General features: G+C 50.6%; 2 protein-coding genes across 5 annotated transcripts in view; both read right to left on the bottom strand.

The window, feature by feature from the left end:
* SMIM12 (small integral membrane protein 12) overlaps positions 1–1,123 on the bottom strand; it is a 4,936-nt gene extending 3,813 nt beyond the window's left edge. The window contains exon 1 of one of the 4 annotated variants that reach the window (XM_048221983.2): positions 1,007–1,123. The gene's annotated coding sequence lies outside the window, so the exon portion shown is untranslated. The other 3 variants (XM_044390562.3, XM_044390563.3, XM_044390561.3) reach the window with 3 other exon arrangements.
* A 4,866-nt stretch (positions 1,124–5,989) lies between these two features.
* On the bottom strand, positions 5,990–45,172 carry DLGAP3 (DLG associated protein 3). The gene is made up of 10 exons (XM_026516724.4): positions 44,029–45,172; positions 39,486–39,691; positions 39,102–39,174; positions 27,001–27,214; positions 26,413–26,726; positions 25,960–26,045; positions 8,977–9,461; positions 7,924–8,015; positions 7,544–7,687; positions 5,990–6,843 (listed from the first exon to the last, which is right to left on the bottom strand). The coding sequence occupies exons 1-10, from the start codon at positions 45,133–45,135 to the stop codon at positions 6,625–6,627; spliced, it is 2,940 nt and encodes a 979-aa protein (XP_026372509.1). The 5' UTR covers positions 45,136–45,172; the 3' UTR covers positions 5,990–6,624.
* Positions 45,173–71,350: the final 26,178 nt, after the last annotated feature.

Below are 71,350 nucleotides of genomic sequence, written 5' to 3' on the forward strand. Positions count from 1 at the left end.
ATTTCATCTCCCACATGCAGCAAAGGGCTGTTGTCCTGCCTACATTCTAATCATTCCCAAATAAGTCAATTAATTCACTTATTCAACAGTTAGAACCACTTTCTCCGTGACAGACATTGTGCTGCCGGCCTACCCCACTAGTCTGCATTGCTCAAAACACTTAAGCTCCAAGAGGGCAAAGACCGTGTCTGTGCGGCCCCCACTGTGTCCTATCCATCCCCCACCCTTCCCGCCCTGCCTGCCATAAAGCGCTCCCAAAAAGTTTGTTAAATGAATGAATGACAGTTCAACAACGCACCAGCGTAAAACCACAGCAGTCGCCCACCCCCTCGCCCTCATAAAGCGGCAGGAATACAGCAGGCTAATTTGCTGATTTCAAGAAACTAAATACTCTCTAACAAGTCATCCCCAGAGTACCAAAATGAAGGCGGCAATAGCGTCCCGCAAATACTGGAACGTCTTCTTTCCAGCCCGGCGCAGAGGAAGCCTGAGTGTCCGGTAAAGGTCAAGTGGGTTGCCAGGAAACCTGCCCTTGTGCGGGCGCCCCAGAAGCCCAACGACACCCGAACCTCAGTCCGAGATTTGAGGATTGTTAACAAGGGCAGAGAAGACCTGACAGGGTGGAAGGACTGGCCCTGACCGTCACTCGAGCCAGGCCCAGGAATAGGAACGCAACTGAAGTCCGAGTTCCAGGTATCTGGCCTTCTCCCTCCTCTGGACTCCCGGTCCCCTGCCCGTATCCCACCTCGCTCGCGGCCTCGGCAGCGTCCGTTCTCACCCACGTGCCTGAGGTCGAGAAGCCCTGACCGCAGAGGGTCCGCTGGGCGGCCAGACTCGGCCTCCGAGCCCTGGGAAGAGAGCTGTCAGGCCCGGACAGGGCCGGAGCGGACACTCGCAGTCACCCCTCCCTAACTCAGAGGTCACTGCCAGGAGCCGTCACCCTGACAACGGGCAGCCCCCGCGCCGCTCCGGGGAAGGGAACTGCCCGCTGGCACCGCGTGCTCACCTGCGCCGCAGCCCGCACTCCACGGTGCTGCCCCCGCCCTCTCGCTCGGTCGCTAGCCTGGAGCACCGAAGTCGCCTCTCCCAGCGGCCCTCGGGGCCTGGCCCCGGGACCCCGCCCTCCGGCGCCGGCACTCTCGGAGCGCGCCGATTGGCTGAGCTCCAGTCAGAGGACCGGAGGAAGCTGAGCGTCCGCAGCGGGCCCCGCTGCGCCGAGACGGGTACTGCGCCCCCTCGTGGCCTGGAGGGTTTCCCAGTGACGTCCGCACGAGCTTTTCGCTTGGAGAAAGTGGAAGGTCATCCATTCATTTGTTCAACTGAGGTTTATTAGGCGTCTCTAAGACCTACGTCTGGACACACAAAAAATAAAAGACATGTTCCTTGACTTCAAGAAGATCTCCTTAGCAAGATATAGTCTAGAACTCTAAGAACTCTTCAGATCTGGGCTAGCTTTCTAGCCATGTGACCTTGGGAACATTATTAATCCGCCGGAGCCTCCTTTCCCTCTTATGCATAAAGGTAATAACACCTATTTCATAGGATGTTGTGAGGGTTTGATGAGATAATGCATGTTAAGTGCTGTGCCAGGTACATAGCAACAGGAAAATAAATGGTACCATTGTCAATATACAAAAAACTGAAATAAAATGAAATGTAAGTCTTGCCTGACCCTTCAGATACAAGTATTCACTCCCCTGTGTCCCCACTATGCCCCGTACAGATTTCTATTTTATCACGTACAGTTGACTTCTGAACAACAGGGGTTCGAAACTGTGGGGGTCCACTTACACATGGATTTTTTTTTCAATAAATGCAGAATGGTACTAGAAATATATTTTTCTCCTCATTATGATTTTCTTAATAATATTTTCTTTTCTCCAGCTTATTTTATTGTAGGAATACAGTACATAATACATATAACATACATAATATGTGTTAATCAACTGTTTATGTTATCAGGAAGGCTTACTAGTCAACAGTAGGTTATTAGTAGTTAAGTTTGGGAGAGCGTCAAAGTTATACATGGGTTTTCCACTGTTCAGGCGGTGGGTACCCCTAGTGCCGTCATTGTTCAGGGGTCAACTGCATAGAGAAATAACACCAAAGCTCAAGCTCTGTAATGCCCCCACTAGCCCTGCCTTCTCACCTCTGTTCCACGAGTCTCAGCCAAGCATATTTACTCATCTTCAGTAACACAGGCTAAAGCCCTCATACTCCCAGGCAGACCAAACGGTTTCACGCCTCTGTGCCTTCGTTTATCATGCTTTTTCATCTACCTGGACTGCCCCGAAGTAGCTCTACATCATTTTTCAAGCTTAAGGGACACCTCCAGGGGAAGCCTCCTAGCCCGCAGCATCACATCAGATGCCCTTCCTCTACAATCTCAGAGAGGTCAGGGCTAACTCTGGCAGTGGAGATAAAGAGAAAGGAACAGTATAGAGAACTATGTAAGAAACCATTATTAGCAGACCTTGTTCCCTAAATGAATGTGTAGAGAAGAGAAGGGAACAGAATTGCCCAGAACAATTAGCATTCAGCCAGCCAATCGACATGTGCTAGATACTGGGGGTGCAAACATGACCAGAACCAGCCCCGCCTTCAGGAGCTCTCAGACCAACCACTAGGGAAGCAGAGGGCTCTACAAACTGCCAAGGGGTGTGAGAAATGTGACAACAGAAGCGTGCATAAGTAGCTCAGAGGAGGAACCCGGGAAGAATCAAGGAGGGCTCGCCAGAGGGACTTGCCCTTGAGCTGAGTCTCAAGGGATGGCTAGTAGTTCGGTCAGGCAGCACTGAGTGGGGCTCGAGAGCACAGACTTAGGAATCAAAAGTGCGTTCAAATCCTGGTCTTGCTGCCTGCTCATCTCAGAAGAGCTGTTTACACTGTTTGTTTACACAAATGCAATGAGTGTACCCATCCCCTAGGGTGGTTCTGAGTCCTACTCACTTAACGTGTATAAAATGCTTGGCAAGGTACTTGGCGCCTCCTGAGTGCTCAGTTAATGGTCACTGGTATGTTTAGTATTCCCCAAATTGCTTCCTCCTTCTGTAATGTCCTATGTCCACTTATGGTTTAACTTATTCACTAAGCCGGAAACCTAACTGACATCGTCAACATCTCTTCATCTTTGCACTATTCCCCAAACCCAGCTCAGAGCACCTGTGTCTCCTGAATGTCTCTCAAGTTTTTCATCACCTTCCTCTCTTACCTGGACCACCTGAGCAACTCCCTCAGTGGTAGCCCCACCTTCCACTGCTCCCACCAGTCCATTTCCTTTCTTAAAAAAGTGTCTTTCAAAAACTTTAAAAAACCATGAAATTTCTGGGGCACCTGGACAGCTCAGTCAGTTAAGCGTCTGCCTTTGGCTCAGGTCATAATCCCAGGGTCCTGGGATTGAGCCCTGCATTGGCCTCCCTGGTCAGTGGGGAGTCTGCTTCTCCCTCTCCCATTCTCCCTGCTTGTGCGTTCTTGCTCTCTGTCTCTAAAATAAATAAAATCTTTAAAAAAAAACATGAAATCTTCAGTTTAAACCCCCTCTCTTACCATGGGTCCCTTCTGGCCACATCTCCTCTATGCTCTCTACACCCCTGTTTGAGCCTGTCACCTCCCTCCAGTCTCTGCCCTTCCCATGATCCCACACACATACATACCCTACCATGCATTTGCCCAAGCTGGTCCCTTTGCCTGAAATTAATGTCCTCCCTTTCTTCCTCCGCTGCAAAACTCTAACTCATCCTGCAAGACCCAGTTCAAAAGGCCCCTCTTGCAGAAAGACTCAGTTGAGTGCTAGAGGCCTCCTCCTCTGGTCTCCTCAGCCCCTATGGGAGAAGCCTCCTTCTGTACGTGCCATTCTGTTTATGTGCCTGGCTACGGCCACCTGGGAGCAATGGAAAAACACAGGGACTGGATCTAATCCTTCCCTGGTCCATGGAGCCCAGCACAACTCCCAACCCTCAACATGCAGAGACTCTGCACCACGTCAGCTCCACACGGGGAGACTTAGACGTTGGTCTGTAGCAAGAGGCCCACCACACTCATTCAGGGCTGCCCTGTTCCTCTGTGCCCATCCCATAGACCTCATGGTCCTGGGAAACCTGGCCCAGTTTCTGGGAAAAGACATAGACTCATAAGGAGCTGTAGTGTGTAGAAGGTTAAACTCAGACTCGGCCACTTCTCGGCTTTGAGATTTGGGGTAAGTTGTTTAAACTCTCAAAGCCTCCATTTTCTCACCTGTAAATGATGGTAATGACAATATTGGCTTCAAGGATTGCTCCGAGTATCATCTAGTGCAAACCTTGCCCACGTCCCAGTTTTAGAGATGAGAAAACTCAATCTCCAGGAGGTGAAGTGACCCAGCTAAAGGCTCCCTGGGCAAGTCCGGGGGAAATAGACAAACTGGCATTTCCAGTGGAAACTTTGGGACGGTCATCCAACCTAAATGTTCTCACACCTGGCTGCCCGTCAAAATCACCTGGCACACTTGTCAAAAACTCATTTGGGGGAAGAGAGTCTATTCACAGTCTTGGACAGGGCCCAGGAATCTGCGTGGGATCAGCTCCAAGCTGACTCACTCTTGGGAATTTGGATCACGTGGGGTTCCTCTCCACCTTCCAGAGGTCTCACGTAAGTGTGTGTACGACCTCTTGCTTTTCAGGTGGTCTCCCACACTGACTTGTAAAATAGCTGTTTTTGGCCCTTTCCTGTTCAAAACCCTTCTGTGGCTTCCCACGGTTCCTCAGACCCAGGCCCACCCGCTTCATGTTGACCCAAAAGCCGAGCATTGTCATGCCTCTGCACTCCCGATGCTCTTTCTCCTCCTGGCCTTTGCACAACTGTTGTCTGATCTTGGAACATTCTTCCCAGCGCTGGCCCTCCTCCAGTGGCTCTTGCCAGCACTCACCCTTATTCTGTAACTGCTTGTTCACTTGTCTGTTTTCCCCATAAGACCATTAGTGCCATAAGAGTAGAAACTACACTTGTTCAGGGCTCTCTCCCAGGTGCTGGCCAGTGCCAACACTGGTTCTTGATAAATGCCTCCTGAATAAATAAATGAGAATTGCCTAGTCCAGTGTGGCCCAGAAGGGCAGTCAAAGATTTGGATGGCTCTTCTTCCTGCCTCAGGGTTACACATCAACCCCAAGTACTAAAGGGGGCTGCCAGACCAGGTGGGGACCGCCATCAAACCCTTTCTGGGCTCCGAAAGCTGGAGAGCCAAAAGCTCCTGGTATGGCATGAGCCAGGCCTGGGTCCATCACTCCTAGCCCTGCCTGTGACTTCGGAGGCCACTGCACCTCTCCTGAGCTTCAGCTTTCTCACCTGTCCTAAGGATGAGCTATGTTACTGTAAAACACTCCCCATAAACATTAGCCACCACTACTAGCTTGGCGTTGCTACTTAGCTTCCCAGGAAAGTTCCATTCTCCCCCCTGAGACGCCCACCAAAGTGCCCACTCAGAGGACACATCAGAAAAGGTGACAAGACTAAATCGAACAGCGTTTCTGTGGCTGATCAGGAATGAGGGGAGCAGAGGCAACACCGGACCCTTAGGGGAAGGCAAACCAGTATCCATGTGCATCTAAGAAACACAGCACTCCCTGTTTATCGAGCACAGGCCGGTGGGCCAGGCACTGGGGTCTGGGCTGCCCTGTTGGGGGGCAGCCTGAGAGCATTGGAGGGCAGAAAGAGAAATGGACTGAACTAGGAGTGGTGAGGAGAAAACCCTCTCCTCCTCACCGTCCCTGGGCCCCTCCAGGAGGGCTCAGGTCCTTCTGTGGATACCAGGGGGCCGAATCCCCTTTGCCCCAGCTGGCCCAGGCTACCACGCTCTCCCCAAACCGAGAGAGTGGCTCCCGGCCTCCCCTCCCTCCACTCCCCCACCCCACTCCCATTTCCCTACCGCCCCCCACACACACACACCCGGCTCCCACGCACGGGGCAGAGGTGGCTCCTTCTGGAGAGAGCAGCGGGCTCGAATGCAGTTCTGCCGTTTTATTTTTCCTGGGATACTCAAGGGGATGTGGGAACAGCCACAGGTGTGGTGAGGGGAAGCCCCATCTCCCCTCCCCAGCAGCTGGGAAAGGGGAGAGGCCCAGGCGCCCTGGTCCTGGGTTGGTCCAGCCACTGTGGTCCCTGGGCCCGGTGGGCTGAGGGCTGAGGGTGGAGCCCCTGGGAGGGTGGGGCAGGCTCCTAGGTGGGGTTCGGGATTCTTCATAAAAAGCCACGAAGCTTGATCCCCACGAAGCCCAGCCCCGCGGGGTGGGGGGGGTACGCAGAGCCCAGATGGGGGACCCGGCCCGGCCTGGCCCGTGGGTGGGGGGAAGTAATGGCAGAGATGGTGCCCGTAGGAAGGAGGTGGGGACGAAGCGTCGGACCAGGAGAGAAGGGGGTCCAGGTGGGGGCGCAGGGCGGAGAGGCACGGCCCCCAGCCCAGCCCGGGCGCCTTCGCGTGGGGTCAGGAAGGTAAAAAACCCACGAGAGTGTGACGGGCAGGAAGGGCCGGGGCGTGCGGTGCCGGCCGGGCGGGCGCACGGGGCGGCCCGCGTTCACAGTGACCTCGACGCTGGGTGTACAGTACGGGTAGAAAACCGCGGGCCCGTGCCCGGGCTGGGCGGGCCGGGCCGGTCACAGCCTGGTCTGGGCCTCGGGGATGTAGATCTCGATGCTGTCGGCGCTCTCGGTGGCCGAGCTGTGGCGGAAGGAGGCGGCGCGCTTGGCCGCCAGGAGCCGCTTGCGCGCTTCCTGCCGCTGCCGGTCCACCGAGTCCAGGGAGCGCTCCTTCACCGGCACGCCCCGGCCCCGCGAGGGCTTCTTTGGTATCGGCGGAGGGACCTTCTTCTCCTCCTGCCGGGAGAGGGGGCGGCGGCTCAGTCTGGGGTACCCCCATCCCCGGCTCGCGCTCCCCGCCGCCCCAGGGGACTGACGCCGCACGGCTCCGACGCCGGAGGGCGGCCAGAAGCCCCAAGTGTGCCTGGGACAAGGTCAAAAGCCGCTTTTCATTAAAAATTGCGAATCCGGGCGCCCCCTGGTGGCGCCGTTCGCGACAACTCGCACTCAAGACTCGCTCCTCCAGGGACGTGGGTGGGAAGTGAGCGAGTTCCCTCCGGTCGGGAGGAATGCAGCGGCCCCGACGCACGCAGGGCAATGGGGGTTCGCTACCAGGCATCTGGGCCTCATCACATGCAACGTCTAGTGAGATGAGTGCTGAGGGGCCCCCCAAGATCTCCTCCGTGCCTAGGTCCAAGCTAAGGTCAGTCTCCTCTTCTGGAAACTCTAGTTCCGCTCCCTCAGACTACAGCTGGTGGGAGGTGGCTGCAGCCCCTCGGGGTTCTGGCCGCTCAGGCAGTGATGGGCACAGGGCCAAGCAGATGGCAGTGACCAAGAGTGTGGTCATATTGGAAGAAGATGGACACCATCACCTGTCCAGGACTGCCTTTGCTGCCCGTGAATGCCCTCTGCTCCTCTCCTCTCCCCACACAGGCCTCTCTAGGGAAGGGTATTTTCCAGGGTCTGGCCTCTTGGCTTGAAGGGACTCTCCCCCTACCTTAGGCTCCAGGAGTTTCCAGCTGTTGGCCTTGAGTTGCTGTAACTCCAGGAACTTGAGGGTCACATCCTCGATAGAGAGCTGCAGGAGGTCCCAAAAACCCGCCAGGTCCTGGAAGGTGGGCACGGGGAACGCAGTGGGGTCCTTCAGTGGAGAGAGACAGAGGAGAGGCAGCCAGTCAGGAAGATCCACACCCCAGCCAGGACCAGAGAAAGCCCCATCCACCCTCACCATCAGGAAGCTCAACCTGGGAGAGTGGGGTTGGGGGGTGGGAGGCAGGGAGACAAGAAAGAGCCCAGGCCTCTCCGTCGTGGGCACATACACCTGGTCTCACCTCCAGGCATATATATTTCTGGTGGGCTCCAGCCCATGGCACTCACCATGCTTTGCTGACACAGCCGGAAGAACTGCTGAACTTTCTGGGACAGGAGAAGTTGCGTGCTGCCCACGGCACTGCGGATCTTCTCCAGGACTGGGGAATAAGAGGAGATTCAGAAGAGGGACGGTTGCCTCTCCTTTCCCAGCCTCCAGGAGGTCTGCCCTGAATGACTCAACCCTGCCTTCTCTGGCACTCTCTGTCGGTCTTTCTCCTCCAGCCCCCTCCCCATCCCATCCTCAAGTTCCTAACAGGTGGCTCCTATCCCACTTCACCAAGACGACTGTATCCTCAGACACCAGTGTTTCTTCAGACAACCTCCATTTCTTAAGCACTTATCCTCTTGTGTCCTTCTTTCCTCCCATGTCATGGAACAGAGGGAAACCAGCCCCCACCTGGCCCTTCAGGCTTACCCAGGCACTGGCTCAATGACCACCCATCGGCAGAACTTTGTCACTCATCAGTATATGACTCCTTGGCCCATCAAGGATTACTGAAAATTTCATGTGCCTGACTCTTGTCCTCCTAGTCACTACCCCATCAACTTAGGGATTCTGAGCTATGGCTGCGTCTCCCCTCAGATGGACTTGCAGGGAAGGGCCACGGCCTCCCTCCGTCCAGGGCCAGGTCTTCGGGCAGAATCTCCTACACCTAGGCCTCGGACAGTGATCTGACCTTGTGCACCGGCCGGCCCTCCACCTCGAAGTGTGGCCCCACTCCCTGGATCAGCCCTGGAATCCCACACCAGCCAGATGGGAACAGAGTGCCCTTGACCTCCATGGACTGGGTGACTTGGACTGGCCCCATGTCCTAAGAGGGCCGGCCCTTGCACCTGGTTCCTTGCCCAGTCCCATCCTGGCCTCGGAAGCTGCTCCCCACTTCCTTCCAAGAGCTCCCAGCATGCCCTGCTGCCCCAAGGGGGACCCCCAGAGATCCAGGCCAAAGAAGCAAACCATGAGGAGGCACACTCAAGGCCAAGCGGAGGGCCCGCCCGATCCAGGGCCCACCGCCCAGCCGCGGCTCTGAGCCCTTCGCGCACACAGGGTCCCTCACTCACTCTCCTCGGGCAGCTCGTAGTCCTCCGCCTCGCGCTCCATCTGTTGGCACCAGTGCTCCAGCTTCTCCACCTCCGCCCTCAGCATCTTGATGAACCACTCGCCGTCCCGCGGGCAAGGGGACGTGCGGCCTGAGTCGGGGAGGCTGCGTGAGCCGCGCTCCATCCAGGAGTCCCGGCGGCTGGACCCGGGGCCGGGGGTGGGGGCGGGGGCAGGGCCTGGCGACCCATCGGTGGCCGGCGGCTCATACGGCAGTGGGTAGCCCTCGCGGTAGGCCCACTGGCCCTGCGTGTGGACCGTGCGGAAGACTGAGTAGGTGGGGGCCCGGGGCCCGGGCTGGGGCTCAGAAGCGTGCCTCTGGAAGGAGCGTCCGAACTGCAGGGCCTTGTCTTCTGTGGCCACGGTGGCCAGGCCGGCCAGGCCCTCCAGTTCCAGGTCTGCCTGCACACCCGCTGTCACGCTGTTGGAGCGCTTGAACCTTGCCCGCCTGGTGAGAGAGGTGACTGTCATCGTGGCCCCTGCCCAGTCTTAGTCCCACCCTCACCCCGCCTCTCCAGGCCAAAAGGAAAAGGAATGAGAAAAGAAACGTACAACATGATGGCCATTAACCCACGACCTTTAAATACACCAGTCCCTGCAGGTAGGTACAGAATTCCTGTTGCACTGCCTCTGGACAGGGGTGATATTCAAAATATCTAACAGTCTGTACTCCGGGGGCAGAAAAATTGCTGGCACGCACCCATCGGAACGGACACACCCAGAGGGCTAGAGCACGGCACTGCAGAAGCTGGACCGTGGGGCAGAGCAGAAGGGCGAGAGAGGGGCCAGGGTGGTGGCTCTTTCCCAGTGAGTACCGAAGTATTTCAGCTATTCAACTATTTTAACAAATAGTATGTCTTTGCTAGTTTACACCAACTGCATGGGTTTGTCTCAGCCCTTCAGAAATGAGTAAACTCAAGCCCAGAGAGGCCGTGGCCACCCGGCTAGAAAGTAGCTAGCCAGGATGCAGGCCCAGGGCTGCTGGCTTGACGGCCCAAGCACTTTCCACACCAGCTGCTAGAACATCAGGAGGAACTGCCTGGGAGCGGCTGGAGGGTGGGAGGAGCCTGCAGCTGAAAGGACTTCTCCTCTAGGGACCCCCAAAGCCCAGCCCAGAGCCTGGCCAGACACAGTCAGCCAGCGCCAGTGGAGCTGAATTAAGTTGTTGGCAGGAATGACACAGGGCCTGGAAATTTCTTGTCTTTGAGTTAATATGCAAATCCTCTGCAAAACAGAAAGTCAATTGGCCTTGTTCTTTGTCACCCCCCTCAGTTCAGAGCTCTTTCCTATGCAGAAACCCATGGCCCCTGAAGTGCATGGAGCTGGGGTCAGACAATCCTTAAAGAAGTGGGAGTCAGGAGATGTGGGGGTGGTGGGGAGAGGTGAGCAAAAGTTTGACGTCTGGAAATTTCAGGACCATGAAAGAAAGATCCATGTGTCCTAACCCACCTCCAGCCCATTATGGTCTGAAGAGAGAAGGACTTGGGGGGCTAGCTCTTGGGGGACCCCTCCAGCTTCCCTGAAGTCTCCTCCAGCCCCCACAACTTCAGTCTTCCTCTTGCTGCCCAGGCCTTCTCTCCCTGCCTGCCTTGCCTGCCTGCTTCCCTCCAGCTGGCGGGCTGCCTGCTGGGAGCCTGTTGCCATAGAAACCAGGCCCAGAAGGATGCTGCAGGACCCAGGAAAGAGAGATGCACTCATGTGCAGTCTCCAACAAGCCCTGTGTCCCCACCCCCACCCAGAGAGACAGAGAGAGAGAGAGAGAGAGAGAGAGAGAGAGAGAGAGGGAGGGAGAAAGCAAGAACATATCCGCATTGCCTCCCACATGCTCTTCCCCCTGGCATCCGCCCTGCCCTGCCCTGGTCAGGATTTGTACCACCTCTGCCTTGACATCAGGTCAGCCTCCTTTCAAGACACCTGCATCTCCACTCAGCACAAAAGCAAAGCACTAGAGAAGGAGTCAGATCTGAGTTCTAATGCTGGCTGTGTTGCTCTGTGCCTTTGGGAAGTCACTCACCCTCCATCTTTCGCGCGCGCGTGTGTATGTAAAATATATTATATGATACATGATTATATGTAAATACACACGCACACATTTATACTATACAAAATGATAGAAATGGGCCAGTAATCACCAAGGTACTTTCTCTCTCAAAAATTACACCTTGCATATTTTCGGATCAGGGGCCCAACATTTCCTCACCAATCCACTCAGATCTGAGCAGTCTTCCTAAAGTGGCCCTCTGCCCAACTCGTTCCCCTGCCCAAAATTCTTCCCTGCTGCCAACAAGATAAAGTTCAAGTTTCCTCTGCTGGCGTTCACCCAACACGAGCATCGACTCTGGAAGCAGTCCTCCTCTCCGACCTCATCCCCCCTGCATTCTCCTTGCTCCCCAAGTAGATACTGGCCCTGACTCTAAGCCTTTGCACGTGCCATTCCCCTGTCTAAAATGGACTGCCCCCTCCTCCCTCCCTGTCCATTCCCGACTCGAGTCATCCCTTCCTCTGCGTGCCTCCTGACTGCCCCCAGGACCATCCTCAGCCCTGTACCTCCCTCAGCAGCCTTCTTGCATATGGAAGCAGCCCCATGTCCCGCTAAATTGTTCTCTGTCTCAGCTGAGAGTCTTGTGTGTCTAACTGAACTGTTCGGATGCACGTTGGCTCCACCTCGAATACTTCTGTGCCTCTGAGCTCCAGTCCACCTTTGGCCACTTCGGAGCTCCAGCCATGGCAGACCACACACGGAAAGGTGGGGCTTGCCCCGGTAAAGACATCAGCCTTCCCTGTCTGCTTCCCTGGTCCCCTCACAAAACATGGATCTGTCCTTCAGAACCACTGCGTGTGCTGCCTTAAACCCTGGCCTCTGAGGGGTCCCAAGAAGATCACATCTGGTCTGGATGGAAACAGGCCACGTGGTCTGGAACAGAAGCATGCGTAAGTGCCCCAGGCTTCCTGGTTCTCAAGTCACGACTTCAATGAGGTCTCATCACCATGTCCACCTCAAGGAAGACTAAAAAGTTGAGGAGCTTATGGGATGCCTTGAAGCACAGTCTCCACCAGTACTCCCAGCTGGGGGACAGGGACCACCAGTACTCCCAGCTGGGGGCCAGAGATCGGCGCAGTCCCAGCAGGAGACGGTCAACCTTGTGCAAGTGGTATTGAAAACCTGCAGTGTGAGGCAAACCATGAGACTCTTAACTAGAGAGAACAAACGGAGGATTGCTGGGAGTGGGGGGGTCGGTGGGGGATGGGCTGATGGGGGATGGGCATTATAGGGAGGGCACTTGACCTAATGAGCACTAGTGTTGCATGTAAAAGATGAATCACTAAATTCTACTCCTGAGGGAGCCTGGGTGGCTCAGTCAGTTAAGCGTCTGACTCTTGGTTTCGGCTGAGGTCATGATCTCAGGGCCGTGGGATCGAGCCCCACATCAGGCTCTGCGTTCAGTGCAGAGTCTGCTTCAGATTCTTTCTCCCTCCCCCTCTGCCCCTCCCTGCTCAAGTGCTCTCTCTCTCTCTCAAATAAATAAAAATCTTTAAAAAAAAAATTCTCCTGAAACCAATACCATACTATATGTTAATTAACTTGAATTTAAATACAAATTTGGAAGAAAAAGAAAATAAAAAATAATAATAAAACCAGCAGTGTGGGACATGATCAACCAAGAAATAAGCAATGAAACAAAGAAGCAAAGCACTGGGGAACACAGACATTTCAGGGGTGGGTGGAGACAATAAAGCCCCAGAGGCATCTAAGCCAGAGAGGAAGAGGAAGGAAACCAGGGCAAAGTCACCTAAAGGCATACAGGAGACAGAAGGGTCTCAAGAAGGAATGAGTAATCAACATGGAAAATGCTACCAGTTGAGAATTAAAGGTGTCCCTTGATTTGGCACAACAGAAGCCACTGGGGACCCGGGCAAGAGTCAATCTGGTGGAGTATGGGGGCTGACACAAATGGCAGGAGGTTGATAGGAGGTCTAGAAAACTAGGCAAGACAATTCTTTCAAAGAGCTTGGTTGAGAAAGGAGGAAAAGAAAAGACAATGTATCTTTAAGGGAGGGATATTTTAGTTATTTGTCAGTTATATGTCAATAAAGCTGGGTAAGAGAGGGGAAGAGAGGGATATTTTATTTAGGATGGCTCTCCCATGCCATATCTCTAAAGGATGGAAACTGCAGGGTATGCAGAATAATGATCGAAAAGGTCCCCGTCCTAGTTCCTGGAAGCTCTGAATAGGTTAGCTTCCATGGAAAAAGGGACTTTGCAGATACGATTATATGAAAGATCTTGAGATGAGAAGAAGAGTCAGGATTATCCAGGTGTGTCCAATTTAATCACAAAGGTCTTTGTAAGTGAAGGAGGGAAACAGATAAGTCAGAATCGGAGGAGATGGGACAACAGGATGAAGGCTGGAATGATGTCATGTGAGGACTCAACCTGCCACGGGGGCTCTGAAGACATAAGTGGGCTACAAGCCAAGGAATGTGGATAACCTCTATAAACAGGAAAAAGTGACAAAACGGATTCTTCCCAGAGATCCAGAGGCATCCGTCCTGCCAACGCCTTGATTTTAACCCAGTGAAACACAGTTCAGACTTCCGACCCCTGGGAATGTAAGACAATAAAAATGTATTATTTGATGCCGCTAAATTTGTAATAATTTATTATAGTACCAATAGGAAACTAACACAACCTGTAAAGAGAGATCAATGAAAGATCAAGAAGAAGGAGGCGGTAGTCCAAGGATCAAACAGAAGGAGTATAAATAGTAACTAACATCCTTTGAGCACTTAGTATGCGCTAGACTAAGGATTTTGCATAAAAACCGCTCAATCCTCAGCAACGGTCCCACGGTAAGAATGTTAGTATCATCCCTATTTACAGATGAGAAAACGGAGGCTTAAAGAGGAAAAGTGGACTCTTATGATCAGACAGTTATCAATTTAGTCCAGTCTGGCTGTAGAGGCCAGCACTTACACCACTCCAGTCCACTCCACTGCCTCCCCAGGACGGAGGGAGAGGGGCGGCTGTAATCAGGGAGACGATGCCTCAACCTCGGGCAGGACGGATGGCAGAGGCAAGAAGGGAGGCAAGGGAGGTGGGGCTTGGTCCAGACATGGAGAGAGGTCCCACCAGATGATCTCAATCATTACAGTGCCGTGAACGGGGAGGTGGTCTGCTGGAGATCTAGGGGGAGGGGGTCAGGGTAGAAATGATAATGAGCAGCTTTACGGGAAGCAGCCCAGCAAAGGGGTCAGGCACATGCACCGTGGAGCCAGACTGCCTAGTCAAAATTCAGCTCTCTGGCTTGTGCCTCAGTTTCCTTATCTACCAATGAGAACGATCACAGAATTCTCATGAGATAATGTATGTAAAGAACTTAGACCAGCACCTGGCCTACCCATTGTAAATGTTAGCTATTATATGGAAAGGCAGGGAGGTTTGTGGCTCTCACTGAAAAGAAAGGGAGCTGGACAAATACAATAATGGGAATGTAGCACTGAGAACCCAGTGAGGCCATTGTAGTTATTAATTATTGTGATCACTGCTGATTGCTTCCATCTGTTCTCACACAGCATTCGGAATAAAACCCCTTTTGTCCTCCAAAGCACATTGTATTATAGTTAGTAATTTGCATTTGTCTCCCTTATAAGTAGAGCCATTCCTTGCATAAATGTTGGCTGAGTGGTTGGTTGGTTGGTTGGTTGGTTGGTTGGTGTGTGGGTGGTTGGGTGGGTGGATGGGTTGGTTGGAAGGAAGAACGGTAGAGACCACTGTTCATCCCCCAATATCCCTTCTACCTTTCTAGAATCCCACAATTTGAAGCTGGACACATGGCCACTTCGAGTAACGACTCTTTTACCAGTTTCCCTGGTATAGCCATATGGCTAAGTTCTAGCTCACAAGATATAAACAGAAAGGTATGTGCAACTTCCAGGAAATGTTCTTAAAAGGAAAATGTGCCATTTTTGGTTCCTTCCTCCTCCCTGCTGACCAGAATGCAGACGTGATGGCCGGACTCAAGCAGCCATCTGGGAATATGAGATGGAAGCCAAGTGCTAAGGATGGAGAAGCAGTAAGATAGAAGGAGGCTGGGTCCTGACACTGCACAGCACCTACCAGCTCTCAACTGAATCTCTGGGCTTCTTCTAAGCAAGAGAGAAATGCACTTCTGTCATCTTGGGGCTTTTCTGTAACTCACAGCCAAACCTAATCCTAACAATAACAGATGAATTTTCAGGGTAGTGAAGTCCAGAGCTTATGTCCCTATTTAGTTCTGGATCTGGCAGTATTTGCTGTGGTCTTCACAACAGCTGTAAACACAGGATAGAAACCGGCCTCAGTTGTGAATCATCCCTAATTCGTAACAATGCCTGTCACAATATTTTCTCCCCAAGCTTTTTAACAAGGTTGAGGAGGCCTCCCCCCTCGAGCTCTTCGGGGTGACAGTGATCACATTCCTGATGTTGCTGGAAGTTGTTATATGGTTATTTCAGGGAGACGTTTCTACTGTGATTCTCTAAGGGATAACACAAAGGGCTCTGGGAAGAAACTGGTTTATCCCAAGAGACACGGTGTCCACGGAATTCTCCACAACCACGAGTTGTCAAGAGGTTTTACCAGGAGTATTGGGCAGCAGGCTGGCAGGGGTGGGAGGAGGCACTGGGCAGGGAAGGGGAAGGGCAGTAGCATTTTAGCAAGGCACAGCCATTGTACTAGCGCCCTCTCTGAAAAAGCATCTAAGGGCTTGAACATATAATCAATCGGGGGCCCCGAGTCTACCACCCCAGCCTGAGGGCTGTGACTGTGATGCCGAGGTGGGGCCAGGGTGGAAGATTTAGGAAGAGCCACAGGTCAGTCTTCAGTGGAAGACTGAGGAATGGAGGCAGTGTCCACACCCAGGGCTTGTGGTCGATCGGCAGGGCATTGCTTTCACATGACTGCTCTGGGAGTACAAATTCATGAAGGGGCACCTGGGTGACTCACTCCGTTAAGTGTCTGCCTGTGGCTCAGGTCATGATCCCAGGACCTTTCCTCCCTGGCAATTTCTAAACCCACATTGGGACTTGCATCCTTGCTCAGCAGGGAGCCTGCTTCTCTCTCTGCCTGCTGCTCCCCCTGCTTGTGCTCTCTGATAAATAAATAAATAAATAAATAAATAAATCAATCAATCAATCAATCTTTAAAAAAAATTCATAAGGGTGGAAGCTTCCTTCCTGGGTCTCAAGGGGCTCTATTCTTTCAGTACATGCCATGCCCAAGGTCCCAAAGCCAGAAATTACCATGATGCTAAGGAATGAGTGGTGCGGAGGGGGCGGCCTTCCTACGTAGAGTTCTCCAGCTGGCCCTGTTTGGGCTTAATTGATTATAAGTAGGGCTGTTAGATAAAATACAGGACTTGCTCTTAAATTTGAATTTCAAATAAATAACGTAATTTTTTTAGCATATCTCATGCAATATTTGGGAACTACATATACTAAAAATTTTTCAACATTCATGTCTGATAACCAAATTTAACTGAGCAGTCTGGTGTTTTTTTGTTTATTTTGTTGGTTTTTGCTACATCTGGAATTTAAGATAAGGTCTTAGTAGGAAGGATCTAGAGGTAAAAGATACAAGGGGATCCCCATAGTTAGAGTTTGAGGCAAAAATCACGTGGTTTCTATGTTCTTAAAGGGCCCCTTTAAGAATGTAGAACATTCTTCTAATATTTAGCAAAGGTATTTGATGCATTCTTTTATCCTGGCCCAGAGTATGCTGGGTCTGTGTAGACAGGTGTTGTAGGATGCCCTGAGACAGCGCTGGTAACAGTTCCTTAAGTATGCTCCCCCCCCACCACAGGGCCTTAGCAGATGCTGTTCCTTTTGCCTGGAACACTCTTATCTCCCACTTCCACCTAGTTAATTTCAGTTCACCTTGTTAAATTGTGTGAGTTGTTCATTGAGATCTCTGCCCAAATGTCACTTCCTCAGGGAAGTCACACCAAACCCCTCTGACTAGGTCAAAGCCCCCATGACACACTCTCACTGTCACAAACCTCTCCTTTGTGGTGTCACCACATCTATACTTCTATGCCATTTATAAGCTTCTTAGACTAACATGGCCGTACGCCTCACAGGGCAAGGGCTGTCTGGTTCCGCTGACCTTTGCATCCTCAGTGCCCAGCAAAGTACTTGACAAATAATAGGGATCCAATAAATATCTGTGGACAAATGAATCTTGGGTGGGGGTGCTGTGGAGATGGAAGTAAAGAAGCACCAACACCCATACCTGTGTGTTTCCAAGCCAAGCCAGCACTGATAGTGAGCAATGGGAAAAACCCACCAAGCAGTAGATCTGAATTCTTCACCCAACAGGTTGGCAGGGAACACACTGAAAGGTGGAAAGGGAGAGACCTTTCCTCCCTGGCAATTTCTAAAACCAATGTGCAGAGAGAGACGACAGATCCTGGGACCAGTGAGACAGGAGTAAGGACAAGAGAGTCCAAGAAAATGGGGCGGCAGCAGGTGGGGGCTCCTGGAAGTTTGCCTAGAGAGGCTGCTGGTAGTCATGGCTCGCTTTTATGTACCATTTGGGGCATGGTGTGTGGTAAGTCAGACTTAAAGTGCCAGGGACATAAGGGACAGAAAAGACAGTGCAGGTGTACAACTAAGGACGCCCGCAGCAGACAGGCAAGGGAGCCTGGCCAGAGACATGCGCCAGATTTCTCCTCTCCCCACCTGTCACCCCCTTGGATTCCCAGTGTCATCACCTGTCCCAGGCAATTCAGTTCTGCAGACATTGATCCAACACCATCTCCCCCTCCCCAGCCCACCCCACCAGGACCTCACAAATACCTATACAGGCGCGAGGAAGACCTAACTCTCTGCCTGTCCCCGTCCTTTCGTGACTTGGCTCCAAAATCTTCCCAGATTGGTCCGCTTCTCTCTGTATCTGCTATCAGCCTGGTCCAGACAACTGATCAATACAGTAGACCGAACTAACTTAAGAAACTCCCACTCACACACCCCCAAACACGTAGAAATGCCGGATAAAATAAAGTCAAAAGGTGTTTCTGCTGCAGGGCCACGCTTGAAAATAGGAAGAGGGACATCTTTGGGTACTAGAGACAAAAAGGAAATTCAAAACCTAAGAAGTGAGAGGGAATCTAAGCCAAGTGAGCCCGGGAATATTGGGCCAGACATATGCTAGAGGCTAGATGGTAGTGCCCAGGGAGGATGAGAGGAGAGCCCCCAAACCCTGCATCCTGGGGAGCTGGAAGGAGACCCCGTGGATAAAGCCAGCAGCCAAGAAGGGTCAATTCCACTTACAAACGTGGACTGGAAAACTCAGGTCATGCTCCAGGAATGTGGCCAGGAAGCAGGATGCTGAGAATACGAACATTAAGGCTGTTTTGTGTGTGGGCGTGCGTTCCAGTGAGCACCACCACTGAAATACAGAAACCTCCAGCTGAGACAGGAACTCTAAAACTGGTCCCAAACTCAAGCAGTACTTTAGCATAAAAAACACGGAACCCATCAGGAAGGAGTGGGCAGTGACAAGGAATAGCGAACACATAAATTGTTAAAACATGGTTGTAAATCTAAACTATTAAGCCATAAAAGATATCAAAACAACTGATTGAGCAGAGTTTCTTTGAAAGAGGTATAATCAAAATACTAGACAAATACAACATGGGAGATGGGCGGAGGGAGTTAAGAAGGAAATTAAAGTGTTCCAAGGTTCTTGGTGTTTGCCTACGAAGGACAGAAATACTCACTAATTTTAGACTTTGTTCGAAAAAAATTAAATTAAGTATATTTGCTAAAACTTTGAGGAAAATCACAACTAAGAGGTAAACTTCCAAACCAGGAGAAGGACGACGAGAAATAAAGTAAATTTGATCAGTTCAATGGAAGGCAAAAAAGTAGGGGAAGAAGAAAGCAAAAATAAAGCGCGACAGGGCACTTGGCTGGCTCGGGAGGTGGAGCACGGGACTCTTGATCTCGGGATTGTGAGTTCAAGCCCCATGCTGGGCGTAGAGATTACTTGAAGGAAAAAAAAAAAAAGGGAAGAAAGAGCATATCAAATAGAAAAATTTTAAAGAGATAATAAAAATAAGTCCAAAGAAATCAGTAATGAAGATATATATACGTAGCTTAAATATGTCTACTAAACGTTAGCTCCACACAGCTTACAAGCAACCGATCTACCCTTAACATAAGGGTACGGGGAGGATGAAAATCAAAGAATGGAGAAAGATACTTTGGCACGCTCACCAAAAGAAAGCAGCCATAATAGTAAAATCAAGCAAAATAGACTTGGAGGCAAAAACCCATAGTAAGGATGAAAAGCAGCCTATTTATGATAAAAGAACTAACCCACAAAGAAGATAAAACAATCATAAGCCTGAATATGAACGGGACTCGCAAACTAAAGAAAAAATTAATACAATCACCAAGGGAAATGACATACCCACAATCATGGTGAGACTGTTTTTTTTCTTTTTAAGAGAGAGAGCGTGGGGGAGGGGGAGCCAAGAGGGAGAGACAGAATCTTTTTTTTTTTTAAGATTTTTTTATTTATTTATTTGACAGAGATAGAGACAGCCAGCGAGAGAGGGAACACAAGCAGGGGGAGTGGGAGAGGGAGAAGCAGGCTCCCGGCGGAGGAGCCTGATGTGGGGCTCGATCCCAGAACGCTGGGATCACACCCTGAGCCAAAGGCAGACGCTTAACCGCTGTGCCACCCAGGCGCCCCAAGAGACAGAATCTTAAGCAGGCCCCACCATGCCCAGCACAGAGCCCATCGTGGGGCTCCACAGCCCTGAGATCACGACCTGAGCTGAAATCAAGAGTCGGATGCTTAACCAGCTGTGCCACCCCGGCATCCCACGGTGAGACATTTTTAATACAACTCTCTCAGAACTGCTAAATCAAACATCCAAAAAGAAATCAAACATTTGAAAAATATAATGTATAAGTCTGACCATCTATATTAGAAATATATATATATACACACATATATATGTATATATATGTATATATATATATGTGTGTATATATATATATATACATATATATATAAACAGAGGAAGCCTCAACAAATTCTAAGGAATAAAAATATCATACAGAATGCATTGTATTACCACATGCAGCAAATTTAGAAAGCAGTAGTGAAAAAGTAGCTCCGAACCTCCCCCCGCCAAAATTTGGAAGCAAAAAAAAAAACAAAAAAAAAGAACTTCAAAATCATTCATCGGTGAAAAAGGAAATTATGATAAAAGCTACAAGCTATTTAGAACTGAACAGTAGAAATACTGATTCTCAAAACTTATGAGGTACAGCTCTAGCAGTATAGTTAAAAGGGAATTTATAGCCTTAAAAACACGTTAGAAAATAAGAAATCGTGTTCAAGAGGCTATTAAAAAAAAAAGACAAACTTGGTAGAAGAAAGAAAATAAAGATAAAAGAGAAAGAAACAATAGAGATGCTAACCAAATCCAAAAGCAAGTTTTTTTAAAGACCGATAAAATATAACTTTAAAAATGTATTAAGGGGAGGGGGTTAAGGGATGGGGTAACTAGGTGATGGACATTAAGGAGGGCATGTGACGCAATGAGCACTGGGTATTATATAAGACTGATAGAAAAAAAGAAAAAAGACTGATGAATCACAGATCTGTACCTCTGAAACCAAAAATACATTATATGTTAGTTAATTGAATTTAAATTAAATATATATATATGTGTATATATATGCATATATATATATACATACATATACATATACATACATATATACATATATATATATATTAAGGGGCACTTCAGTGGCTCAGTCAGTTAAGCAACAGACTCTTGATTTTGGTTGGGGTCATGATCTCCAGGTTGCGAGATCAAGCCCCTGCATCGGGCTCCCCGCTCAGTGAGGAGTCTGCTTGAGATTCTCTCCCTCTCCCTCTCTGCCCTTCAGCCCACTAATGCTCTCGATCTCTTTCTCTCTAAAATAAATAAATAAATCTTTAAATATGTGTGTGAATATACATATATGTATCTATATACATACAGACAGACGTGTATACATATACATACATATATGTGTGCATATGTATATGCATACACACACACACACACTTATATATATATGTACTATTAAAGGGGCACCTGGATGGCTCAGTCAGTTAACCATCTGACTCTTGGTTTCAGCTCAGGTCATGATCTTAGGGTCTTGAGATCAAACCCCTCATTGGGCTCCATGCTGGGCAAGGAGCCTGCTTAATATTCTCTCTCTCCCTCTCCCTCTGCTCCATCCCACCCACTTGCACACGTGCTCTCTCCCTCTCTCTCTCTAAAAAAATAAAATAAAATAATTTTTTGTAAATAAATAAGAATATATTAAAATGATAAAATAGACAAACCTCAGATAAGACTGATCACGAAATAGAGGTAAGACATACATATACGGTATTAGGAATGAAAAGCTACAGATACAATAAAGACTTATAAAATCATACTACTAGGACAAAGGATATTCGTGCCAAAAATTTTTTCAAAACTGTCAATTTTTGTAAAATGGTCCATTTTCTGAGAAAAATATAAATCACCAAAATTGACTCAGGAAGAAAAAGAAAACCCGAACAGGTCAATAACCATGAAAGAAACTGAAGCTGTGATTCTGTAAGTTTCTCCTATCCCCAAAAGGCATCAGGCCTAGATAGTTTTATAGGCAACCTTTACCCAACCTTCAAGGAATAGACAATTCCTACTTTACACAAATTGTTCCAAGGGGGAGAGAGAGAATGCTACCAAATTCATTTTAGGAGTCCAGCGTCACCTAAATACCTGAATTGAATAAGCACAATAAAGCAAAATCGTCAGCTAATATCACTTATGGACACAGATTATAAAAATCTTACAGTAACAGCTATCCAAAAATCCAGTCACGTACAGAAAAATAACACAGCAGGACTGTGACCAGCATGGCTGGACTTCCGTATGCCCATTCTTCTCTTTGTCTTTGGCCATAAGCACCCTGATCTTTAGCTATGTGCCCTGCTCTTCGTGCATTGCTTCTCAATGGAGACTGTCTGCCACAGCCTCCCTTGCCACTGGATGTCACCACACCATTTGGTTTCGGGCAATGTGATGGAGGTGAGAGTGTTGGGTGTAACTTTCAGGGAATCTTTTTTAAGAGGCAGCACCGCATTCCTCCTCCCCTCCGCCTTGGTACTTCTCAGAACGCAGGCAGGATGGCTGCAGCTTGGGCTTCCACTCCTGGGACGGAGGTGATACACAGAGCGAAAGAACAGCAAGAGAGATCCTGACACTGCCCTTGGATCTCCATGCTTCTTCTTTTTCTAAGTGAGAGAAATGCACTGAGGAGACTACTGAGGTCCTGTTACAGCCGAACTTCATCCAAACAGATGATAGTATCGAGCAGGGTTCATCCCAGCAATGAAAGAATGGATCAACATGGAAAATCTATTAATCTAATTCACATTATAGATGAAAGGAGAAAATCTATGATCATCTAAGTAGATTCTGGAAAAGCATTCAATAAAATTTCACCCTCATTTTCTGTTTAAAAAGAAATAAACGTAAAACCTTTTAGCCAGCTATGAATAGAAGGGAATTTCCTTAACCTGATAAATAGTATCCAACAAAATCTGTACCAAACATCATTACACTTATGAGTAGGATTTAAGAAGATATCCACTAATATCAGGAATGGGACAAGACTGCTCCACTCAACAGTGAACTAGAAGTCCTATTCAGTACATTATTGCAAGAAAAAGAAGTTAAAAGAATATGGATTTAAAAGAGATATCATCCTAGGGGCACCTGCATGGCTCAGGCAATTAACTCTTGATTTTGGCTCAGGTCATGATCTCAGGGTTGTGAGATCAGGACCCATGTCACACCCAGGTCGGAGCCTGCTTAAGATTCTCTCCCTCCCTCTGCACGCCCCCACCCCCGCTCACACATATACTCTCTTGCTCGCTCGCTCTCTCTCAAAAAAAAAAAGAAAGGAAGACATATCCTCATTTGAAAAAATAAAACAGGACAAAATCAGAGAGGGAGACAAATCACAAGAGACTGTTAATCATAGGAAACAAACAGGGTTGCTGGAGGGGTGGGGGTGGGGGGATGGGATAACTGGGTGATGGACATTAAGGAGGGCACGTGATATAATGAGCACTGGGTATTACATAAGACTGATGAATCACTGACTTCTACCTCTGAAACCAATAATACATTGTATGTTAATTAATTGAATTTAAATTAAAAAAAAAAAGAAAGAAATATCCTCATTTACAGAGAACGTGCCTGACTCAAACCCATCATGATTTTCAGGTAAACTATAAGTCCCAATAAGAGACAGCAGCGAAGTTGGTGAATTCAAGATCACTGTATAAAGCCTTATGTTCTCCCATACACTAGTAGTGCCCAATTATAAAATACAATAGAAAAAAAAGGATCCTCCATAATGCAAAAGACCGTCACCTTTCTTCTGGATCAGGAAACATTCCCGCTCACTAGCCTCCCGGCGCTCACTATTATTTCCCTCAAATCCATTCTCCACTTAGCAGCTAGTGATCTTTTGTAAACATAAATTAGACCCTGTCATGCTCCTTTCACCTTTTAATGGCTACTCATCAGTCATAATTAAATTCCAGTTCTTTATCATGCCCATTCTCTGCATGACCTGGAGCCTGCCTATTCTCCGATCCACTCCCTCACCACAGCCCCATCCCATTCCACACCACGCCAGAACCTTCTTTCGCTTCCTGATGCGTGTCAAACTGTCCTGCTGTAGCGCTTTCATACATGCTCTTCCCTCTTCCTGCAACACTTCCACCCCCAATCATCACCTGAGTGTTCCTAGTCAATCCTCGAGTCTCAGCTTAAATGTCACCTGCTTACCCCAAACAAGATCCCTTCTCTCTTAGTTTTTTTCTTTCATAGTCCCGCCATAACATGTAATAATATCCCATGACATATTATACCATAATGTATAATCATATTTTTAGTTGTGGGTCATTTATTCATTGCTTCAGTTCCCTTCGAGACCATAACTTCTATGAGGGCAAGACTCATTTCTTCGATGTTTCCCTGAGATTTTAACAGGAACGGTCATAAAACAAATGCTCAGTAAGTATTTTTCAGAATGAAAGAATGAATGAACAGATGATGGAGTTTGCTGACTTCGCCTGAATCTCAGTAGAATGCCTACTGCACTCTTCCCAGGATTCAGGCTTGTTAGGAAGAATGGGGGGACCCCTGGGGGTCTAACTGAATGAGGGACCAAGAAGCCTTATAAGGGAGTGAGTGGGGGTAATGGGCTTGGTTTATGGTCCCTGGGGCAGTAACAGAGTTGGGGGAAGAGTTCTCAACACAGGGCTACATCCCTCCATGACTCCTACCCCACCTCTCAAGAACCCAGGTCATGGACTTGCAAAGTGGGTTTGCCATAAAGTGCTACTTTTCTGGGATCTTTGTGGTATATTAAGAGTTTGAAGGAGGGGTGCCTGGGTGTCTCAGTCGATTAAGCATCTGACTCTTGGTTTTGGCTCAGGTCATGATCTCATGGATCGTGGGATTGAGCCCTGCATAGGGCTCCTGGCTCAGCAAGGAGTCTGCTTGAAGATACTCTCCCTCTGCCCTTCCCCACACTCTCTCTCTCTCTCTCAAATAAATAAGATCTTTAAAAACTTATTTATTTATTTATTTATTTGAGCGGGGAGAGAGCCAAGGAGACTCCCTGATGAACACAGAGCCCCATGCAGGGCTTGATCCCCCAACCCTGAGATCATGACCTGAGCCGAAACCAAGAGTCAAGACACTTAACCAACTGAACTACCCAGGGGCCCCGATAAATAAATCTTTTTTTAAAAAAGAGAGTTTGGAGGACGGTAGCTTCAGGAATGATGGGGGAAATAAGGCAACTATCTATCACCCTTGATGGAGGCATTTACAGCCTCAGGAGCATATGAAACCACACGGAGCTGGAGTGAGCATGGAGAAAAATGGTGAATCCCACAGGAACCCCAAAAAGCCTTGATCAGGCGCACACACGATACTCCCAGGGAATTCCAGAAATAGCTAGGGGAACTTTAGGGGAAGGCAAAAGGCCCAACAATGGTGACTGGGAACAGAGCTATGAGGCGCTGCTACTAGGACTCTAGTTTTCTTCCTCCTGGGAAACACAGATGACCTTACAGCCACCCTACTTAGGGCCACTGGCCTGGTGGCACTGCAGCCCAGAGGGCAGATGGGCCACCGAGACCCTGCCACATGGTCATTAGAGAAAGCGTCTTCCCATAGGATTAGACTGAGGGACTCCTCCCAGTAACCCCTCCAGAGCTGGAAATGCTAACTTTTCAGCTGGAAATTAAGGACACGGTGTTTCTGAGGCCACGTAATGCCAGAATAGTGGCTGCTGGTAATTCTACCATCTCAGGTACATCACAGACTCGGGCATACAACAGGTACCCTGACTGGTTAAAGGCTTGTGTGAGCCAAGCGAGGAGGAGTGTTACATTTGTCAGGGGCCCCTGAGAGGCAATCTTCATGTTTATTTGTTTCTTTTTGAGCTCACATAACTTGTACACCAGGGGCAGCAACGAGGGACTGGGACAATCCTGTTATCCCCCGGAAACACCAATTGTTGAAGGCCTGCTCAGCACCTACCTGTTACCTCTCCCTACTGTCCCCTTCCTCCAACCACTCCTGCCGCCTCAGAGCACCCCGGACAGGCACGGGTACAAGGAGAACTCACTTTAGGTCTGATGACTGCCCTGGTGACATCTCTGAGGAGATGACCTTGCAGCCGCTCCCCATCAGAAGGTTTTGGTCTCCCGTCCAGAAAGAGACAGTGTGCAGGCAGACGGGACCAAGGAGGGCATTATGCAGTCCTCTCTCCTCTTCTCCCCCAGGGAAGCCTGAGACGGACCCCCCCAGACCTACCTCTTGTCCTCTTCCACCTGGACGCCGATAGAGTGGAACTCTCTTCGACTCCTGTTCTCAGTGTCCGAGTCTGAGATAGTCTCCACCTGGGGGCAGGATTGGGGGAGTCAGTGGCCGGGGCTAGACCCGGGACACAAGACCACCCTGTGGGAGACAGGTGAGCAGAAGCTAAGCGCCAAGCCCATGGGCCGATTCTGCAAAGACAGTCCGCCCGAACAAGAAAAGAGACCCAGGAGGTCAGAGGCGTCAACCTGGCCACCCCTCTCCACTTCCCAGGAGAGGTGATGTTTCCGGGACAAGCGACAAGGGAGTGGGGCTGGCACTGGTCGTACCAGCCCTGTGGATGACCAGCCACAGGGTCTACGTGCAGCTCAGAGCAACCGCACCGACCCCCTTAAGCCGTCCCCAAATAGCCCGGGCCTGAGCTCGCTTCGGCACCCCCTCCTTCCATACCTGCACCCCTATGGACGGCCGCCACTTCCGCTGCCGCGCTAGGCTCCGCAGCTCCTCCCTGCCGGGAATGGTCTTGATGATGAGTGTAGGGGGCTTGGGGCTGGCCCGGGGTGGCACCGGCGCCAACTCCAGGGTGCGCGCGCCCATGGCGGGGCCGTCCAGCCCGTCCGCGGAGCTGCAGCGCCGGGCCGGGCCCTCGGCGGCCGTGAAGCTCTCGTGGGCGGAGTCGGTGCTGCTCTGGGCGGTGATGGAGATGCGGGGCGGGGCCTGGCTCCCCGGCGGGATGGGGGACGGGGCCTTTCTGAAGTTGAAGGCTGGGGCCAGGAACGCAGAAACGCAGAAACGCAGCGGGTGAGAAACACGTCCCGGCGGGTGTCTGTGGCCCTCCACCCCACACCCACCCGGCGCCGGAGGGACCCAGCAGGCACGCGGACTCCACGGGCCAAGGCTTGTTCTCCCCATCACCCGGCCCAGAGAGGCAAGCCAGCTGCCCAAGGTCACACAGCACAGGTGTAGCGAGGGCCGGCACCGGAACCCAGGGCGCTCTCCGACCTAGGGCCGGGCCAGGGGCAGACAGGGCACACTCACAGGAGCCGGGCCTCCCTGAGACAGAGGCAGGGGCAGCAAGGAGGGGCAGGCAGTCGTCGTCTTGAGAGCAGCCGGCCTGGATGGCCCGGAGGTAGCTGTGGCTCCGCATGCGGAAACAGCCGGGCAGGTCCAGGGCATCCACCGCCTGGGACTCGAGCTCCCCAAACACGGACCCGCACACGGCCTCCAGCTGCTGGTTCAGCTCCTCACTGAGCTGTGGGCAGGGGTCGGGAGAATAGTTACGGGGGTGCTGGGACGGAAGCGGGTATCTCTGAGGCGCTTTGCCTTAGCAATACAACCAGATGTGCAGAGCCGGTCTCTGGGTGACTCCTCTGCCTTTGGGCGAAAAGAAACCCCCACTCTGTGCAAAGAGGGACGGAGGCCCCTCTGCCCTGTGCTGCTCTCCAGGCCTGCCTCGGGGGTCTTGGGGTCTAGCCTTTCCTTGAAATACTCCTCCCTCCAGCCCATCTATGCCTCTCCCAGACTCCTGGGACCACCCCATCTTCCTCTCCACTTCGTCCAGCCCCTCACACTTCTCACACCTAACCCTGAGGGAGACAGCCAGGGACATCCTCCCTCCAGCCCAGTCTGGAGGTGGGGAGTTGCAGGGAAGCCCACCTTTTATTTGATTATTTATGACCCCTTCCATTACAAAAATGACTGACAGCAGCCTACAGAGATACATAGCATGGGGCTGGGCAGAAATTAATGGGTAAGTGATGGAGCAAAAATTATTAACCTTCAAGTGTTCCAAGCCGTCTCCCACCTTCTGCCCACTAACTAGGGTTCTGATTTGGCCTGCTGGTTCCTTCCCTGCCCTCATCCTCTAAGGCAAGTTCACCCCTTGCTGACTGAGGTTCTTGTTTTTGTCTTGATGTTTTGTGGTACAGAATCCATGGTGCGTAAAAAAATTAAAGCAACTAAGAAAAAGGCAAAACAAAACCTCTGCTCATGGAACCATGTCCCGGAGCACTGCACTAAGACTAAATATACCGTGGAGAATGCAGCTTCCGTTCATATTATATGAGGAAGGTAGCACAAAGGAAAAGTAAAGGTGGGTGGTCCCAGGGACAAGCTCTACCCCCAGAGCACATGGGTGCGCATTTGACCCTGAGCTTCCAAAGCGTCAAGGAGTATCGCCTGCAGGTTGCCGGCATAGCCTATGGAGGGAGACCTACCCAGACTTAAGAGTGGGCTCTGCTCCCTCCTAGTACTGTGGCCTGGGAAAAGTACTTAAAGATTTGGGGCCTCCGCTGAATCACCTGCCCGATGGGAATGATAATGGTACCATCTTCATGGGGCTATTTAGGGGACTCGAAGAAAAACATGGGAGGCACTTGGTACGGGTACTGGTACACACCAAGCCCTCAGTCAGTGGCATGTGAAGGTCTCAGGACCTACCTGGAAATAGGCCAGCACTCATGAGAACCACAACGGTTCCTGTTACTGAGCCCGAGAGAAATCCCTCCCCCTCTCCCCCCCCCCCCCCCCCCGCCGAGTGATTACGTAGAGGCCCGTGGATGGAGTCGAGGACAAGTCCTCAGTAGAACCCACATGGTAAATGTGGTAGCAAATGTCCCATGGCTGCGTCTCGTGACATCTCCCAGGAAGGAGTCATGGCGGCATATTTATGTGCAATCCACAGATAAAGTAGTGGCTTGATCCACGTGTACAATGCAGCTCAACGTGTCCATAACTCCGCCTCCAACGCGTAACATGATGTCACTAAATTCCACCTCAAATTGAGCAGAAGTTTCCATCCAGTTCGACTGAGGGGCAAACTAAGGCTCAGAGGGGGCAGATGAATAGACCAACAATGCCCAGCTTGTAAGCGATTTACTCAAGTCAAATGCCAGGTTTCCTGGCTCTTTTGCCAGGCTGAATCAGAATCTGCTGGGGACCTTTTAAACCTACATTAACTCAAGCTCCACCCCAAGGACCTGAACCCTGGGCTCTCTAACTATATGCCTCTCTTTGCTTTGGCTGCCTAGAAGCTCAGGGACAAAATTTCCTGGAAATTCAGATTCAGTGGTTCCCATGTGGGCCCAGTAATCAAAAAGGGGTGTCTGGACCTCTTTCCACAGCTTGTTCTAAAGGAACTTCATTACAAGTGTACAGAAATTGTGGGTCATGGAAAAATCAACTCAAAATCCTGTAGAAGTGAAGTTGTGCCATGTGTGGCACAAGCCACAGTCCTGTGGCAGCTGTGGCTTTCACCACAACCCTCTGCAAGTGCACCTCTCAGTTTCCTATCTCTGGACCCCTGGGGTACGAAGGACCAGCAGTGCCTGGGTATTTCCTGAAGCTCAGAAGCTAACCTAACTCCTGCTATTTCTAGGCCAGGCTCAAGATACTCCCCAGCTAGAACCAATCCCGCTCAGAGGATCCTTCCTGGGGCACGGGACAGTTGATCTAACCCCAGGAGAGAGCATTCTGGTCTCACCTCTAGATACCGCAAATGGAAGGAATCTCATTCTGCAGCTTATCTCTGTATCTCCAAGCCTCTCCCGTGAGTAAAGTATTAGGCACAATATCTGGCATATAGCAGGTGCTCAATAAACATAATGGACTATTACTAGTAGTAAGAGGTTCTTAAATCACAGTGACAATACCTTTCGGAGGCCTCTCCTTCCCAGGGTCTCCAAAGCTCTTGAAATCCCAACTATACGCTATTCTTATGACCAACTCCATCCAAGGCAGACAGAGGGAGGATGAGAAACTCCCTGGGGCCACATGCTTGCCATCTCTACTGGAGAAAAGGAGCTTCTGAAGTTCCCACAAGGGACCAGGACCCAAGGGAAACACAGACTTGTATAGACTCCCAGAGGAATATTGCATCTGTGTTGATCTTTACTGTATTACGATTATAAAACTGTAACATTGTGCTGTGAATTCTTCTATTATCCCTGCACAGCCTCCCAACCTGCTGCCCTCGGACCCACTTTCAGTAGAGTCAAAGTCAAAGGATCCTCTTAGAAAACGGGAACCTTAGCCTCTGTCCAAGCCAGACTCAGGACCAGTAAATATTTCCAAGGATGCGGGATATTTAGAAGAAAATACTTTGCTTGGGTATAACTGAAAATTGTCTGTGCTAGAGTCAGTGGGTTCGTCTGGGGGCTGCACAACATCCTGTATACTTTACCTGTGTCCTTTGGTTTAGCTAACCTTGGAAATCACTCCCATTTCAAAACACTCTAAAACACTGGATAAAATATAAGAAATGTTTTATATGCATAGCTGAGCTCAGAAGAAAGCGAAATATGTCCCCAGGGGACAAAAGCAAAGAGGAGACTGGAAAATCAGCATATTAACTGTGTGAGTCAGTGCTGCAAACAGCCCAGTGGTGGTGGGAGGTGGGGGCACAGGTTGCTGGTCGGAGGGACCAAAGGGCTTAGGTATTAACAGCCACTTGGGTGTAGGAGTAAGGCGTTGGGTCCACATGAAACACAGCATTAGGAATGAGAACCTCCATAAACGTAGGAAAGGGGAAACCTTTCATGAATGGTAGACTAAAAAAAAAATCAATTATCAGCACAGACTGATGACAAGAAGCTCGTCTGCAGTCTAGGCATTGGAGGGAGGGAAAAGTAGGTAATCTCCTACGATTTTTGTACCCATAAGCTGGTCTTCCCATAGACACAGGATTCTGTGGGCCTGTGGGCCTGCACGGCCCAGACACCTCCTTGCAAGTTAAAAATTAACAGAAAATGGTCCCAAACCAAGAATAGTCTAACAGAAGCAACTGCAAAATATTTTCTGAGGGACCCACTCCTAACCCAGGCTCTTCAGGATTCTCACAAAGTTCCACTGAAAATGAGTTCACACCAGACCATGTGGTACACTAGACCTGACGTAGCCCCTGATGATATCCACCTCCTGGCTTTAACACCCTTGTGTAGGCCCCTCACCTTGAGTATGGACTAGACTTATCGTAAGGAATAGAACGTGGAATGTCACTGCTGAGATGAGATTACAAAAAGCCTATGGCTTCCATCTTGGACACTCTCTTTCTCTCAGGGTCTTTGCTCTGGGAGAAGCAAGCTACTATGGTATGAGTAGCCCTATGGTGAGTCCCACGTGTCAAAAAACTGATGACTCTGGCCAATAGCCAGTGTGGATCTGAGGCCTGCCAACAGCCATGCGAGTGAGTGAGGAAGCAGATATTCCTCCAATCAAGCCTTGAGACGACTACAGCCCTGGCCAACACCTTGACTGAAGCCGTGTGAGTCACCTGATCCAGAAGGCACCCACCCAAGCTGCACTCAGATTGCTGACCCACAGAAATGGTGAGATAATAAGGATTTGTTGCTTTAAGACACTACGTTTGAGGATAATAGGCTGTGTAGCAAGAGATAACCCATGCAAACTGTGATATAAACAAAAGCTAAGCTTTTATTAAGTTAAGCCACCGAGGATGCAAGCTTTACCTGTTAGAGCAGCTAGTGTTACCTTAGCTAAAACAGATTAACTTTTAAACTACGTTTAAAACTTCTGGGGCACCTGGGTGGCTCAGTCAGTTAAGCTTCTGCCTTCAGCTCAAGTCATGATCCCAGGGTCCTGGGATTGAGTCCCACATCGGGGCCCCAGCTCCACAGAGAGCCTGCTTCTCCCTCTGCCTCTGCCTCCCTTTCTCTCTCTGTCTCTCATGAATAAATACATAAAATATTTTAAGAAAATAAAATAAACCATGTTTAAAACTTCTAAAACTTAAAAGATAAAACTGAAAACATAAGGAGAGAATATAAACTTTGAAAAGAACACTAGAAAGATTTAAAAGGAACCAAACCAGATTTCTAGAACTGAAAAAAAGTCAAATTAAAAGCACAATTAATGAGTTAAATAGTAGATGACACACAACGGAAGAGAAAATTGGTAAATGAGATGATACATCTCAGGAAGTCACCCAGCAGAGAGAGGCAAAGAGATGGAAAATATGAACGAGAGGTTAAGATGCATGGAGGAAAGAATAAGAAGGTCCCACATACAACTAATAGGAGCTCCAGGTGAGACACTAGATAGAATATAGAAGCGGCAATATTTGGAGAGTTAATTAGACTGATGGAGAATTTTCCAGACTCCTGGCTTCAAGCATGACAGAGTGTCAGGCAAGACGGCTATAAAGCTAGACAGAACTGTCAAAGACAACCACTTCATCACTCTGAAAAATCAATCAAAGGCATACAACAAAGAAACGTATACATGAAAATTACTGAACAGCATGAGTCCATGGTGTCCTTGCCTGGGGCTGCTCCCATGACTCAAGTTCCCAGCTCTATCACTTGCAATAGTTCAACCAGGGTGAGGCAGGCTGTGAAAACCAGCTGCTTCGTTGCCACTGCCAAAAGGGGCTCACTTAATTTGGAACATTGTCGTATAGTATCAAGAATGGGGGTGGGGGCGGCTGGGGGGAGCTGGAGGGAGAACAGGAATAGAGGAATAGCCAGCAGCACTGCTAAGCTGAGATTTCAGCGCTGTTTGGGGCAAGCAATGGACTGAAAGACTAGGCAGGGATTTGACAGAGGAGTTCCAGGAGATGAGATAGCCAGGGAAGGTCTGATAAGCTCTCCACATATCCCGGGTTAACTAGAGGTGACCGCATGCACAACAGAGACAAAGAGGCCTCGAGCTGCCCACACCTCTCTGGCCAATGGAGCCTATGCACATGTGGGGCAGTAACATAAGGGAGAGCCTGGCAAAAAAGTAAAATCCAGGGTAGGCTGAAAAGCAGCCTGAAGTTTGTACTCCCTAGTCCACACACAGAACCATAAGCAGAGAGAAGCCTTTCTGGCTCAAGGTTATTGGGCACAATCTCTGGCTGAACACTAAGCTATACAGACACAAGGACAAACCCCCTCGGAAACCAGGCTTAAAAATAAAAACAAGAAAGAAAAAAAAATTCATGAATACACATTTAACAGGGAAGACAGATTTTACAGATTTAGTCCAGGGATCAACAAACACATAAACAAAGCAATAATAATCTTCAAGAGGTAAAGTAAGAACCCACAACTCTATGGTCAACTAATCTTTGACAAAGCAGGAAATACTATCCAATGGAAAAAAGACAGTCTCTTTAATAAATAGTGTTGGGAAAACTGGACAGCAACATGCAGAAGAATAAAACTGGACCACTTTCTTACACCATACACAGAAATAAATTCAAAACAGATGAAAGACCTAAATTTGAGACAGGAAACCATCAAAATCCTAGAGGAGAACACAGGCAGCAACCTCTTTGGCCTCGGCCATAGCAACTTTTTTTTTTCTTAAGATCTATTTATTTATTTATTTGACAGAGAGAGAGAGCACAAGCAGGGGGAGCAGCAGGTAGAGGGAGAGGGAGAAGCAGGCTCCCTGCAACTTGGGGCTCCATCCCAGCACCCCAGGATCATGACCTGAGCTGAAGGCAGATGCTTAAGTGACTGAGCCACCCAGGCACCAGGCCATAGCAACTTCTTACCAGACATGTCGCCAGAGGCAAGGGAAACAAAAGCAAAAATGAACAATTGGGACCTCATCAAGATAAAAATCCTCTCTGTACAGCAAAGGAAACAATCAACAAAACTAAAAGGCAGCCTACAGAATGGGAGAAGATATTTGCAGATGATATATATGATAAAGGGTTAGTATCCAAAATCTGTAAAGAACTCGTCAAACTCAACACCCAAAAAACAAATAATCCAGTTAAGAAATGGGCAGAAGACACGAATAGACGCTTTTCCAAAGAAGACATCCAGATGGCCAACAGACAGATGAAAAGATGCCCAAATCACTCATCAGCAGGGAAATACAAACCAAAACCGTGATGAGATACCACCTCACACCTGTCAGAATGGCTAAAATTAACTACACAAGAAACAATAGGTGTTGGCAAGGATGTGGAGAAAGGGAAACCCTCTTACGCTGTTGGTGGGAATGCAAACTGGAGCAGCCACTCTGGAGAACAGTGTGGAGGTTCCTCAAAAAGTTAAAAATAGAGCTACCCTATGACCCAGCAACTGCACTACTAGGGATTTGCCCAAAGGATAAAAAAAGACAGATTCGAAGGGGTACATGCACCCTGGTGTTTATAGCAGCATTATCAACAATAGCCAAACAATGGAGAGAGCCCAAATGTCCACTGACTGACAAAAATGGATAAAGAAGATGTGGTATACACACACACACACACACACACACACACACACACACACAATGGAATACTACTTAGCCATCAAAAAGAATGAAGTCTTGCCATTTGCAACGATGTGGATGGAGCTAGAGGTTATTATGCTAAGTGAAATAACTCAGAGAAAGACAAATACCCTATGATTTGTGTAATATGTGTAATTTAAGACACTAAACAGATGAACATATGGGAAGGGGGAAAAGGGGGGGAAGAGAGAGAGAAAGAGAGAGGGAAACAAACCATAAGACTCTTAACAATAGAGAAAAAACTGAGGGTTGATGGAGGGAGGGAGGTGGGGGATGGGCTAGATGGGTGATGGGTATTAAGGAGGGCACTTGTGATGAGCACTAGGTATTGTATGTAAGTGATGAATCACTGAGTTCTACTCCTGAAACCAATATGGCACTGTATGTTAACTAACTAGACTGTAAATTTTAAAAATTTTTAAAAAGGTAAGGTAAGAATCCAGAGTTGCTACAATATACCACTTAAAATGTTCAGTATACAACAAAAAAATTATGAGACATGCAAATAAGCAAGAAAATGTCAATATCCCCAAATGTTTGATTTATCAGACAAAAACTGCAACGCAGCTGTTACAAATATATTAAAAGAAACTAAAGGTAATGTTTAAAGATTTAAAAGAAAGCACAGCAATGACTTCATGAATAAAAAAATCACAACAAAAAACCAGAATTTTTTTAAAGAGTTAAATGGAAATTCTGGAACTGAAAAGTACAAGAAATGAAGTGAAAAATTCACTAGAAGGGCTCAGCATTAGAAATGATCAGTAAAGTTGATCAGTATACATTATCCAATCTGAAAAATGGAGAGAGAAAAAGAATAAAAACAAATAGAACCTTAGAGAGCTATGGGATAATAACACACAAAGCAGTATACGTGTAATGGGAATCCTAAAAGAAGAGAGAAAAGGAAAGAAAAAGATACCTGAAGAAATAACAGCTCAAAACTTTCCCAATGTGAGGAAAAACATTAATCTACAGATTAAAGAAGCTCAATAAATTCAAAGTAGGTTAAATACAAAGAGATCCATAGCCAGACACATCACAGTCAACGTGTTGAAGGCCACAAAGAGAAAATCTTAATAGCAGCAAGGGAAAAACAATTCATCACGCACAAGAAAACAATAATATGATTAACAACTGGCTTTTCATCAGAGCATCAAAGGCAGTGGAATGGAATATTCAAAATGCTGAAAGAAAAAACTGTCAACCAGGAATTCTATATCCAGCAAAACTATTCTTCAACAAAGAAGTAAAATTAAAGACATTCCCAAATACATATAGACTGAAGAATTCGTTACAGACCTATCTTACAAGAAACATTAATGGAAGTTCTTCAGGGCTAAAAGGAAGTGACACTTAACGGTAACTCAAATCCATAGGAAGAGAGAAAGGAGACCAGAAATGACAAATATAAAAGATGCTATAGATACACCCTTCTCACTTTTTCTCTCAACTTCTTTAAAAGGCACAAAATTTTACAAAACTATTATTATAACATCATCATTACTTTGTAATAATGGTTAGATTTATAACATATACACAGAAAATGTACATGACAATAATAGCACAAAGAGGGGAGGGGAAAAAAAGAGATATGCTGGAGCAGTGCTTCTATATTTTACCAGAATTAATTAGGTTTTAATTAGTTATGATACACATTATAATTCCTAGAACAACTCTAATAACTCAAATATATAGTAAAAAGGAATTAATAACAAAGAAATTAAAGTGGTACCCTACAACATTTATTTGATACAAAAGAAGACAGTAAAGAAAGAACAGAGGAAAAACAACGACAGGATACGCCAACCATATCAATAACCATATTAAATGTGAATGAACAAGAAAGCCTCGCTCAAAAGGCAGAAATTGTTAGATTGGATTTTTTGAAAAAGCACAAACAAGTAGGTTGAAAGTAAAAGAGTGAAAAAAAGATGTGCCAGCAAACAGTAACCATGAGAGAATTTTCCAGATTTGATGAAGAGCATTCATCTTTAGATTCAAGGAGCACACACACACATCAGAGTGAAACTGCAGAACACCAAAATCAAAGACAAGATCTCAACAGCAATCAGAAAGAAATGAAAACCGTCCACAAAGACAATCAGATTGATTGCAGACTTCCCAACAGCAACAGAAGACAGATGACAAAAGAATATCTTCAAAAGGCTGAGAGAAAAGAAATGTTGACCTAAGATTCTAAAATAAGCAGATTTATGTTAAATAATGAGGGTAGACTCCATTTTTTTGCTAAAGGCAAAGTTTGCTACTAACAGACATTGACTGAAAAAAAAATTACTCAAGGATATTTAAAAGGAAGGAATGAAATATAAGAAGGTACGGGGGGAGGTACCAATGTGAGTCTACATAATCACGTACTAAAACCATAAAATGTAGCAACAATAATAAAATTAATTTGGAGAGGCTAAAAGAAGATGGAACTAAAATATCAGGCAACATGTACAGGTAAGAAGGGAAGAGGTGGTCAAAACAAAAGTGTCCTTAGAAGAAATCATCAAATTTGGACTTTGCTAAGTCAGGTACGCACATGAAAATTACAAGAGTGACCACAAGAGTGAAAACAGAATATAGAACTGCCAAGCCAGTGTGGGATTTGGTAGTAAGAAAAATGAAGAAAACTGGGGCGCCTGGGTGGCACAGTGGTTAAGCGTCTGCCTTCGGCTCAGGGCGTGATCCTGGTGTTATGGGATCGAGCCCCACGTCAGGCTCTCCTGCTGGGAGCCTGCTTCTTCCTCTCCCACTCCCCCTGCTTGTGTTCCCTCTCTCGCTGGCTGTCTCTATCTGTGTTGAATAATAAAGAAAAATGAAGAAAACTAATCCAAGAGAAGGTAGCAAAGGAGTAGAAAAGCATTGCCCAAAAGGCGGGAGAAATAAAGACACAAAATAAAACAAGAAAATACATCCAGGCATATCAGTCATCACAATAAATATAAATGTACTAAACCCTCAAGCAATTGTCAGAATAGATGTAAGATAAATTCCTTGAACTATTTATAAAAGACATACCTAAAACAGAAGGAGACAATAAGCTGGAGCACACCTGTGGGGTCAGAGGAGTGGCAAGGGGACCAGTGTGGCTGGAATGGGTGAGGGGAGGGAACAGCGTTAGGAGAGGAACTCAGGTAGCAAGGGCCACATCATGCAGGGCCTTAGAAGTCATAGTAAAGTCCTCTGTGTAAGGCGAGGGTTTTGAGTGAATGCAATTCTATTTTGAAACGATTGCTCTGGGTTGTGCTGAGAGAGAATGAATTGGAAGGCACGTGCAGGAGGCCACTTAGGGGGCAGGGGAAGAGCCCGGACAAAAGCCATGGTGACGTAGACTGGAGTGGTGGCAGTGGAGGTGGTGAGAAGTGCTGGGATCCTGGATATGCTTGGAAGGTGGGACCAACAGGATTTGCTGAAGGACCGGATCGAGGGATGTGAGACAGAGAAAGGGGTCAAGACTGACTTCAGGCTTTTGGATCCAAGCCCCTAGAAGGATAAAGTTGCCATTGTCTGGAATGGAGAAGACAGTGGATGGAGCAGGATATTTTGTAGGGGAAAGAGAAGAGGATACGCATACTAGCAGTTCCACTGTGGAAACCTTACGTTTGAAATGTCTACTAAATACCCAAGTGAGATTTCGATACACCGTTAGACGCACATGCCTGGCAATTATGGGAGGATTGGGGCTGGAGATGCACATTTGGAAGTCATCGGGCCCTCAGTAATATTCAAAGCCATGAGCCTGAATGAGCTCAGCTAAGGAGTGAGTGTCGAGAGGAGTCCAGGAACTAAGTCCTGGAAAAATCCAGTGTTCAGATCCTGGAGAGTTGGAGAGGCACCGGTGGCAAGACTAAGCATAAACAGCCAGAGAGAGAATCCAGGAGAACCTAAAAGTTATGGTGCCTTCAAAGCCAACTGAGTATGGTGCTTCAAGAAGGAGAGAGTCATCGTCGGCGTTAGATGTTGCTGATGGGTCAAGTAAAACGAGGACTGAGTATTAACCGCTGGCTTTCGCAACACAGGCTAGTCTGATGTGAAAAGACAGCTGTGCCAATCAGATTCCCTGATTCAGGAAATGTAACAAAGGCTGCGGCAGCAAACAATGGGAGCCAATCTGGACACTTTGCTTTGCTTTTTTGCATTCCTTTTTCCCCAGCAAACAGTAAAAATAGCTAACCTTTCCTGAGTGCTGGCTATGGGCCAAGAACACTATTATGATGCCTATTTTTAAATAGAGAAAGTGGGGCTCAAAAGAGTCAAATAACTTGCCCCAGGTCACTCAGCTGGTAAGTAGCTGAGCTGGAATTGCTATCGGTGCCACGCATGTAATCATGCACGCCTCAGCTTAGTTGAGGGCGAAGTCTACACTTAGGGGTGGAACTCACATTTATAAAGTACCAATCTGGGGCCAGGTACCCTGTGTTTCCATACATTTTCTCACTGAACTCTCACAAAAGCCCTGAGATAAATATCACTACTACTGTCATTTTAAAGGTGAGAAGACAAGAGGCTCTGCTGGGTCTCACTAACAGTCCCAGGGGGGCGGGGGGTGGGGGGGAGAAGAAGTCAAGCGCAGGCATCTCTCCGACAGCAGCTCTGCCTATCTCCGGTCTGTACCACCATGCCTGCCCTTCACACGGCGCGAGCTGAGACTAATCAGGCCGGGACACAGCTGGGGAACCTCAGAGACCTGATGTCGCCCCTACAAACTCATCACTTTGAGGACCCCTGGTGGTTTTGAAGGATGTGACTGAGACCCCCAGTCTGAGTCAGCTCCAGGAATCCCAAGGCAGGCTTCCCAGCTCCCCCAGAACCAGACCTGTGCTCTCTCCGTGGGCTGGACCTCTGATTTTAAGGCACAGGCTGAGTATGGGACTTGAGGCATGCTGGACTGTCCCTACCTGTCCGGTGGTGAGGGAACGGCTGTAGCCAGGGATGGAGCTCCGGGGATGGATCCGGGGAGGGACACAACAACTGGGAAAGGACAACATTCCATATTCAGAACAGGCGTCTGCTAGAAAGGGGCCCCTGAGCAGGTTGTATCCCTCAGAACCCCCCACCCCCACCCCAGCCAGGGATCCTCCCACGAGACTCCTGGGTAAAGGGACTCTCCCAAAGAGCCACTCGGATTGCAGCGATCACCAGGGACCCCTCTTCATGTGGGGCAGGGCGAGACTCCCCAGATGAACCCTAAGCAAGGAACCCCCCTGGTACGCACTCCACACACATCCGCAGGGACCCAGTACCAGCTTCCCACCCCAACCCCTGGCCCTCCCTGTCCGTACTTGATCCGGGCCTGGTCCACGCTGGAGGAGCGGCGGGAGGTGAAGCGCCGGGCCACCGCTTTGGGAGATGTCTTGGGGCTGCCGTCTGAGTCTCCGCTCTCCTCATCCCCCATGGCTTTGATGTAGCTGCCGCTCCGCATCCTGCGGCAGGGGATCTCCCCGTCCTTGCCCCCAGCGGGGTAACCCCCCCAGTCATCTTGCGGCACCTGCGGGGACAGGGGCTTCTGTCTCTCTGACACGGCCCTACTTACTGCATGGAGCAGCCAGGACCCTCTGTCCCCACTGCCAGTGGGAGGCGCTCTGCTAGCTGAAGCCCCCTCGCTCAGGGACATGCAGTAGCAGAGCCAGAGGTCAGGTTTCCGGCGGTCCCCTCCCCTCCAGGAGATGCCTCATCACTCTTCATGCACCTCTTACTACTTGATCGAGGTCATACACCAGGAGGACGAAGCTCCGAGGCCAAAGTGACCTGTGTTGACCCACCCCAGCAGTGACGTATCACCTTTCACCCCTCCTTCTCCCTTCTCCTTCCTCCTCTTAACCTCCTGACACCCCAAATCCTCCAACTCTTCCCTCCTTCCCTCTCTGAAGAGCCACAGAGGGCTCCAAGCAGGCAAGTGCCATCACGTTTGTTTCAGAAAGAGTGCTCTGACAGTCCAAAGGGGGGGATGCACTGTGTAGGGCCGGGAGCAGGGCAGGGGATGGAGGGGCAGGAGGGAGACCAATTAGGAGGCTGATACTGTTAGCCAGGCAAGAGATGATGAGCCTAAATTAAGACCATGACAATGAGGGGGACGAGGAGATGGAAATGAGGTGTTAAGGAGCATCAGTGAGTCTGATTAGACGTAGGGGGCGAGGGGGCGAAGGGGCGGGGAGGAGCCGCAGATGACTGGGAGGCTGCCGGCTGAGGACCTGGGGGATGGTGCTGTCGCTCCCTGAGCCACAGAATCCCAGAGAAACAGGTCTGGGGGAGAGGTGATAGGTTAGGGTTAAGCATCTTAAGTTCGGCAGTGAAATGCTAAGCGGGTGGTTGGGTGTTCGGTTCTGGAGTTCAGCGGAGAGATCTGGACTGGAGGCAGACACGTGGGAGTCATGGGCGGCAGCGAATCCACAGGGGTGAATGAAACAGCCCAGGGGAAAGAAAGAGAGCTGGGGAGGGATTCAGTGACATTTAAAAAGGGGACTGCAAAGAAAGGAAGAAAAGCCTATGAAGTCACCTGAGAAGGAGTGGGCAGAGGGGTAGGAGGGAAGTCAGGAGAATGCCATGTCATGGAAACAGGAGACATTTCCAGAATAAAAGGAGTTGATAATGTCAAATGCCACAGTGCATTCAGAGGTTAGTGATTCGGGCTCAGGAGTTAGAGCCATGTTTAAATTTCTGCCCCATCACTTGCTAGGCGAACTTAAGCAAAAACTGATTACTCTCTCAGTTTCCTCGTCTGTGAATTGGTAATGACAATTATGCTGACGTCCCAGCGTTGGGGGGAGGGATAAATAAGCCAACATAGTGTGCCCAGCACATAGTAAGTCCTCAATAAATGTTAGCTATTATTATTATAAGCATTGAAAGGGGCCTTTCAAGGAGACCTCTCATGAGACCACTGGTGACCACTGACGGAACACTTTAGAGGACAGGGGATGTGGATGTCAGACTGTAGTAAAGGCGAGAATGAAAGAAAGTACAGACGTAGACTCTGTGCTCTAAGAACCTGGGTATGAAGGGAAGACAGGAGATGGCAGGGGGTAAGGAGAGAAGGAAGGATTTTTTTAGGATGAGAGACCTGGGCATACTTCCAGGATAAGAGAAGAGCCAGTAAAGATAAAGATAAAGATAGTCTTTCAATGTGGGGAGGGAGGGAGGGGGACAGTTCAGAGACAGAGGGAAGCCTGGGGAGATGGGCTCAAGCCCTGCTGGAAGGATTAGCCTGGGATGAGTGGTCTTAGCTTTCTCTCTGAGCCAAGAATGGGGACGGGGGTGGCTGGGGATCTAGATGAGTCTGTAGGTGGGCTGACGGGAAGGCGAGGGAGCCTGCGATGGTTGGCCTACACTGGGAAGAACGAGGTATAAGCAGAGGCATGGGCGAGAGCGCTGGGGCAGGTGGGGAAGATTTCAAACACCTGTTGCAAGGAACAGGCTGAACGGGGTGAGGATGGAGACTTTGAGAGGCGTCAAGATTCAGGGAGAACATAGAGTTCAGGGAAAGACAGAGACTCGGGGGGTGAGGCTAGGTGACAGGACAGAAATCAAAATGAGAACAGTGACCCAGGGATGGAATGGGGTCCCAAGATGGAAGGAACCCACAGGGAGGGGCAGGGCTCAGTGAGGAGAGGCTTGCTCTGAAGATGGGAACACAGGGAGGAGACGGGACTCCATAAAGGAACAAGGGTTCCAGTAGAAAGAGGGGTTCAGGAGAGGGTTGAGGGAGAGCTGGCGCAGTGGGAGAAACAGGGTCTCAACCAAAGGGTTAAGGATCCAACAAAAACACCTAGTCCGATGGGGCCAGCTTCCCCCGCTTTTGGGCACGGCCCCTTGCAGTCTGTTAGTTCTCCCACACAGGGGCTCTGACTTTGCAATCCTAAGATGCCTTGGACCCCCAAGCCCTGAGGGATCCCTTCCCTGTGCTCTGCAGAGAGGCAGGCCAGCAGATGGGACAGCCAGGGCGCTCTCTGCCACACTGCGGGGCTCCCACTGCACAGCCACTGCGGCTCCTCGTTCCTCTGCAGGACACTGTGAGGTGCATGCTAAGAAGGAAGCCCCCAGAGAGGTCAGGACAGCCCTGGAGAAGCAGCAGGGAGCATTGGTGTGGCAGTGAGGCTCCAGGGACAGCCAGGGCTCAGATGGGGGAGAAGGAGGGGTGGTGTCCCCTCCTTGGCCCTTTCTGCTGGACCCTTCAATTCCCAGCTTAGAGAACCTCTCTACCCGGGGAGGCGGCCACCCAAAAGTCCTGAATCCTAGAAGTCTCCCACCTTCCCTACTGGCTGCTTCCACGCGGCCCTTCCTGCTTCCACGTGGTCCTATTTTTTCTCTTGAGCTCTCTCGTAAGTTCTCCACCCAGGAGAGCCCTAAGGCTGGGGACACCCAAAAGACACATGCAAGATCAATTCTCTGTACCTCTGAACATGCCGTAGTCTCTTCCTGGAAGACCCTTAATCCACTTCTGCGCTCGACCAACTCCAGCTCCAGCTCCACTGGGATTCACCTCAGGAGTCCTCCTCCCCCGAAGCTGCACTGAGCAGCCCCCAGCCGCCACCACCCCCGGTGGGAGAGATGCCTCCTCTGTGCTCCCATGGCGCCCGGGGCTCTCTCCTGTCACAGCCTCACTGCTCTATGCTACCCGCTTCCTTGTCTATCCCACCGACCCCGTGAGCTCTTCACAAGCCACATCTGTGTCGTCATCTTTGCATCCACGGCCCCCAGGAAATGCTCACTGAGTGAATGGCTGTGGACTAAATGTGTGGCATGTGGGTTTGGGGCATAACTCCAAGTCTGCTGGACTTTCCAGAACTTGTATTGACTTTTCCTCCTAAACCTATGGGAGGCCTCAAGAAAGCAAGCCAGGGGGGCGCCTGGTGCACTCAGTCAGAAGAGCGTGTGACTCTTGATCTTAGGGTCGTGAGTTTGAGCCCCATGTTGGGAGCAGAGATTACTTAAATAAATAAAACTTAAAAAAAAAAAAAAAAGCAAGCCAGGGGGGATAGGAGAGGGGCCTGAGGCAGAGAAGAGGAAGGTTGATGGTGAAAAGAGCCCTGACCCCACCTCAATAAGGAGATGGAGAGGGGACAGTGTGGGATGGATAAGGACACCATAAGCAGAAGGGGTCAGAGCTCCTGGCTTCACCTGCAGAAACCGTACAAGTGGGGAGACAGGCTGGGGACAGCAGGCCAGCTATCACCTGTGCCATCCACTCCCAAGAAGCCCTGCCCTGGTGTTGAATCTGGGGCTTGGACTTCAGTGTGTCCCCAGCCCAGGCAAACCCACAGGACAGGCTCCCAGGGCTCTTCCTTGGCCTCATGGCATCCTACTTGCAGGCACCCCAGCATGACATACTCCAGCAGAGGCACATTCTGGAAATAACTGACCTTCCTACTCAAACAGTATCTGGACCACCCAGATCTAAGCAGAAAAGAGGTCTGGAGAAGGCCTAGGGGCAGGAGAGCTGCTTTCCAACGGCTGACCTCCAATCTCAAGGGAAGCTGCAGCCAGAGAGTGCCACACTGTCCTGTCCACTGCCTACCCTCAACCTCATTCTGCCTCCGAGCTCAGGAGACAGAGGCCGGCACAGCTTGTCCAAACAGCAGGTCGAAGGGAAGTCTTCCTGGCACTGACACACAATGTCAGAATAGAAGGGCTCCCTCGTTGTACAAATGGGGAAAGCGAGATCCCAAAAGGGGCTCAAGGTGACACAGTGAGGCAGGGCGGAACCTCCCTGCCTCCAGGCCTCCACCACAGGGACAACTGACTCCCACCCAACCCTTCTGATAGCTCCCTGGATGACAGACCAGTGAAGGTTGAGGACCCCGTGCCCACCCCCCACCAAAGCCTCACCTGCAGATAGTGATAAGTCCTGGCTTTGGCCTTGGCCTCCGGACCCAGGAGCCCCTTGCCTGGCCCGGCCCCTGGGTATCCATCCCGGCCCTGGCTGACCATCATGGTATGCCAGGCACTTCGCTTGACCGACTGTCCATCCAGTGACATGGACATACCAGTGCAGGCAAGACAGCGGCCTTCCGACCCGCCCGAGCGCCCCTTGAAGCTCAAGTCCCGGTAGGACCCGTCTGGAGCCTCCAGGCAGAAGGGCCCACCAGGCTCCCCAGCGGGCCGCCCACCCGCCAGGAAGCCGCTATCGCTGTCCAGGTTGTCATCGGAGCTCCACCAGCCAGCGGCCTTGGACTGGTGTCGCCCGTCCCCCTTGCGGTCCTTGCTCTTGCTCCTCTTGCCGTGCCTGGACTGGTGGTGGTGGTGGTGGTGGTGGTGATGGTGGTGGTGGGAGGTGTGGGGGCCTCCAGAGCCCAGGCCGGGGTAGCTGTCTCCTCCAGAGCCACCTCTTCCCTCAGCCTTGGGCCCATTATAGTCCCGCTTCCCTGGGGCCTCCAAAGAGTGGGACTTGGCAAAGAGCTTCTGCACAGAGTGAACCAGGTGCCGGATGCGACTGGGGCTCTCGCTGCGGGCCTCCGGGGCAGTGCCGGACGCTGGCCCTGGCCCGGGCCCGGCCCCTGCTGGACCTCGCTGGTATGGGAGCGTGTGGAAGCCATCTTGTTGAACTGGCAACTGCTTTTCAAACTGGTCCAGGAGAGTAGAAGGCAGGCGGGGGGCACCCTTGCCCTGAGGGTGGCCCACACAGTCTTCACAGGTGTCGAAGGGGCCCTGGCCGGGGTACATCCTGGGGAAGGTGCTGCTACCCCCCCCAACCCCGGCCCCCCCTGGCCCTCCCTCAGGACCTACTGATGGCCCCTCACTCAGGCTCAGGGGCCCTTCAGGAGAAAGGTGTCCCAGGCCAGCTCTCGGGGCACAGAAGCGGGGCTCGGTGGAGAAGGCCTCCCCGGAGCCCAGCAGGTACGGGGCCCTGGCAGCTGGGCCCACGTCCATATGCTGCTGGTCGGCAAAGCGGGCTGGGCGGGGATGGCTACCGCGGTCGCCATGGTAACCCCTCATGGCCTCAGCAAGGGTTCTTCATAGTGTTGGGGGCCAGGCCCCAGGAACCTCCTGGGAAAATAAGAAGAAAAAGGATTCAGATCGAACAACAGGCCACTTTACCTAAAACTCTATTCTTAGGTATTCTGGTAACCCTTTAGGTAATGCATATCAATTTATTGTGATTAATTGTACTATCCCCAAATGAGCTTAAAATGCCTTAAAACAGTCACCCTAGACAAAGACACTCACAAGGGCACAAAATAATGCCATCATTCATCAAATGCTGCAAATCTGATAAACACTTATTCACGAGATAAAATTTGCTCAGCCAAACGGGTTTGTAAAAATCCTTAGGTTACCAAAAATAAAAGGATACCCAAACAGACATTAAAAAAATATATCTTCAAAGAAACCAGTCATTAGGTGATCTCGTGTTTAACAAGCCGGCTTTAGGCAAATTGATCCAGAGTCACATCTCTGCTCCAACCCTACCCTATATCCGCTGCTGTGAAGGGCCAGGCCTCAGGGTCACAGCCTCCAGCAGCAGGAACCAAACAGAACACCGGACCCGCATCTACGCATCTACGTATCCACCCCCTCCCTTTCCTTCCACACCCCGTTCCTTCCATCTGGCTGCAGGCTCATTCTCCTCCCTCCCACAACCCCCCACCCACCCACTCCAGGGCTGAGACAGGAAGGAATAACCTAAGATGACTGCCTCTTCCTCTTCTGGGTTCCAAGTGTTCCCCAGGGAAATTTCCCCTTTTGCCTTTTACCCCCATCGGCCACCCCCATTCCACTGTAGGGGAGTCACCGAGAGGAGAAACCATAAAGAGGAGGAACACTGGCTGTCCAAGGCAGCATCTAAACCCTACACCGGGATTGGAACTCAGGAGTTCCTCCTCCCAGGAACAGTGGGCTGGCAGGGCAGGGAGGTGATAGAGAGAAGGCGTTGGAACCAGTGCCTCTGGCCCCCATCCCAGGCTTGCCAAGGCTGCAGGACAGAGAGGTCAGCTCTCAGCAAGCACTGCCTCCAGTCAGGGCTCCAGAGCTGCCAGGACAGGAGCTACAGCAGGAGGGGGTGTCAGCAGGAGGGACAGGGACTGAGGAGCTGGCAGACGGCGCCCTCCCTCATCCCAGACCAGGCTCCTGGGCCATCTGCTGACTAGGAGGGGATGACAGCCTCAAAGACTCCAGACAGCAGCACCTCCGAGACCCAGCCTCCCTTCCTCCCCACCACTACCTCTCCATACCCATTGTTTCAGGCTGCTTCCAGAATAACCCAAGCTATTCTGATTTCAGAACCTCGATCTACTCCCCATCTCCCAGACTCCTACCACTCACCATCCGGGGTTTCCCATCCTTGGTGTCAGGATCTCCACCACCAGACAGAATCCTAACTTCAGAAGGCTCAGGATCACTGGCTCCTGATGGTAAAGAAAAGGGTAGTGAGCAAAGGAAGAAAGAGATTGTCCCAGAGTCCTCAGAGGACCAGTCTCTGGCCTTGACAGTTTCCCTTCCCAACCCCCCAAGCCAGGACTGATTGGATCCCCCATGATGCAGAGCCTTTGGACCCCCAGGGAAATGAAGTTGGCTTCATTACGCAAATACATGCAAATGAGCTTACAGGTTGGACTACCTCCAACTGCAGGTGTCTGTGTGATCTGTCCGTGGTGCTGAGCCACTGAAATTTTTTTTTCATTGCCCTCAAATACAATTCCATTCCACAAAATCTGTTGACCAGCTACCTTAAGCAAGACTGAGTGAGAAGTGTATAGAGGTGATCTAAGTGTGGTCTCTGTCATCGAGAGGCTTGTAGTCTAACAAGGGAAAAATCCTACACGACAGGGTTATTTTAGGTCCCTATATTTTTGCACAAGCTATCCCCTCCTCCTAGAATCTCCTTCCATCTACTCCCCTCAACTCTTTCCCTTGGCTAACACTTACTCAGATGAAGCCCCACCTACCCTCAAAGACTTTCTGTACTCTTATTCTGGGTTATGTGTCTCTATTGGGCTTTCATAACACCCTTGGTTCCCCCATGAAAGAAACCATAACATTGCACTGAAATCGTCTGTTTCAGTTTCTGTCTCCCCAACTAGAATGTAGTCTTCTGCAGGCTAGGAACCATATCCTAATTATCTCTGAATCTCCAACACCTAACTCAGGGCTTTGTCCAGAGCAGGTCCTCAATAAATGTTCACCAAGTAGACAAATAAATGACTGGACTAGAAAGGGGTAGCAAAACATTACACTAGTTCGATGAAAACAAGACCAGACCCAATAGAGGGAAATTGAGGAGGACTTCCCAGAGAAGAATGTGTTTGGGATGGAGAACAAGAAGGCTGTGTGTTCCAAAGACAAAGTGGCAAGGGAGAGAGAGTTTCCAAAGAAGGAAACAGGAGGCACAAAGGCAGAAGAGGTGGGCAAATAGGGAGTTTTTAGGGGTGGGCTGTGAGAGTTCCAGCAGACATTTAGGGTTTGGCAAATACTGGGATGAGGTGGGGGAGAGAGAGAGTCAGGAAGGAAGACGACTCTGAAGTTTGCAGCAGCCGTGACTGGAAGACTAATGATGCCATTATTAGATACAGGGATGTCAGGAAGAAGAGCTAGCTCTGTAGGCATGATTAATAGTAATGGAAGAGACACAGTCAGACATCAGGAAGAACTTCCTGACCCTGAGGGATGTGAGACAATGAAGAGAATTGTGGAGTCTCCTGGAAATCTTCCACAGAGGAGAGGGTGAGACATGCGGAGACCCTGGCCCACCCTGTGATCTGGCCTGAAGAAGCTGTTGGTTATCTTGCCTGCAAGGAACTGGGGGTGACCTCACAGATATCAACTGCTTGGCTCTAGACGACAATTCTTCTCCTCCACTTCCCTTCTCTGGGGAAGCAGAGGTGACTTCAGACCCAAATGGCCTCACAAGCAGTTGTTGGAAAAGCTCTTGGAAGTATCTCCCTGCTTTGGAAAGAAATTTTGATAGCCTGGTCCTTCATCCACATCACAGTCCTCCTCTTCTTGACCCAGGTGGAACCCACGTTCGAGACTCGCAGAACAAAAGCCCACTTTGGTAGAAGCCCAGACCATCTCATTTGCTCTGTTTGTGATCACCTCGACCTGGAGTCTCACACGAAGCTTCCCAAATGTGGACATTCCCAGGCTCCCCCCACTCCTCGGTCCCGCCCCACACAGGTGCTGCCGCCAAGCCTCTGAGCTTCCATCAAGATCTTATCGAACTTCAGCCTCTTTAGCAACAATCCACGTTCTCCCAGCTCCAGTCTCAGGGGAGACAGGCCCCTGTAATTACTCCTCTCTAGACAAGCTACCCCCCGCCTCCCTTACCCATGTCCTATAGGGCAGCACTGTCGAGTGGAAAAAGCACAAGTTCTAAAACCAGAAGGTGTGTGACACTAGACAAGTGACCTAATGATGGCTGCTCATTTATCTTCCAGGATCTTCATATCAAATGATAAAATGTATATGAAGCCATTTTATAAACTCTAAAAGATTACATAATATAATCCCCTCATGTGAAGCCTTTATTTTGGATTTCAAAAATCCCCAATGTCCAACTACGAAACTGTAATCAAATACAAATTACTGAGGGAGGGAGATACCCAATTTATGGATTTCCTAAAGAAAAGATTTCATTGATGTAGACGGACGTATATAGTCTCCCTCCCGTATAGTCTGCTTTACCATCACATTCTCTGGCGGCCACCCTCCTACTTGCTAATCAATAGGGAGGTAAAACAAGCAAGGAGGGGACTCACAATTCCGTCCATCACCAAGTCCTATGGATTTTGCTTCCTAAAAATAGATCTGCCCGCTTCTTTCCATATCCACCAAATCATTGTTGCCTGACTAGCTAAAACTCGCTCTCAACCTTCTTTCCCCTTTCCCAGCACCCCATGTAACTGGAGGCCACAGGATTCACCTGTGGCTAATGATATAGACTTAAAATTTGATGGTCTCTGGGAAATAGTTTGCCTTTGTGATAAAAAGGGTGGAGCCTGCTAGTACCATCCTTCCCCACCTTTCTTCTAGGCTCGAATACAACCACAGTGCGTGGAGCTCAAGCAGCTATCTTGCCAACAGGAGAGAAAGGCCTAGAGAATCACAAAAATGCTAGTCCTGGAATCACTGAGCTCTGGAACCAACATAAGCAGTTGCCTTCCTCTGGGCCTAAATGCGGTAAGGAGGAATAAACTCCTCTTTATTTAGACCACTGTTGGCCAGATTTCCTGTATTTGTAAGTAGAGGCACTGCTAACGAACCCAATCAACTCCGCCCACCATCTCCTACCTGAGCTTCCGCAAAAGCCCCGAACTGGTCTCCCTGCCTCCTTTCCTACCCTGCTTCCAATCCAAACGGTCACTTGGAAACAGAAATCCGATCGTGTCACTTCTCTGTTTAAAACTCATCAATGGCTTATTGATGTTCTTAAGATAAAACGCCATAACCTGTCCACCAAGGCCTGCAGGGTCTGGCCCTTTCTACGTTTCCAACAATCCTCTCACGACATGCTCCCCCTTGCTTCCTCTGCTCCAACCAGGCCAGTCTTTTTGCAGTCCCATGATCCCTCCCATCAGGGACCTGCTCCCCCTGTCCAGAAAGCTTCGCCCGCCCACCTCTGCCTTGTTAACTCCTACACACCCTTCAGATCTCAGCCCCGTTCTTGCTTCCTCAGGGCAGCTTTCTCTGGCCTCCCTGACTAGGTCAGATCTCCCTGCTGTTTGCTCTCAAGGCACTAGGTCCCTGTATAGCTCTTATACTGTTACCATTTTCAATTGGCGTGATTTGGAGACTGCCCGCCTCTCCCATGAGAATGTAAGCTCCGTGGAAGTGCAGGAAGCTCTGCATTACCCAACCCCTAGAACGATGCTTGGCACATGGCAGGTGTTTGTTGGGTGAATGTAAGCCTTTCACTTATGGCATCTTATGTAACTCCCACAACTATTCCAAGGGATAGATACTATCCCCCCACCTCCATTTTACAGAAAAAGAAACTGAGGCTGACAGAGGCCCAGGTCACAGGGCTGGCGGCAAAGCCCTAAGTCAAACCCAGTGCGGCCTCGCCCCAATGCTTTAGCTTTCCTCTGACCTGTGCTGCTAGCCCAGAGAAGTCAACCTTACTAAACGCCACTCTGAAGTAAACACAGTAATGAAAGTGAATTTGTTCAAAGAAGAAAAGAAAAACAAACAAATAAAACCTCGCACAAACCCACACACTTCCGGAGCTAACCAGAGTGTGGTTTAGCCTTTTCCCCTGTGCAGTGATGCTGAGTCTGTTCCAAGACCAAGGTCAGATAAGTACCGAATAAAGGAAGCTCCTCGAAGCCCTATGACAACTCGGGGTGCTGGTGCTATTTTCCCCCATTTTACTGCACCAAGGCATCTACCTACCACCCCAGGGCACAGGAGCTGCCCAGATGGTGAACCTCTGGGCCCAGAGAGCAGCCACTTTTGCAACTGCCTGAGCTAGCTGGGAAGTGGGCAGTGGAGGGGTCTGGGAGGGTGCCGTGTATGACAAATTCTCTGATGCAGCTCGAATCTATCTGAGAATGCAAGAACTGGCACACATGCCGTCACCAAGAAATTACCCAATTTAGCACCAACTACACAATCCAGCAATTAGTTTCTTAACCCGGAACTTGCTGGGGGCTGCCAGGCTGGCGGGGTTGTTGTTACAAATCTCACTGGGAAACCAGCTGTGTAATTCGCCAGGAGGTTGTCACTGCCCCAAGCAATTACCTTCCAGAAAAAGAATGGAACATGGAGGAAGGGAAAGGGCTGCAGAGGATAGAGTCAGTGTTTTCCTCTCCTCTCCCCCAGGGCCCTGCCCAGCCAACTCAGGTGCTTTGCCTTTCTCAACACCCAGGCAACTCACAGCCTCCCTGGATCAAAGCGGTTCTCTGTGCAGACTCTGTGGTCAGACTCTCCGGGTTCAAATCCCTTTGCACTCACTCACTGGCTCTGTGTACTTGGGCAGGCGATGTGCCTCTCTTAGCCTATTTTCTCCCCTGTAAAATGGCGATGATTTTAGAGCCATCGGAAGGGATTAACAAGAATGGCGTGGTTATAACAAGGTAAAGAATATAAAGCCCTTGGAGCTGAACCGGGCACAAGGTGAATGCTTAACAAAAGGAGCTCTCGGGAGCTGTACTTTCTTTTTTTTTTATCTTCCTGCATTGGTTTACAGTGTGACTCTTGGGTGGGTCACTTAATCTCTCCTGGACAGCCATATAAGACCAAAGGTATTCTGCTGGGAAAAAAACAGGTCTTAGTCAAGACTGTCCACACCTAGGCACCAGGGAACCCGGAGTGTTTGGCAAAGGCCAACGTCTCAGAGGCTGACACAAAGCCATGCCCTGGGCAAAGCAAAGATAAAGATTTCAAAAAATCAAACATTAACCAATTCATGCCTTCCCCACGAAGCTGTCCGGGAAAGCTACGAGCTGGACACAATGGTCCAGAGGGCAGCCAAGGGGTACAGTTGCTCTCTTCCTGGGGATCAGCCCTATCTAGTCCCCTCACACTGGAACCCGTGAGATCATCCGCATACCAGTTCCAATACAGCAGAACTTGCAGCAAGGGAGGCCTGGAACTCATTTTGCTGCTATGGGCCTGGGCTCCTACATGACTGTGGGTGAACCACGTGTGCTCTTGGGACCCCAAAGTTTCAGGCTTTGCCTACCCATTCCCTTTCGCTGTGTCAACCAGAATGGCCAGGACTCTGCCTCAGTTTCCCTGTCCAGTCCTCCACCACCCCCTGTCCTGACAGCAGCATACGTGGTGGGGGCTGTATGTCCACTATAAAAAGGCTAGCTACTGGGGAGCCTTCACATAAAACCGAGGACCTATAGCCCACACTCCTCTGCACATGGGTGGGCGTTCCTCCCCCCGCTGCCTGCCTCCTCCTGCATCCAGTTCCGCCCGAGCCCCCTTGAACCATTCCAGCACTGGCCTGGCCCAGCTGCCTTTGGCAGGATCTCTTGGAGCTGGGCTGGAGCCCTTGCCCCTGGCCTCTCTCAACCCCACCACCAGCCCCGTTGCTGAAAACTCAACATGTCTTGTGCCCAGCCCCCAGCCCTGAGGACCCCAGAGAAAAACCTCCTCCTACCCTTACTGCCCCAGAAAAATGGAGAAGAAGTCAGGAGGAACAGAATAGAAGGAGGGAGGCTCGGGGTCTTTTTCATTCACCTTTATTACTTTATTTAATCAACTCTTCCTGGGGGGTTAGGGTAGGAATTTTACAGCAAATGGGCTTACTGCTCCGAAACACTCGAGACATTTAGGCAGAGCCAAGTCTAAATCCATCTCCTGACCCATTGGACAGTGCTCAGTCTGTGAATAACACATACTACCTATAATCTCTTTGAAAATCCCACCTCAGGGGGCTTTGCACTTGATGTTCTCTCTGCTGGAACACTCTGCCCCAGATATTCCCATGGCTTCCTCTGCCTCATCTTTCAGGCCTCAGCTCAGAGAGGCCTTCCCTGACCACTCACTAACTAAGGTTGAACCCCATCCCCCAGGTATGCACTACGTCACCCTGTTTCATTGTCTTCATAGCACTTATTGCTCTTCGAAATTATTTTCTTTAGCTATGACATGTTTACAGTCTGTCTCCTAATAGTGGAACATCAGCCCCAGCAAGACTCAGACTGCATCTGTCTCATGTGCTGCAGTATTCTGTCTCAAACGACACCTGGCATTAATAGGTGCTCAAAAAATATCTATGTGGGGGCGCCAGGGTGGCTTAGTCAGTTAAGTGGCCAACTCTTGATTTTGGCTCAGGTCCTGATCTCAGGGTCCTGGGATCAAGCCCTGCGTCAGGCTTCTCAGCGGGGAGTCTGCCTGGGAGGCGCTCTCTCTCCCTCTGCCCCTCCCCGCACTCATGCACACACTCTCTCTTTCTCTAAAGTAAATAAATCTCTTTAAAAAATACATATCTATTTGCATCAATGAAAATGATTGCCACCCTCATCCACTCTTCTCCTGTGCCCAACAGCCCACAGAAAGGACCTTGACTCCTTTCCCTCTAAATGCTTTAGAGAGTCCCAGAAGGATCTGGTATTAGAAATCCAGCCTCCAAACCCAGCCCTGCTCATCAGACTTCTCTAGCCCCTCTCAACTGGGCAGATACAGACGGTTCTTTTCCAGCCGCATCTGGGTCTCTCCAGATGTGCCCCTTTGCCCAGTTCAAGGAAGGTGTTTGGGGGAAAGAGGAAGAAAGAGTGGGGGAAATGACTCTCCCCACACGGCAGAGCAGAATGAGACTCTGCAGAGGGAATCTCAGGGTCTGGGGTCTACCAGCCAGCCCCGAGTAGGTCTGTTCCTCCCTTTCTGCCAAGTGAACCCAGTCTCGGGTTCTTCGGCCTTGTCATGTCCATGTTCTCCCTCCTGAAGGTCCCCAGAAGCCTTCCTGGGGAAGTCATCCCTGCCCACGGCTGCAAGGCAGGACTCCCAGGACCAGACTCCTAGAGGACCCTGGTCAGGGGCAGCTAGTGAGAGAGACTACGGGTCTTCAGTGAAACTCTTTGGGTTCACGTCCCGGGTCTACCACTTGCTAGACATGGAGCTTAAGGAAAGGTCCTTCGTCTCTCTTGAGTTCAATTTCCTCAACTTCCACATGGAAGCAAGAATAGTTCCTTTCTCATCGTGATGTCACAAAGATTAAGATAATACAGGTAAAATGTCCACCAACGCTATTAACAATGCAGAGGGGAGGACCACGAATATGTGTGAGGTCTGGAAGCAGGGTCTCTAAGACGGTTTCTCAAATGGCCTTGGGCAGAGGCTGTAGCCATGCCTGACTTGGGTTTGGATCAAAAATGCGTGCTCTGAAAACTCATTTGTTTCATGATTCACCCAGGACGTTGCTGGCCTGAGCTCCTTTTGAAGACCCCCACACCTTGAGCATGCTGAAGATAGCAGAACAGCCCTGATGCCCAAAGACAGTGGCCAAAGATGGCAGCCAAAGATGGTGGCAACCAGAAGCCCTTGATTTGCAGCCCCACCAATCCCTGCAGCCAGGGATGCTGGTGTCTTCTCCAGCTGGGATCTGGAAGGAAAAGCCCAGTGACCTTATTCCTGGGTATTGGAAAGACTGTCATCTACCTCCAACTATTATATTGTAACCTATCTGCATGATCCTGAAAAACTTGTTTATCTGAGTCTCAATTTGCTCCTCTGTAAAACAGGGATACTACCTTCCTCCTAATGCTGTGGCAATGAGAAAACAAGCTGATCCAGCCAAGGCAATGGACACCTATGTTTCCATATGCTGGCTTCTCCCAACTTAAGCACCCTAGTGCCTTCTGTACTTTGTACGTGTTTGATGAAATTTGGGCTGGCCTCTAGACTTCATCCTGCTGGAGCCATCAGAGAACAACAGGTAGGATCCCAGCCCATGGCAAGGGTCCACTGGGCAGCAGCTTCTCAGCCAGGCCAGGCCCATGGCCTTTCCTACCCTCTGGCCCAGCTGTCTGATGAAGTCCAGAGTTTAAGTCTGCCTCCCGGGTTAGCCCACTGTCCCATAAGCAAACTGTGAGCTTAAACAGGGGCTGCCTGAATCAGGGCCTGGCTCCTCCTCTGGGTCTCTCCTGCAGGGGAGTCACACACAGGGCCCCATGGAGGCTGGTTGGTTGGCAGACTCAGAGGTTCAAGGGGTAATACCTCAACACGCCTCAGCTCTGCCTGATCCTGTCCCAGCCTCCAGGTTATCTTAGCCTCTGCTCTCTTCTCTGGATTTCTGGGCTTAGCAGGAGCTAGGACCACAGGGGGAGACAGCATGGGAAGAGGAGAGCCTTCCATATGGATGGCCTGTCCTCCCAGCTTTGACCTCTGAGGTGTTCTTCCAAGAAAACTTACCTATGAGTGCCCCCCCCATCAATCCCAGGACACAGCACTTGCTACCTCCTCTTGGGTCCCATACTTCAACACAGTAGGGTAAATATTTGTTTGCAGACTGTGAGCTCCTTGAAAACCGGATCCATCTGATCTGTCGGAGCATGGACAAGACCTGGCATACAGTAGGTGCTCAATAATTTCAGGATCCGTGATTGAGCCATCAAGAAGGAGTATCCCTGGCTGGGGCACAGGGAGCAGAGGAGAAACAGAAGAAGGCAGGGAGGAAATGACTGTGTGCGGCTGGAGCAGAACTCCCCCGCAGGCAGAGCTGCTCCGGGGCGGTGGGCTTCCAGAAGAACTGGGTGTGTCCTGCCTAGCGAGGTCTGTGAGTAGAGGTTGGAGGGCTGCTTTGGAGGATGCTATAGAATGGACTCAAGCACCGAACACATTTCAGACAGGCAACCCCTGGTGCCTTTCAGCTCTGGAATCCGAGGTACAGCTCTTTGAATGCCTACAACTAAAAAGCCATGGCGTCAAGTGCTTTCGCTGCCCTTTCTCACGTCGCCCTCGCAAACTCCCCTTCGCAGGAGCTCCCATTTTTACTTCCATCTTACAGATGAAGAATTGAGGCTTAAACAAGTAAGAGAATTGCCAAGGTCACAGAGGTGGTGGAAGAGGGACTGGAATCTGGTCCGAGTCCAGGCCCAACCTTCTCATCCACGGAGAGACCAAGCCCCAGCAGGTCCAAAGTAGCATGTCTCTCTGACCAGAGGGGTTTGATGAGGCCACCAAGTGGACCCGCAGTGTGCCCTGACTCATCACGCAGCCTCAGAAAACCTCCATCCCTCCCTCGCACACGGGCACATGTTGCCAAGACTGCTTATTCACAGTTGAACATATGTGCTCCTCCAAAGTCAGATTACAAAGCCATGCGGATCATCCAACACAACTCACGTGGCACTTGTCATATACAGTCATCGTCACATAATGTGCGGATACACACGAACTTGTTCCCACGAGGGTTCACACACATCTGCATTTTAATCCAATGGACGCCGACGCCTGTACGCACAGAAGCTGCAGATACAAACCTCCCATACGTGTTCATTCACGTGTTCGTCCCCATACGACAAATATACGTGTTCACGCTGCATCGCTCAGGCACCCACATCCGCTCAATGTCATACACCAAATCCTCCCCCACCAAGAACTTTATCCATTGTTCCCAGACCCAGCACTAGGCCCAGGTGAGCAATGATGCTCCCTCCCTCTGGGGTTGGCCAGGCAGCCCTGAAAGGGGGAGAAGACTCAGCCTGCCTGTGATGGATGGAATTAATCTATTGAGCTGGAGAAACTAAATAATTAAATCCCTAATCACCCCCCAAGCCAGCCCAGGCCAATATAGCTGAGGGAAGGAGGGGGCTCTGAGGCCCAAACCAATATCCTAGAGAGGGGGAGGGGCTTGGGAAGAAAGGCATAGACAGAACCCTCTAGGAGTGTTCTCGGGGAGGAGCTCTAGCAGGCAGGCAGACAGACAGAAAGACAGACATGGTTCTCAAGGGCCATAGGCTCTCCCTGTTCACGCTTGAGAAGACAGCATACCACCATCCACTAATACAGAATGGTCCTCCTCCAGCCCTCCCCAGAGTCTTCCTGCCCTTCCTTGAATGCACCCCGGGAGTGTACGGAGATGGCAGACAGGACACTCAAACTGCCCGGGACTGTGGCTGCCAATGGGGTCCACCCAAAGTGGAGCCCACGCAGGATCAGATCAGTAGGGCCCTAGCACACCCCTGCCTCACTCAGAGCAGGCCCCTCCCCAGCCTGGTGCAGATGGCGGGGAAGGAGCCCTCCACACAGGTGCACCTGCTTCCCTCAGCAAGTGGGTCCAGCACGTGGCTAATAGGCTGACGATGGGACAGAGGCCTGGGCAGGGGGGCTCGGGGAATCAAGCCTGGGAGCAGGCCCCAGTCCCATTGGCTGAAAAGTGGGTCATTTTCCTTTTGAAAAATAGTGAGAAAATGGAGAAGTAGGTCGGGCTCTCATCCCCTCAGCCCCAGGCACCATCCCCGACTTGCAGGGTGGGGAGAGGAGAGATCTGCACATGCCACAGCCCCATCTTCCCCAGGACGCTGCCCGGGGAGGCCCCCAGCACAGGAGGCCAAGGTCATCAGCATCACTCAGGACACCCAAGGACATGCGCACTCTGAGACCAGGACTGGCGCTCAAGCCCCACCCCGCCCTGGGGGCCCTGGGGTGAGAGCAGCTAGGACCGGACCACTGGCAGGGTGGTAGCTCCAGCACGCAGGACCCTGAGGAGCCTCCTCCCATCCTCACGTCTGTCGTGATACCTCCTCTCCTCTCTTCTCCCTTTCCTCTTCGTCCACGTGGGCAGAGTCGTTGCCATGACACCGCGGGCAGGTGGGCGGCTCTGGCGGCAGCTTCGGCCCAACCCCCAAGCTCCGAGCCCAGGTGGGAGGGGAGCGGCGGCAGCGCCCCCGCCCCTAGTCCAGATGGAGAGGAGATTGGCAGAAAGCCCCCCAGACACCTCGAACCTGCAAGGGGCTCTCGCCCTGGCCTCTGGGGGATGAGGCAACGCGGGCGCAAGCTTGGAGGTCTGGGGGAGGAACTCTCAGAGGATTTCAGGCCTCAACGGCCCTTCCCCAGGTCGGGGAGCGGCACGGGGCGGGGCTGACCCACCACTCCCACTTCTTCCTTTCTCCGCCGGCCCTCCTCCCAGCTTTCCCCGCGCCTCAAGTCTCTGTCCCTTCCCGCTAGCCGCCGATTGGCCCCGCCTGAGGTCTAACCTCAGTCCCTCACTGTGCTACGCGAGCGCGAGTCCCCAAGTCTCTTGGGAGAGAGGATAACGGCCAAAGTTGAGATTCTCAGAGCGATTCCTCCCTTACCCCCAAACCCCCGGCCTGTCCTCTGGAAATCGGGTCCCTTTTCCCTAGATGCCCCCACATACCTGAATTCACATCACAGCCTGGGGGGACCACTCACTCCTGAGCCCGTACTTGGCCAAGGCACCACCCCACCAGGAGGGAGGGCCCAGAATGGAGCAGGGAGAGGAAGAGAGGAGGGAAAATGCTGTCTGAGGAGGCTGCCCTGCCTCCCGCCACATCGGGCCTAGGGAAGTCTGGACCAGGCCTGAGCTCAAAGGCTCTGAGCACTCCTCTCAGGGTCCGCATGCCTCTGTCCCAGGGTCTCTAATGCTCCGAGGCTCTGACTTCCTAACACCCCTCCCACTGTTCAGGATGTTGTTACCTAAGGCAGGGGCCCTGTATCACTGACCAAATGGAACCAGAGGGACCCCGTACACCACAGCCCACTGCAACCTGGCCGTCAGGGGTGGGCGTATGGGTGGTGGTGGTGGTGCCACGATCCAAAAGGAAGGGAGAATGGTCAGCCAAAGTTAGCTGGAGGGTGTCCAGCTTGCCATGGGGTGTTCATGACATACACACTGCATTCACACATGAAGACATTTTTACTTTCTTCCTTAGCCTTCTCCAGCTAAGACAGTAGACCTGACTGGCTAAAATCATACGTGTGCACGCGTGTGCATGAGAATGCACGCATTCTACCGCCTTCTCGCCACCTCCACTGCCAATGTTCGACATCAAAGCAGCCCTCATCCTACATTCTCACCAAAGCTATTTCGGCGGGTTCCTAACTGGTCTCCCTGCCTCGCATCTGGGTCCACCCCGGTCTAGTCCCCTCACTGGCTGCCAGTGTGGTCTACCTAGAATGTGTTTATTCAACAAATGTGTACTGAGTGCCCGCTGGAGCTGCACACACCTCTGGACACAGCAGGGGTAGCAGCGAAAGCAACGGACGAAGCTCCCAGTCTGAAGAAGTTCGTTTTCTAGAATAGAACGCATACGAGACTGTAGAGGGTGGATTGTCCTCCACACACCCCTGAGCACCACAGCAGCTGATCAGCCTTGGGCTTGGCTCGAATGTATTTAATAATGGAGTGGCGCGAGGGGACAGAAGGACGAGGGGATATCGAAGATAGACTGTAGGTGAGACCTCTCCAAAAAAAAGTGACTTTTGAGCAAAGACAAAGTGAGAGAGCAAGTCACGTGGATATCTGGGGGAAGGACATTCCAAGCTGAGGGGAAATGAGTACAATGGCCTTGAGGTGGGACGGTGCTTTACCATCTTTGTGGAACCAAACGGAAGCCCTTGTAGGGGTGGCACCTGAGATCAGGGAGGTCACTGGAGGCTATTTTACACACAGCCCTTAGGTCACTCAGGCCCCACTAAACATTTTGGAGTCCACTCTGAAATGAAAAGCCATTGGAAAGGCATGACCTCATCTTACTCAGGCTGCTTTTCTGCAAGGGAGACTCTGTGGAGGAGGGGCTGGAAACGGTGGGAGTTGGGAGACCAGTTGGGACATTTCTTGTCACTGAAACACCTTTTCTTACAGTTGTCCACCTGGGGAACACCTGTTCCAACTTCAAGCTGTGGCTCAAAGAACTCCTCTCCTACAGCTCCTTTACCAAACCCCTCCCTTCCCCCACTCCAGAACTGACCAACCTCTCCAGAGGTCTCCACCTCCCCCCCATGACCACTTATGTCCTCCCACCTTCCTCAACACTCTCCTTACTTGGTTTCAGGTCTTTTACCTTCTCTGGATTATAAGTTACCTGAAGTCAAGGACCATCCCCAGTGTCCAGCACAGAACATAGCAGATCATAGGCATAAAAGAAACATTGGCTGAATGAATGCGTGCACTGGGTGAGGCACAGGTGGCGGAAAAGGGACTACTTGCAGGCTGTCGTTAACATGTGGGTGGGTGAGTGAGGTGCACGTGTATGTGCTCGCCAGGTGCCATCAGGCCAGTGTTCACATATGCCCACGTATTTCTGCACACTCTATTCATATGTATGTGTTCGTTAGCATGTATGTACGTGTTGACAAATCCCGAGTGGATATATACATTCCTGTAGATTCGTGCATGTGTGTACACATTAGAAAGTGCATTTATGTCAAGATAGGCATAGTAAAGCCTAGACAAGTAATACACACACACACACACGTACACACGTATTGCCACATGCCCCGCAAGTGTGAGGCTCATACACACACTTGGGCCTCTAATACCCGGCCCCCTTCACCCACTAAGCCCCCCTTGTTCTGCTTGATTCTTAAAATGTCTGCCGTCATGTTCATGTTTAAGCTCCCATACCCTCTCCCCCCATACACTCCCGAGCCCCATAGCATTCGATCGGCCTTGGGTTGGGCTCCTCACTCAGCTGTCTCGGAAGCCTGTATAGGTTTCCCATCTGCAAATCCCCATCATGTGGATGGGAGTGAGGAACAGTTGGGTCCCTGTGACATGAGAATTTGAGACACCTCAGGAGGCTGCCTTCTGGAGACGAGCCACTGGCGTCAGGGTGGATCAAATTCAAGTGTGTGGGAAAACAACTTTTGGACAGCCCCAGTGCTCAGTCAGAATCAATCTCTCTCTCTCTCTCATCCTTTCTCTCTGCCACATTTGTTCACATGACCCAGCTTATGTAGATATATTCACATGCTATTAATTCATGTGTGCATATATGTATCCCTACATACATGCTCACAGGCAAACTTACACTCACGTATATGCATTGTTGGGTGAGCACCCCAACACACACACACACACACACACACACACACACACACACAGGTTTAATCAAGTCATTGCCTTCAAAGTCACGAACAGACATGGGTGCACACATAAAGTTATACGTACATCCACCTAGGTATACATGTGTCTACGCTTCACACAAAATCATAAATGTGTTTGAACACATTCATACAGCACACTCACACATACGCGTGTACATATGCACAGTCACAGACCCACTCGCAGGCAGCAATACACACGCATGTGCACCAGAACAGCAGAGCTATTCAGCCCCTCCCCTGGTTTCTATCCTGTGCACAAAGCCAGGAGTCCATATTCTCTCCAAGGGACATTGCAAGTTTGCACTTGCTCTCTTTCTTGCCAGTCTCCCACTTCTCCATTTGGAAAGTTGTGCCTACTATCAATAGGATATGCCCCACTCCTGGATACACCCCATTCCCACCCACTCTCAGAAAAAAAAAAAAGTCATTCTAAAAATGGGCTGTTATCCCCTTGTCCCATGCCTGTAGTAACCAATATTTCCTCAGACAACCTGGGGGATCAGTAGCAATGAAGGAGGTGCACCTTGGAATAGGTGTACATTTTCCCCACCCAAGAAGAAGCCCCCACCCCCATCCCCATGCCCACATACATATACAAGTCTTTAATTCAAAAAGGAGAAATAAAAAGACAGTAACAAGACCAGAGTTTTTCCTCCCAGTACCTCTGGGTATAGTCCACTGCTCCCAGATTCCAAAACAGTTATTGGGGCACAGGAGGGAACAGTCAGAAAATTATCTCTGGGCCCTAAAACCTCCTGGGATGACTCTCTCCTTTCTTAGAGGGCAACTTCATGATGTCCAGTGAACCCCTTCCATCCCAGCCCAAAGACCCTGCCAAAAAGAGGCCAGACCTTAAGGCTTAAAAATGTAAAGGTGGTGACCTTGGCTCAAGATAACAAAAGAAGAGTATTTAAAAAACAGGAGCTGTGTAGGGAGCAGGGAGGGGAACTGAAGACAACTCCCAGCAGGAAAGTGGCTGCTGGAACATTGGATCATGAATAGCAGGACTCTCCAAGGGGCCAGGGAGAGGGGGGTGGACATCCAGTATTCCATGTGGGGGTGGAGGGGTGACTGCTTCAGGCAGTAGCAGCAGCTCCAAAGTAAAGTCTTATCAAAGCTGTTATGTAACCAAGGGAGCTGAGTGGAGCACAAACACCTCCCCTCCCCAAACAGGCACCCACACCCACACCCACTACCTCCCAGCACCCACAGCACAGGAAAACTCAGCTCCTCCCAAGCAGCTAGAGAAGAATCATCTTGATGAGTTACATCAAAAACATGATGGGTGATGGGCTCCTTATTAACTAGAAGTCACATCTGGGAAAGAATGAACTGGCTTAGTTTGGGGTCCCTAGATACTTCCCCCTTTTCTTGAACTCCCTGCCACACCCAATTTTTGCCCAGCATCATCTGGAAACCCTCTCTGCTCTCCCCTCAAGAAGGATCCCATTTGAATATTTGATTGTGCTCTTGGGGATGGGAGGTGAAGCTGCCATCAACCCTTCCTGCCTGTTGTTCCCCACAGTCTCATCTGCATGTCCTGACATTTGGCTCTCATCCCCCTGGGATGACAAGGGAAGGGACCTGGAGAAATAATTCCTTGCTCTATTCCCTTCAGAGTTACAAAGACAAAGCACAAGGATCCAGAAAATTGAGATGACGCTAGGTTAGTGGGGAAAAGATTTCCAAGGAAGCTGAAGATTGAAACCTAAGACCCTATCCCCTAATTTGAGGGGCTTTTTTCTTCCCCAGATCTTCCTCTTTTCCCATTGCCCTATCTCCAGTAGCCTCCTCCTTCTCTGCTCCATGGCATTGAACAACCCCACCCACTCCTTGAATCTTTTGCTTGGAAATCTTCCTCCCCAACAAAAGTCTCTCCCAAATGCTGCTCTGAGCTGTGGTTGGGGTAGGCAGAGTATAAGACAGGTTTGCAGAATATTTCACTATCCCCTGTCCTCAATTCCAAAGTATACTGGGCAGAGGGGTGCCACATAGTCAATCAAATTGTCCTGAACTCCTAAACCCTATCTACCCCAGGCCTAACTAGCAAAACCTAAGCTCTCCTAAACCAGAACTGCCTTGAGCCTGAACTTGTGGGACCCAGTAGGAGAAAAGCTGGTGTCCATACCCCAAAGCTTGTTGCACTAAAAACTATCCAGGAGAAGAGAGCTTACAGCCACGATATCAACCTCCATTCCTACCCCCATATTAACAGAAAGGTGATTTTGGAAAGGGGAGGGGGAACTGAAACAGGAAAAGAGTTCTTTTTTTCAAATACCACTAACAATTAACTGTGAGGCCTAAAGCCAGAAGGAGGACCCCAAAATCTATCTTTCCAACTAGGGACTCCGTCCTTGGAAAATGGGTCATCTGGGAGAATTTTTCCAGTGAGCCCTCAGCACTGCCTAGTCACCTTTCCATCATCAGGTCCCAACGCAGCGCCATTCAGGACCCAAGACAGTGCCGAAGGAGCAAATCCCCGCCGAGTCCCGTTCAGCACTCGGGACAGCTCCCAGCGACTCTCCGGGCACAACTGCCAGAAACCCAGGATGCCAGAAAGATTTACCCCACCACACACCGGTGCTCTTTAGAACAGAAGCCCCTCTCCCCTGCCCATCCCACGCTCGCTCCCATCCACCGGGAGCACCTGGTGTTGCTCCCTTCCCTCTGTGTCCAAAGAGAGAAAAGAAACCCAGACACGAGGCTTCCCTGAGGGAGCCTAGAGAGAGGACCCCACCCACCTCCTTTCAGCCCAGAGCCTCTCAACGCCACTCACAGCTGGTTCTAAAAACCACTTTTCATTCTTAACCACCACCCCAAAGATAAGAGAAATACTCACGTGGGGGCTCCCAGCCCTGTAGGCAGATGTGGTGGGGGGAGGCAGAGAGAGGTAGCTCCCCACACCCTGATCTGAGCCCCCTTTCTGAAGGAGCCAGCTCCCATCTGGACTGGGGGGAGGAGAGACATGTGGAAGCACTGATTGAGGGGAGGGGAGAAGGGAAATGGGAGGAGGCAGGAGCAGGGGAATGGAGGGTGGGGGTGTCGGGATGGGGGCAAGGGAATCCTTTTTAATTTCATTCTCTCCCCATGTCTACATCAGCCCTGCAGGCTCAGCTCTTTAATATTTACACATAGGAAGAGGAGAGGATAAGAAAGAACAGAGAGTGAAGGGGGCAGGGGATACCTGAGCTCAAAGACATAGAGGCAGGGGCCTTCAGGAGCTAGGAGCTTGAGCCCCCCACATCATTCCCAGCCCACTCCCATTCTGAGCTCTTGACTGGAAGGAAGAAGGAACCCTGGTACCATTCTGTCCCTTTGTTAACAAGACACTTTGAAGCTGCCTCAGAAAAAGATCAGATCCCCACCCACATACCTGGACACCCCCACAAACCCAGATTTCTTGGGTGCCTTATGTGCAGATGGTAGAGGCAGTATTCATGCACAAGCATGTTCTGGTGCTTGGAAGCATGTTTACATGTGGATTGCTGTGTAAAAGCACATGAACATGTCAGCTAGCATGTACAGGTCTATACAAGTATGTTCTGAGTGTATTCACATGTAACAGCCCATGCAATCATACACAAACTTATGTAATCAAATGTGCAAATCAGCCCCCAAGGGACCTATCCCCAGTTCTCTAGCTGCAACCCAAGGACAAGGCCATCCACTTCCCCAGACACACTTATTCGTCAGCCCCTCCCTCACAACCTCACTTTTTCTTTCTGTGACATGGGGAGAAGGGCCGGTGGGAAGGCATGCTGCATCTGAGCCCAGGGACTTGACAAGTTATTAGCAACAATGAGCTGGCAGCTCGTTTCCATAACGATGGTGCCACTGCCTCACCCCAGCTCAAACCCAGACTCCCCAGACAGCGGGAGGCCCGCTGAGCCAGCAGTCTTCAGACTGGGGGGCGGGGGGGGGGAGGGCAGGTGGGTAAAGAAGGAATTGAGACATAATGCTTGTATAGTGGAGGGTACACAGCTGTTCTTCCAACTCCCACTGAGACAACACATTGAATCCACCAAGTGGGAATAAAATCAGACTCTGGAAAGGTTTTCTGACCATGGAGATGGTAAGACACTAGAAGGGGTCTGTAGAAGTCCCTCTAGACAAAAGGTTCTGTTGTCATTTGCCTCCTTCATCCCCTCCCTCCAAGAACCTCTTCTACTGATCTTAATAGATTAAGAGAAAAAACAACCAAATAGAAGGTCCCTCTCTGAATTTCAGTCTTCCCATCTGTAAAATGGGGACAATTATCTTATCTTTACCCTAGACTTCTGGAAGTTTAATTAGAAAGGGTTTAAGGGTAACTACAAACCCTTCCAAAACCAGAAAATCCCCAGAAGTTTCTCTACCCAACAGGAACCCATGAAATAAGGAATTGTCAGGCCAGCTAGAGGCAAAATGCATCAGAAACTGGGTGGGATGAAGGAAAATGGAGCTCTAGCCTGCTCAAGCCCCAACATCAGCTGGACAGAGATGATGTGAGGTGCCAGGCAGCAGCTGAAAGCAGGCACTGCCACAGAAGAAAGTCTGGGAGTCTGGCCTTCAGCAGCTCCAGCCCCTCACCAGCAGGAATCAAGACAAGCCCATGGCCTACTCAGTGGTAGGTATGGTTATGAATCCCCATCCCCAATAACATCTAGCTCTCTCTTTATAAAGGGTCCCAGGTTAAAGGATCTACAGCCTTAGGCTTATTGGGTCTTTGATTCTTCTCCTCAAATCCCCTCGCCTCAGTTCTGATGGGCATGGATTGGGGTGGGGGCGGGGGGAGTTCCAGGAATTGAGAGTAACATGGAGGGTTGGAAAGTTCCTGGGCTAAGACTAGCCGGGAACACACAAGTTTGCTACGTGACCTTGGGCAAGTCCCCTCCCTTCTCTGGGCTTCAGTACCCTCACTTTATAATTAAGAGCTTAGACCAAGTCAATTCTAAGTTTCCTCTCCTATATACAAGCTCACTCCTTGGATGTGAGCCCCCTGGCATAAAATGCAGTGGGCATTGCCTGCTAGATCAGTGGGGCAGTGGGGGTGGGGGCTGCAGGGTTTGTATCTGAGGCTGTTCATCCTATGTTCATGTTCCTTTTAGAAACACCTGCCACCCTAGCCCTCCCAGCTCCCTTTTTAGACCCTGATTCACTGCCAACTCACGAAGCCTCTCTCCCTTCCCTCCCTCCGCTCTTCTCCCCCTCTCTCCCTTTTAGGCCTTGGCAGCTGGGTGCAGAAGTAGCCCCGGCACTCAGGAAATGCTGGGTGGAGATGGAGATCAGTGCCCCCAGGGTCAGAGAGAACCCACCAGGGGGTACCGCTTGTTAACCTTGGCCCCAGCCCAACTCTTTGAACACCCGAAGACCTGGCTTGGAGTCTTTCTGTCCCACTGATTAGCAGGGTAAAATCACCAACAATGCAATTCACCTCCCAAGCCTCAACACCCTCATCTGTAAATTGGTAGTATATTAAGTTGAACTACATGAAATTGCTGTTTTTGTGGGTAAAAAACAAAAACAGTTGAATACTGGCAATTTCATATGGCTTAACCTGGCCTGCTTGCTTCCTGAGGCTACTGGGGAGATAAGAAGGCGCTGAGGGTGAAATATTTTTCAAAAGCCCTGGACTGATACAAGGGCATTGTTTTCTTACTATTATTACTTCAAAGAGTTTTAGCACAGACCCACCTAGAGCCAAGGAACTGAACAAATGACCCAGAACTTGGAAATTTAGGACTTGGAAGTCTGGGAGACAGCCACCTGCTCTGATGACTAACAACGGGACAGAAGCTGCCACCTGGCCTCCTCAGCTCCCGGCACTTAAGGGCCCTTGGTGAACATCACTGGGATGACACAAGTTCCTAGCCCCGAGAAGCAGCGCACACTCCAGCTCACCCCTGGCCCTACTACCACCGGGGGCCCCAGCGGGCAGGAAGGACACCAGGAGCATCACAGAGGGTACCCCCTGAGGTAGGTGAAGGTGACGACCAAGGTGGGGAGTACAGTGCAGCTCTTGCCTGAGTTGGGGGTGAGGAGTCACAGGGGAGGAGGGATGATCTGACCTCAGAGAAGTCTGATTCCCCCGGACCACCACCAGGAATCCCCTGGGGGGAAGGAGGGACAAAGCCTGGACATCAGTGATTCAGAGTGAACCCTGCTCAGATACATTCTCACACAGCCAACACACACACACACACACACACACACACACACACACACACACACACGCCACAGACACCTGGACCCACTCACAGACAGTCACACTGACACACATCCTATTCACACACACACAGAGACATACACGGGCACACACGGTGACAACACACACTCATTCACACACATGTCTACCGATACATGCACAGTAACACTCCCCACTCACACTGCATACACCCACTGACACACACGCTCACCCACAATGACACACGCACACACTGCATACACTCACTGGCATACACAATCACCCACAGACCCACACGGTGACACACTCACACACTCATCACAGGCACAGTGACACGCACTCACACTCACACACCTGCAAAGGAAACTTCTCTCCGGATCTCCCCAGCACCATCACTTCCCCCCACAACCCGGCTGGCTACTCCCTCCCAACACCGAGCCTCCAGCCACGGCCAGCACTGGGCCGGGGCTGGCCGGCCCCCGCGGCTCTACCCCGGAGAGCGGGTCCTCGCTCCGCGTGGCGCCCCCGCCCGTGCTCTGGGTCAGGCCGGCGGCCGCCAGGCCGGGGCGGGGGCGGGGGCGACGGAGGAGGCCGAGCCCTCCCCCCCTTCCCGGGGCCGCTAGCCGAGGCCGCGGGAGCCCGGGGCGTGGGCGGCGCCGGGGCCGCAGCCAGGCCGAGGCTGGGGGGCGCTGCAGAGGGCGCCGCGAGCGCGGCCCCGTCCCCACCCCTCCCCGCGGCTTACCTGGCCCGGCTCGGGCTCCGGCCGGGTTACATGGTGCCGGCGGCCCGGGCCGGGGGCGCTGCGGCGGCGGGCGGGCGGGCAGGGAAGGGGCCCGGCACTGCGGAGCCCCCAGCGGAGGGGCCGCGCCGGCTGCGGAGCCCCGAGCGAGCGCCGAGCGGCAGCGGGCGCGGGAGCGGGAGGCGGCCAAGCCACGGAGGCTGGATTTCCCGGGGACCAGGAAGGGGAGGCGGGGGGATCCCGCCCGCGCGCTCCGCCCCCGCCCCCGCCCCCGCGCAGGGCTGCCGAGCCCAGAGCCCGGAGCCCGGGAGAGGGAGGGGGACCGAGCTCCCTGCCCCCGCACCGGACCCAGGAGGGCCGAGGTCGCAGCCGGCGGACGGCCGCCGGGGTCTCCGAGGAGCGCCCGCCCCGCTGAGCGACAGCGCTGGGGAGGCCCAGCTCCCGGGTGCGAACCTGCTCCCTTCCCCGGGGACCACCAGGTCCGCGTCCGCCGGACCCAGGAACAGGCACACGGTGTCACGATCACGCACTGACGGACCTGGGCACAGGGACCCAAGCCCAGCGGCGGCGGCTGGGGAGACAGTCGCACAGCCTCACAGGCACGGTCTCGCGCCCACCGAGGCAGTCACACCCTGAATGTCACATACAGCCCCCCCACACATCCTCTTAGAAGACTCTTCGGGTTTTCCGGGCAGCTACCCGACTTCGGCTCCTGGCCTGGGTTCAAGGAGCCCCCTTTCTCTGCCCCAGCCCCTGCCAGGGTGGGGCGCTGTGCCCGGCCTCAGAGCCACAGACAGGAGTCCCCCACCCACAGTCCGCACAGTCCAGGCATTCCCAGTGTGGAGGGAGAACCCCGCTATACCTGCCGACTTTGCCGGGGCCCCCACCGGTACCCACTGTGCCCGCCCACCTCTAGGCCCTGAGCCAGGGGTTGTGCCATGACGGGGGCGGGGTGGGGAAGGGAAAGGGGACTGTCCGAAGCACAGCCGGAGCCGCAGAGCCAGGACACAGGCTGCAGGAGCCAGGAGAGGCGGAGGAGAGCTGACTGCAGCAGTTCCTGGCTGGAATCCGTCTTGGCGCCCAAAGCGATGCTGTAATGGGGGGGGGGGGGGGGGAGAGCTGGGGAAGCCGCAGGGGGAGGGGCTGAAAATGTGGGGGGAGGGGCTGGTCCTGGATTCTGGTTTTCCAGGATGGATGTGAAGGAACACTGCCTCAGGCGCTGAAAGTTGGGGTGGAGAGGAGTGTGCATCCTAAAGCCCTCTTCCTTCCTCCACCTCTTCTGGTCTTGAAAGCTTTGGGATGGTGAAGTGAGGGCTTGGGAGCCTTGGGAGACCAACTGTCCTCCTCTCTGGGAACAGACGTTTGAAGTGGTTATGATTCAACATTCACCCAACAACTCCCTTTTCCCTGTACCCATTTGGGGTTGCTGGCTCTCTTCCTTGTATAAAGGGGAAACTGAGGCAGGGAAAGTAGAAGTCACAGGCCCAAAAGAATTAAAGCTGCGAGCTAAGCCCTTTCCCCCTTCTCCAGACCAATGTTTCAAGATGCCACATGACATAAATGACATAAAGGAGTTTGGGAAGCTCTTCCCCAAGGAAACCTAGAAGTCTAGAAGTCTGGGGCTGGGGGGCTGGCAGAATGGTTACCTATCCTGCCTCTCACAAGACTGGTTCCATCAAGAATTTTCAATCATGAGCAAGGTTACAGATCATTTCCAGCCCAGGGACCGGCCAAGAACAGTTACCACAGAAAATCAAGTAGAAACTTGGTCCCAAGAACCCGCTTTAGAAGTGAAAGAACAATTGTGCTTTCCATGAAGTGTAAGAACAGTCATCACCTAGGGCACCAAAGGCACCACCACGTTTTCTGAGTTCCAAGATGTACTTTTTGTTAACTATTCTAAAATTGGAACACATCTTATAATGGATAGGGACATTTAATACAGTTTTCTTCTCTTCTCTTAAAGCTGTTATCCAAGGGTTGATGTGTTTTAGAATTGAGAACATGGTGTAGTTTTCATTTGTTAATTCAACAACCATTTACTGATTAAAATTAATCAGGCAGGCTTACCCTGGGCAGTGTTCGTTCACAGCCATCCAGTGATGTATAAGGGAGATGGAGATGTAAACCAGTAATTACTCTCAGGGCCAGCTTCCTAGGAGTGTGAGCTGTGCAGTCACACAGAGGCCCACACTTAAAAAGGCCCCACTCTTGGTTTAATGCTCTGCTGTCACTGTCTTGAAATTCTTAATAATTTCTTAACAAGGGGCCCTGCACTTCACAAATTATGATTGCGGTGTTAGGAATTCCAGGCCTTAATAGAGATGGGCATAAAATACTTTGAGTCTAGAGGCAACGGTTGGCTCTGCCTCAGTGAAGGGGGGCAGTCAAAGAAGTAAAGAAGCATAAAGGAGGCATTGGAGACTTCCAAGCTGGGAGAGAGAATTAGGGTAGAGAACCACCCAGGTGCAGAGACAAGAACTCATCAAACTGTCATTCATGCAGTACCGCAGACTAGCTGCTTAGTTGATTCTCCCACCGAAAACGTGATAGGTGTTAAAAAATGATAGATAAAAACATTTTTTTAATCTTCTTAAATGCATCAATGAGCTGACAAGAAAATAAAAAAGCACCCCAGCCGAAATCTGAGTGAAGGCAGAATCAGAGAAGTATGCAGAACACTGAAGCCAACGCTAGTCTTGGGGGCTGTGATACACTGGTTATAAAAATAGCACCAATTCATCTCTCCCTGAATCCATGTCCTTTGCCATATGACTCTGAAACTCCCTGCATCAAGAGATGGAGTCTATTTTCCCACACCTCGAATCTGACTTGTGATTTGCTTTGGCCAATAGAATGCGGAGGAAGTCCTAGTGTGTCAGTTCCAAGCCTAAGCTTTAGAGCTTGCATACTTCTACTCTTTCTCTTGAACTCTGACCTCCACTATGACTATAAGCCTGGAGTAGTCTGCTGGAGACAAGAGACAAGGTGCAAGAGAGCCATGCTTTCCCGGCCAAGACCATCAGAACAACCATCTCTTGATCCGGTATAGCCAGCTGACCCCTAAACATGGGAGGGCCCAGGCAAGGGCAACAGTGGTATATACTTGACCGTAGCTGACTGCAGACATGAAAGCGACCCAGCTGAATGAGAAGAACCATCCCATGAATTTGAGGACTCTTGCACAATTATACATGCTTATTAATTTAAGCCACTAAATTTTTTTATTTATTTATTTTTAAAGATTTTACTTATTTATTTGACAGAGAGAGACAGCGAGACAGGGAACACAAGCAAGAGGAGTGTGAGAGGGAGAAGCAGGCTTCCCACCGAGCAGGGAGCCCGATGTGGGCTCAATCCCAGGACCCTGGGATCATGACCTGAGCCAAAGGCAGACGCTTAACAGCTGAGCCACCCAGGCGCCCGAAGCCACTAAATTTTTTGATGGTATATTATACCATAATATTGTGGCAATAAATAACTGATACAGGGGTACTTGGTAGCAGATGAAATTGAACTTCAGTTTTCATGATCTCTCAGGGCATATGGGAAAGAAGATAAAGCACAGGGTCTTCCCTAGCTGGGTAAACATTCCCCCGCATTAACTTAGAATCCCAAAGGGCTCTCTCTCCTCTAAGGTACAGGTGAACTATAAAAAACTTGCCCCATCCCCACACCCAAGAAATTGCAAGATTACTACTGGGTTTTTTGTTTTTTGTTTCAGATTTTATTTATTTATTTATTTAAGAGAGAAAGAGCAGGGAGAGGGCAGAGGGTGAGTATCTTTCAAGCAG

The sequence above is a fragment of the Ursus arctos genome, unplaced genomic scaffold, assembly GCF_023065955.2.
Source record: "Ursus arctos isolate Adak ecotype North America unplaced genomic scaffold, UrsArc2.0 scaffold_32, whole genome shotgun sequence".
Lineage (NCBI taxonomy): Eukaryota > Metazoa > Chordata > Mammalia > Carnivora > Ursidae > Ursus > Ursus arctos.

Excerpts from the sequence above, each read along its gene's own strand:
- DLGAP3 (XM_026516724.4), bottom strand. The coding sequence starts at position 45,135 with ATGAGGGGTTACCATGGCGACCGCGGTAGCCATCCCCGCCCAGCCCGC. Across the intron at positions 39,692-44,028 it reads GGACTTATCACTATCTGCAG|GTGCCGCAAGATGACTGGGG; the intron begins GTGAGGCTTTGG and ends CTGTCCCCGCAG. Across the intron at positions 7,688-7,923 it reads GGCTGTGTCAGCAAAGCATG|GACCCCACTGCGTTCCCCGT; the intron begins GTGAGTGCCATG and ends TCTCCACTGAAG.